Below are 72,089 nucleotides of genomic sequence, written 5' to 3'. Positions count from 1 at the left end.
GGTAAACAAGTCATTTTGAGTTAACTTGTCTGAATTTGTGTTGTTCAGGTATACTTTCTCAATCTATTGCATCTAGGGTTGGGCGTAATTTGGATTAACCGAACTACCAGCCGAAACTCGAACTGAATTTGATATATTTCGAATGAATCCGAATAATTATTGGTTCGGATATTTTAAAATTTAGTATATCCGAATATTATATGAAAAATATAATAAATACAAAAATAATAAAACCGTTATAAAATTCAAAATTGATAAAAATAAAATTTTAGGTATATCCAAACTAACCCGAAATAATTTCACTCGAATCGAATATATCCAAATTAAATTTGATTCGGATATCGGGGGTCAAAAACATCATTCCGAATTTTTGAATATTCGAAATAAAATTTAGGTGTCACCTGAACCGATGCCCACCCCTAATTACAGCCCAAAGAACTACTTTAAATATGTATTTCTAACTTTAAAAATCAATAAACAACGAGAAATTATCATTTTACCTCTAGAATTAACGGTGCAAACGTGAGATACTAACGGGATTACCGCTGGTGGTCAAAATTACAAAGTCGGATGACTGCACTGAGACATATTAAAGTTAAGGACGATAGATGGCAAAACCACCAAAGTCAAGGGACCTTGGATGGCATTAACTCCTTAAAATCATTATGCAGAGATGAGTAATATTAACTATAATGAGTCATTCTTTCATATATTTAAAGATTCAAGAATTGTTGGAGCATAAACTAATTTTCTTAATAGTAACTTAGAGAAAGAAGTCTATATGGATCAACCCAAAACTTAAAGTTTCCGAAATAAGGAGTACTTGCGGTACCATGTAAATTAAAAAAAAAAAAAAAAAAAAAAAAAAAAAAAAAAAAAAAACATATAGAGTAAAACATGCTTGTATTACCTGATTTTTATTAAAATTTTTCATCAATATTATTGAGGCTAATTGTCTACATTCTTGCATTTCTAGCAACTAAATCATTAAATTTGAGTGTAATTTAGGAAAAATATAAGAAATAGGAAGTACGAAGTAACATTCAATTATTTTCACCCAGAAACGTAAAATTGTAAGAGCCAAAGACAATAAAAATATGACAACATTCATTGGAGTAAAAATGATATTAATAAAAAAATATCTCCAGATACAACTGCCTGTCTAAAGAAATATTATTATTCGTTCACAAACTGAAATGTAATTCATCATTCACTGTATTATCCAATCATACTGCAGCAGCAAAGGCTTGTGAGCAGCAATAATCTTAACCATTGTTGCCACTCCCATGCCCAATCTTGCTATTTTATTAAGGCATGGTTAGGCACATCTAATTCCCTCACTTTCCACATCACAGTCCAATTGTATTTCAAGAGTAACATATATTTGCATACAACAACAAATCCTATTATCTTATTCATTGCCAACTAACCTGTTTATATCCTCATGAACCATACATAGAGATATGAATATGTACTCAACCAAATATTACTCCCTCCGTCCCATTTTGTGTCTGATTCGGTTAACGAGGCTTGACTAAAGTTATTTTTAGTTCAAGTTTTCATAATATTAAGTTTAGTATTAGTATATAAAATTTATATATTTAAAAACTACATTTTCCAGAAGTCATTTTACTGTTTTCCAAACGGATCCTAAAAGTACTATTGATCACAAAAAATTAAATTTAAAGATAATTAAAATTTACTAAAGAAAATAAGCAAAGAAGAAAGAATTGGTTTGACCAGTGAATAGTAAACAGAACAGGTAAAATGGGATAGAGCAAGTATCTGGACGCATGCTTTCCTTCAAGCATATCAGTGGTGTTGCCTTGCACATCTCACGATGAACACTGGGAAGGCAAAGAGTGCAGAGGCAATTGTTTTCCAATATCTGCAAATCAAGTTCCTTCAACCTGTAAAGATTAGACACATTGTTCTTCTCCCACTTCCACATATATGTATATTATATATAAAAGGAAAGAAACAGAAACACAGAAAGCTGGTGTGATTGACTTGTTTAAAGTGGTATTAGATTCCTACAGAAAGATGTTGATTAATCAATCTTATTTGCACCGCTGCTTTTTCAAATATGCTTGCATTTTCATTTGCAGGCACTTACTCTCGTGCGGAAAACAAAATAATGCTGACAATTGTTCTTTCACAGCCAAAAGCACTTGATTTACTTAATAGGGAAAAATAGACCATGCTGGAATGAAACTCAAGGATCACGTTCTGAGGTCATAAGCTGATGACATATAGAATATGAATATGCAAATGAGAAAATAGTAATGAGAACAATAATTTAAAAATGTGGGATATTAGCATAAAATGCTGCAAATGCGATTTCCTAGAATTACATCATATTCGAGCTGCTTCCTGGACATTTAGTATATATTCCCGGAGCATTTGTGCATTTTAATGCAGCTTCACAGGTTTCAGAAACTAGAAACTAGAAACAAGAAGGGAGCTGCATACCTGCACCGGTTAAAGAGTTTGATCGGGTTGCTAGGATGAGCTGCCTTCAAAAATGGAAGCCAATTGCTGTGATGGTTGGCGTTAACTTTGCTATGGCTGTTGTGAACCTGCTTTTCAAGAAGGTTCTCAATGGCGGAATGAATCAGCAGGTTATTACCACATACAGGCTGTCAACAGCGGCAACTTTTTTGGCCCCCGTTGCATGTTGCAGGGAAAGGTATGGCTCGGCCCTTTAGAGAAGATAGCCATTGCTATATAATTCAATGACTAGAACAATAACACAAATGTGTTCATATTGATTGCAGGAAAAGCAATAAAAAGTTGACAGCCCTCACCTTCTGCACTCTATTTTTCAGTGCACTGACAGGGTGTGAACTCTATCTTCTAATTCCTTATTCCGAACCATCAATCTATTCCTTAAGAGAGGTCGAGAGTTCGAAGTTCGAACCCCCTCTCGTATGGAAAAACCAATCTGGCCAACACTTTGCCCCTTAATTGGGCCGGCCCAGTGCCAATGGGGATTAGTCTGAGTATGGTACGGGTTTAAAGGTGCCTCTTACAGTTAGGGCCTGCTCAGGACACCTCATGGACTGACCAAAATAAAAAAATCTATGTTGAATATTCTGATAGAAGGTGTATTTTCTGTAGAGGGACTCTCACTCAATATCTCTTCCTAATCGGGCTCAAGTATACATCGTCTACGTTCTCTTGTGCTTTCATCAACATTGTACCCATAAACACATTCATTTTGGCACTCATACTTAGGTAAGTTCCAATTCCCGAGCATAGTGCTCTGATACTGGAACAGTTAACTTGTCTTAAAACCTAAAGATTTGTTGCAGAAAGGAGAAAATTAACATGAACAGCAAGAGTGGGAAAGCCAAAGTATTGGGGACAATAATTTGTATTGGTGGGGCTTTGGTATTAACGCTCTACAAAGGAACTCCATTGACAAAAACCACTTCGAAAGATGTTGAGGCAGAGCATGATGTAAAGAATTGGGTTATCGGCTCATTGTTTCTATATGCAGGAAGCTTGGCATGGTCTTCGTGGTATCACATACAGGATAGGGTCGGGAGAGAGTATCCCTATCAGTATTCTAGCACAACTATTATGTCCTTTCTAGCTGCTATTCAATCTGCTATCCTATGTTTTATCATTGAGAGAAGAACATCTATATGGAAACTGAAAGGAGCATTAGAGATCTCGACCATTTTATATACTGTAAGCATCTCTTCTTCATGTCAACCATCTCTCAAGTTTAGAAACATAGATAAAAAGTTTAACTGGGGTGTTAACTCATGAATGGTTTTCTGGTGAATGGATACAGGGCATAGTGGGATCGGGAATATGCTTTGTTATTATGTCATGGTGTGTAAAGCAGAAGGGTCCCGTCTTCACCTCAGCGTTTAGTCCCTTCATTCAGATTTTTGCCGCTATCTTGGATGTATTCTTACTTCATGAACAAATTCACCTGGGAAGGTACGGTGGTTTTTACTTCCTCTTTTTTTGTTTCCTTCAATTGTAGGATTTATTTATTTACTTTTGTCACTATTGGAGGACAAGATTGTATGATAACTATTTTCACTAACTTTTGGACTAATAAAGAGAAAGACAACTAGACAAGCATATATCCTCATTATTTAATTATTATATGTGGAATTACTAAACATGTTCTTTGAACATCTAAACAGCATTTTAGGATCCATTTTGGTTGTTATTGGCCTATATATTCTTCTGTGGGGCAAATGCAAGGAAACAGAAGTTTGCAAAAATGTACAAACAGAAGAAAAGGATGGCACTATATTACCCGTTATCATCAGTCCCCCTGGCCCACTTCGTACCTAAATGTAATCAGATTTACCAGAAGAAAAAATAAAATTATTAATCAGTACAGAGAGTAATGATGAAAAGTTTCTCAACTGTAACAGTGACACTGAACGGTGTTTCTTGATCTGTGTTTCAAATTTCCATCCTGTTAGAAGAATAAAATCTCTTTAGATCTTTTTTTTTTTTTTTCCTTTGTTTCAGAATAATTATTTCTCCCAGTGGAAATACTATTAGCTAGATAGAAAGCATATTGGGAACTATAATCTAAATTCTAAACTGCTCACGACCATCTTCTCTCGACTAAGTTAAGAAATCAAGGTGCAATGGGGAGCTTAATAAATGGCTACAATATGCAATATCAACAATACATGTGCTATATGGAATTCATGGTTGAAAAAATCGCTAGGCCCTCCTCGGGCGCTCAGGGGGCGCATAGCACCTAGGGCACCTAGGCAGTGATTAATCGGCGCCTAGGCACCCGTGTTATTTTTATTTTATTTTTTATCTTTTAAAAATTTGTTTAAATTTTTTAAGACTTGATAATTATAAACTATTTAATACTTTAATAGTTAATACTAAACTATTAAATATTAACCTAAAAAACATCTAGAGTTGAACAATTTAGGATTATTTCGCTCAAAACAATGTCGTTTTGAGTGAAATAACCCATTTAAAAAAGAATGGAACAACAGCTAATCGGCCGACTAGGCGACCTAGTCGGTGCCTAGGAGGTCTAGGCGGCCTAGTCGGCCGCCTGGCCAGCCAGCCGCCTAGACCACCTATTATGGTGATACACTAGGCGGCCGGCCAGTGCCTAGCGCCTAGGCGGGATTTTTGCAACACTCATATGGATATGAAGTAGACATAATGACTGCTTTAATGAAGAAATGCGAGGGAATATTCTATGATTGAACTGCAAAGCTTCTTATTCAAGGAGGAATGACACTTACATGAGTTTAACAAGCAATTTGCACTTTAAGTAGTTCCGCAGCGGCTTTCATACCTTAACTAAGCACTAGTATTGTAGAGGAATGAAATTTTTTCATACAAGAGCATATGGATGAGTTTCAGCCATTTGTGCGTTTCGCTTCCAAGAGCATACAGCTGTGAGACTTCATCTCATATGTAGCTGATCCATCCTCAATCGGAGTTCCCTTCTCGCTAAAAAACCCTGGAAAAGGAAGGGCTGTATCAACCAGGCGATACCACGCCATGCCTGCCGGCAGTGGGGGAAGGACAACGCTCTCTGAATGGTCAGCACTATTGAAGGCAGCAAAAAGGTGTCCGGGTAGATCAGAGGCAGTGCTTGATTCAATTTCGCCAGTGTCTGCTTTTAAAGTCATTGCCAGAAATTTGTTAGATGGGTCAACCCATCTAGGCGGAGATTGGTCACTTCCATGCCATTCGATGTTTTCTTCATCCAAGAAATCTACCTTCTGAAGAAGGTCACTTCTTCTCGTTCTTAGCTTGCTCAAGAATGAAATAAACTGCGTTGTCTGAACACCAAAACCAGTTCTTAAAGCATTCCAGTCAAAAGGCTTCCGATCACAATATGCAGGGGAGCCCCCTGAAGACCGACCACACTCATCTCCCATGTTAAGAACCGGAACACCAAGAGAAATGAACAATATGAAGAGAAAATTACGGATCTGTTTAAGTCGTCTTTCTAGGACAGCATTTTTGTTTGTAGGACCTTCCTCCCCACAGTTCCAGCTTAATTCTGAAGCCACTTCACGGCTACTAAAGCTGACTAAATCTACAAGGGGAAGTCCAAAGTTTCTGGCAATATAATTTAAAGAAAATGCAGGGCCTCGCCCACCAGAGAAAACATCACCACTTCCACAAAGACGTGTTGCTAGCTTGCTGAGAGAACCATTACCCCTCAAGAAGTTCCTAACATCATCACAGAATTTTGAATTTATCTCTGCCCATCTCTTCCAATGAGGGAATATAATTTCCTTTGACGTCTTCTCAACAGGATCCCAAAAATCTGCAATCAACTTCACCTTCGAAAGTAAAGGATCAAAAGCAATTGCCTCAATTAAAGGAGGGTGAGTCAGGAACTCGCCATGGAATCCTCTTGTCAAGAAAGAAGCATTAACAAAACAAAAACCATCAATATGATATTCCACCACCCAATGCCGGAGGCTGTCCAAAATCATTTGTTGGACCGGAGGGTAATTGCAATTTAATGAATTTCCAGATTTCATGCCCATATCACCTTCAAGATAATAATAGGAAGACTTATCAATATGCAACAACGATGCACCCTCTGCTGTGTGGGTGAAAACAACCTGTAGAAAAACCTCTATCCCATTGGCGTGGACTTCCTTGACCATCTGTTTCATAGAATTAATAACGGAAGAAGGATCACCAGGAGGCCCACATAAGTGCCCAGGTGAAAAGAAATGCATAGGAAAATATGGTCCTTTCTGTTCATCAAAAGGGAAAATAGGCTCTAATAAGATTGCATTCACACCAATATCCTTGAAATGCTGCAATTTTTCAGTAATACCAGAGAAGGTTCCTGCAACCTGAGCAGGTAACTTGCTGGACTTGTCCTTTGTGAAATTACAAACATTCAAATGATAAACTACTAGTGTCTCCATCGGTATGTTAGGTCGGATATCATTGCTCCAATCAAATGCAGGTTTCTTGCATAGTTGTCCAAGACATCTTGGAACTAAGTTAAATCCTTCCCCGGGAGGATTATAATCCACAATGATCTTTGCATATGGATCTAACAGAACATGTTCTGTCTTCTCAGCAGTGGCCCCCTTGCAGCGGTAACCATAGCCCACAAACGGCAAAGAGCCATCTATTGAGGCATGCCAAATATCACCTGATCGATTCACATAAGGATCCAGATCAAGCTCTATAACAGGTTTTTCTTTTCTCATGTCATCATACAAACACAAGACTACACTTTCGGAACTGCGTGAGAGAACTGCAAAATTAACAGAACCATCTGAGAGAAAAGATAGGCCCAGTGGAGCAGGATGTCCAGAACTAAACCCAATTGGTACGACAAAATTTGTCTTCCTGTGGCTTTTGATTTCTGAGTTATTAACTTCAGAAGCCAATTCAGACTTCAGAAAGAAAGAAAGATAGAAGGGAGCTAAGCTTAGTTCAAAATCCAACTCAACAAGCTTGCCAGAAGATTTAGATTGAAATACTGTTTCAACAGTACTCTGCTTATTGCTTGTCCCAACACCTTGTGAATCCAAAGACATAAGAGATTGGGAATCAGACCTAAATAATCCCCATATCATAACCAGCTCACCGAGTCTGCCATCAAGCTCTGACGGTAAAACTTGAATTTGTACTCCATACTTACTATTCCTCTTATCAACAGACACCTTCACTAGGCCAGTGGTCTCGGTTCTGAAGAGATATTTTGACACTTGTCCAGCAGTTTGTATAACAGAAGTATCTGCTGCTGTTGCTGCCACCACCATTAGACCGTACGGTGTACTAGAAATTTTTTGAGTAAAATTTCCGCCATTCCAGTAGAACGGTTTCTGTACTGCATCCACATTCCTTAGACCGCATACTACTCTTTCACTATGGCAACCGCGAGCACAAGCAACTGACTTGGATGACCCAGCAGTTCCCCGGCCAAGGTAGCATGATTGTAGCACAGATGATAGTGGTAACATTGCCATTTGAATACTTAAGGAGATATTAGGACCAAGCCAAACATAGAGTTTGGTCAGTCATCCGAATCTCGTCCTGCTAACACAAACAAATTGATTGTTGATCAAAGAAAAGGGATTACCTCTACAAAGGGTCTTTGGACATAAAGGAATAAAAAACAACATGAATTTCAGTAGCATAAAATCACAAACACTATTTTTTTTTTCCTAAAAAGATCAAAATTATGAGAGCTATGAAATCAAACAATGGTGATTGAGTGCCAATCGACTTCACATGATCAAGATTTCAATCTAAAACCCAGAATCCCAGAATTCAATCAACTCTACTGATACTTCAACTTAAATCCCGTATGGGCAAATCCGAAACGCAATTCATTAAGGAGCTACCAACACAAAAGCTCAATAAATTCCAACACAAAAAATTCAACAACGTAGAACAAACAAATAATGCAGACATTGGCTCCATAACACAGTTAACAAAGCCAAGAAAGCAAATGTACAAGCAAAAAACAGAAAAGGAACCCTAATTTTTCTACGAAAACATGAACCCATGATTTGTAAAAAAAAAAAAAAAAACAAGATAACAAAGAAACTCGCACCATTAACTGAACCAAACATCAAGAATCCGCATTGAACTTCAGACTGCGCCATGAAAAGCCCTTTTATGTGTTTAAGAATTCTGGGGTGAGCTGCTTAAAATGAGAATGATAAATAATCAAATCAAATGGCTCCAAAGTCCGATATAGAAGTGACAGGGAGAAGAGTGGAAATTGGAATGATCACGGACCGCAAACCGAGGATGTTCCGAGATTTGGAAGTTTCTTGGAGGAATAAAGTGAGTATCACTTTCAGTGTTTCGCTGCCCCATCCTATTTTCCTGAGGACTAATCAAATCGTCCGTAAATCAGTCTGAGAATTCTGTTGGAAAAAGTTCTACTACAACACTCTCAATCTTTACTCCACTTTTCTTTTTTGGAATAAGAGATTATGGTTCTGTTTAGCACAAATAACTAAAAAGCTAAATACATCAAGACTAATGCTATGTGGTCTAATGGTATACGAGTTGGACTTTTATTTGGAAGGTTGTGAGTTTGAATCTCAATGGAGATATTATTTGCTTTTTGTGTTTTAGTAGATTGGGAAAGTATATATGAACAAATACTACATTGTAATAGAACCATTTTTATTAGAATTTTGATTAATGAATGGTAGTTGGTGTCATTTTTCTAAATTAATAAAGATAAAAAAGAATGGTAGTTGGTGCCATTTTTCTAAATTAATAAAGCGTTTCAAAATAAGTTATTATTTTAAACTCCCTATGTTTTATCAAACAGAGCATACTTATAGTTTATTTGTAACTTAATTAAAATAAGCTATAAGCTCTAAAATAAGTTTTACCAAACAAGTTATAAGTTATCTTTATTAAAAAACACAAGCATCTGATTCAGATGATCAGGAAGTTTGATCAAAACTATCAAATACTCTTCATTTGATAATCCATCAATCTAAATTAACTCTTTATCTAAATGTTTCACTTTTTCTTCAAGAGTTAATTCAATTCCAATGTTCTTGCTTAGTTTATCACCAATCATTACCAATGTTTCACTCAACATCATTGCAGCATTGTGAAATGATTCTGAAGTAATTGGTTCATCTCTATCACTAATATTTCTCTTCCTTCTTTCAACACTCCGACAATGATTCAGAGTTTGTTTCACTTCGTGGCTTATTACCTAATGAAGCTAGATTGAGCTCGAGTAAATATGAAATTTATATCTGGCATATCTTCATCCCCAACATCTTCATCTCCACTAGCTAGATTGATCCCACCAATGTATTAGCTTCCTCATTAGCCATTTCTTCATAAATATCTTCTCCAGTTTGTGTACCCCTTCCTGTTGCACGATCTTTTCCATAGATAGAACTAAATTCATTATAGAAAGGAAAACTTTTCATTTTGAACTAAGCAGCTTCTTTGTGACTCTAAATAAATAATGGTTTCGTATAAGTATAAACTAATTAAAGTTTTCACATAATTAGAATGAAAAAAAATACTTACACTTATATAAGAATCACATACATAGTCTTCAACCGTGACCATCTTTCTTTCTTCATCCCATCCAAAGCAATTGTTATTACTAGTGAAAAGATTATGTACTACGCTCCAGTCTTTTTTCAAAGTCCTTATCCTTGACTCAAAATGAGGTTTAGTTTTTATGTCCGAAATATGTAATTTAGCTTTAAGCATCCTCTCCAGCTCACAAATACCCATCTTTGAATCCAGTGTCAACATTCTTTGTTCCTAAATTATGGAGGTCAACCATACAAGAAACTAAGGCAACATTTTCTTCATGGCACCGCTTCCCTGACTTGCTTTTTGAACTACCTGTATCACTAGTTAGCATTGATGTAGTAAATACGATGATTCCTATAGATATGTAAAGTATGGGGGTCGGATCGTACTAAGATCTTGCTCTAGTCTGCTTGTTTGTTTAAGTCCTTAAGCTCGGGTTACATGACAGTGGGTCAGAGAATCCCGAGCTAAAGATAGGTATGTAAAAGGTGCCAAAAGTCCCCCCCCCTCCCCCCCCCCCCCCCCCCCCGCATTTAATGCGGTACTTATAGGAAGCGTACGGGAGCACATGCTGTTCATTTGGCATACGTGGCACGTAGAGCACATGCATGAGGCGGGGGGGGGGGGGGGAGGTTAGAGGCCTGGTTGGTCCCTCCACGTGTCTTAAGATTCCTGACTCCTTCGGATCTACCGTTATTATACTCGACTGAAGGAACCAAGCATAAAGCTCTGAGTATTACAGGTCGGGTGCGCGACCCAGACATAATTACATTCGGTTAGAAATCTATGTTAGGTAAGCACACGAAGAGGTCGGTTATGCTCGGATACAGCACCACTCGGTGGATAGACCCGATACCAATCATGTATACGCTACGCTACGGTTGGGAATAATCCCTCTTAGCCATAATTCTTTGCAATAGGAAAATTGTAATAAAGACATTAAAATTGGAGGAGAGTTTATATATAACAAACATGAAAGTTAATAAATCCACTTATTACATCTTAGCAAAGAGTTCAAAATAATAAATAAATTCACTCATTACATCATAGCAAAGAGTTCACAATACCAAATTAAACAACATTTTACTACAAATATTAGAAGTCATAATAAAACAATGGAGAGACTTAACCCTAATGTTTCCTAGATGCTTGCCATTCATTGAACATTTCTGTTGCTAATTACATTTGCCAATTCATCCAAGCATCCGGGGCTCAATCGTATGTATTATATTCTCATCATTTTCACCAGGTTGATCATTTACTCCTACAAACTCACCAAAATCATTCTCCCATGGATCAACACTCATAAATTGCCTAACAAAGTTATGAAGTAAACAACATGCTATAATAATGCGGTTATGTGTCCTTATAGGATAATAAGATGGACTTCTAAAAATAACCCATCTCATTTTTAATAACCTAAAACACCTCTCAATCACATTGCGGGCTGCAGTATGTTTCATATTAAAATATTCTAAGGGACTACTTGGTTGATAACCTTGATGCCATTCATTCAAGTGATACCATTGACCCCTAAAAGGTGCTAAAAAGCCTTCAGAATTTGCATAACCCTCATCAACTAGATAATAACAATCTATATTATAAAAAAAAAAAAAAAAAAAAAAAAGACTAATAAGTGACTTAATCATTAAGACAATGAAATGTCATATCTTAATTCTAGACAAGACTTACCATAAGGTACTTTCAACGCATGTGCCCTAGTAATTGCATCACGAAGAACTCGACTATCAGATACTGATCCTTCCCAACTAGAAAGAACATACACAAATTGCATGTCAGGAGTGCACACACCTACGACATTTGTTGCAATATCTCCTTTACGGGTTCGAAATCTAGGCTTATCAGCTTTTTGTACATAAACCTTGATAAATGTTCCATCTAGTGCACCCAAACAATTCTATAATCCAAAGACAAAGGACTTAACTAAAAAAACACACCTAAATATATACAATATTAAGTTACATAAAGTTGTAAAATGGTTAAAATACCTTAAACTACTTCCACTGATTATCTGATGAGTTACTTTGGATAGGCTCGGATTTTGCAAACAAGTGACCTTGTAAATGAATAAGTGCGTTTAAAATCTTATGAAAAGTTCGGCTAATGCTCTCACTCGATCTTCTAAAATTTTGTCTAATAAATCAGTTTTTAACACGGTGAGCAAGAATATGCAAAAATATTGCTACTTGTTCGTCAACAAGCATTTTTTTTTGTTGGTTTAAGTCCTCCTATACTTTCTAGCATTCCACATAGTTTGAAAAAGGATTCATCCTAAGTAGTGAAATGCATGCCTCATCATGCCTCATCATTGTCATATACAATTCGTCTCACATAATCTCGTTTGTCATAAAAATCAAGAGAATAACGGCTACTAATTCTTGGTCGGGATACCGTTGATGCCATCAAAAGTAAAAAGGATAACTGGATAACATAAAATCCAAACGGGGGTGTTATGCCACGCTTATCAACACGATAAACGCTACGGCCAAATCTGCATGGTTTACATCTATCCAAAAACTCATAAGTCTAAAAACCAAATCGGCTCACAGGCCGTACAATAAGGGAAAGGTACAACACTATCGGGCACTAGACATCGCGCTCGACTAGACATCACCTGTAAGAACACAAAGATAAACATGGGACGACGCCCGGTCAGCGAATAATGCTGGTAACCCACCAATACATGTGAAATAACATACATAAGTAAGGTATAAGCTGTAAAACCATTTTCGAAACGGAATACATATATACAAGTGTAAAACCAAGAGTCAAAGCCAACATAAGACTCAACACTCTCACAAGCAACACGGGAACACATCCCAAGACCACAAGAACAACATGACTCACCAAAGAGTCAAGGCGTGACCTATCATCACTCAATAGATCAAAACCCGACAAGTACAACGCAAAAGAATAAGACTTACACAACCGGCAACACATGCCAAGGCCACATATGCCTTTGTGACTACACACGTCATAAGAGAAGAACACACAACACCGGCTACAATAGCCCTCGTGACATCACCCATCACGAGTTGGTATGCCTGCCTTATGCCCTGTTCCAACCTTATGGCTACCCCCAACCTTGTTTCTTCTTTCCAACCATTACCTCCAGGACCCCCTGTACTTCTTAGTCCAAGTTTTTCCCTCCTGGGACTGTCGTCCCCCACCAACAAGACCACTAATTTCATAATACACAAGGTACCGTTCACACACATGGCGACACACGCCTTCCCAAGAAAATGCGTGAACCTGATACACAGGTCACAACTCCATAATCACGTCACGGCCACCACGAGGCCGCTGCAATACCTTGGTGACTAGTGTCCCATACCACTAATCGTGCAATCCAGGTAAAGCCACACACACCACACCTCAACAGGAATCAATCAACGGATTGCAACGAATGTATGAAACACACTCAATCAAAGAATGGATCACAGTCCAACAACAACAACGATGAATAACACAAGTTATCATCAACCAATCAGAAGGTACAAATAACACACACGCTAGCATTTAGACACCGAACTAGCATGCTTATCAACGGGGAAACCAAAGATAGTTCCGAGGAACACACAAGACACTTCACGGTCCAACGAAACACAATGTTGAACACTTAGCACGATTCAAGACATCAAAGACCTACATGGGTACCTACCGGCGAAGGTCGGGGGACGGAGACTTGAAACTTGGCGCACTACGTCGTGATTCCCATTCTGAAGAGGGTGGTTGATATTGAGGAGGGTGTCACTCAGCGTCCGGGTGATCTGCGTCAGCTGATGAAGGCTTTGAGCTAACTGTTCACTGGTGACTGCTTCTGAAGATCTTGCACGACGTCTAGATGATACCATCCTTGACTTCTACAGCAACAGCACGATCACGGGAGGAAACTCAGGGCCCGCACCCTTTCCTGGTGCCTTAACTAAAGAGAACCAAAACAAAAAGGAAAACAAAGCACAGATAACACAACAGAAAACGATAAGAGAACTCACAACCTCACCGCGCAACCTAGAGTCCTGAGCCTAACACTTAGCTTCTTAAGGTCGCTTAGAGGTCTCAGCTTAGAGCACTAACCTAAGCTCAACTTAGGTTCTTAAGGTCCAACACTTAACATCCTAGGCTCTGATACCAACTGTAACACCCCCCCCCCCCCCCCCCCCAAAACAAGCTATAATAAAACCCTTAACGCATGCAGATAACGTAACAAAACACTAGCACAGCGGAAGAAAAAAGATAACTGGATAACATAAAATCCAAACGGGGGTGTTATGCCATGCTTATCAACACGATAAACGCTACGACCAAATCTGCATGGTTTACATCTATCCAAAAACTCATAAGTCTAAAAACCAAATCGGCTCACAGGCCGTACAACAAGGGAAAGATACTACACTATCGGGCACTAGACATCGCGCTCGACTAGACATCACCTGTAAGAACACAAAGATAAACATGGGACGACGCCCGGTCAGCGAATAATGCTGGTAACCCACCAATACATGTGAAATAACATACATAAGTAAGGTATAAGCTGTAAAACCATTTTCGAAACGGAATACATATATACAAGTGTAAAACCAAGAGTCAAAGCCAACAAAAGACTCAATACTCTCACAAGCAACACGAGAACACATCCCAAGACCACAAGAACAACACGACTCACCAAAGAGTTAAGGCATGACCTATCATCACTCAATAGATCAAAACCTGACAAGTACAACGCAAAAGAATAAGACTTACACAACCGGCAACACATGCCTTTGTGACTACACACGTCACAAGAGAAGAACACACAGCGGCTACAATAGCCCTCGTGACATCACCCATCACGAGTTGGTATGCCTGCCTTATGCCCTTTTCCAAACTTATGGCTACCCCCAACCTTGTTTCTTCTTTCCAACAATTACCTCCAGGACCCCCTGTAATTCTTAGTCCAAGCTTTTCCCTCCTGGGACCGTCGTCCCCCACCAACAAACCACCAACAAGACCACCAATTTCATAGTACACAAGGTACCGTTCACACACATGGCGACACACGCCTCGGCGACAAACGCCTTCCCAAGAAAATAAGTGAACCTGACACACATGTCACAACTCCATAATCACGTCACGGCCACCACGAGGCCGCTGCAATACCTTGGTGACTAGTGTCCCATACCACTAATCGTGCAATCCAGGTAAAGCCACACACACCACACCTTAACAGGAATCAATCAACGGATTGCAACGAATGTATGAAATACACTCAATCAAAGAATGGATCACAGTCCAACAACAACAACGATGAATAACACAAGTTATCATCAACCAATTGGAAGGTACAAACAACACACACACTAGCATTTAGACACCGAACTAGCATGCTTATCAACGAGGAAACCAAAGATAGTTCCGAGGAACACACAAGACACTTCACGGTCCAACGAAACACAATGTTGAACACTTAGCACGATTCAAGACACCAAAGACCTATATGGGTACCTACCATATAGTTCTAGACATACGAAACATCAAGAAGACACTCAAATAGTTCTACAAAAGAACATTGAGAAGTCAAAAGACCAAATACCGAGTCAAAAGAATCAAGGGGAACAAATCCCCCATTCATCTCATCATGTTCCCCGCGGGTGGACCCACGGGTGGTGCCTCGCCCGTGGTTCCGCCCGCGGGAACATCTCCCACGAGGCCAATGTACCTGCGGCTGGGGCGACGGGTGGTGCCCCGCCCGCGGGTACACGTCCTGTACCAAAACCATCCCTTCGGGGATTTTCAACACCAAGCTCATATTCAAGTCCAAAACATGCCAAATCTCACCCAATACAACAAAATGACTTGAATCAAAGGAATAGCCAAGCAATGACATCAAAGAACCCTAAACACAAGCTCTAGATATGCATTTTCACAAGACAAATGCATAAACACTCACATTCCATAGCAAAAGACATGTAGAATCCAAGAAATCACATATAGGTAAGCAAAATAGGTTTTGTAGAGCATGGGTAACCTCTTGTAGACTAAAAGACTTCACTTTACACTTCAACAAGCTCTCCACAAGGCTTACTTTCCAAACCCACTTCAAGAACAAACCAAAAGATTATAAAGATCCTACTTTTAAGAAAAAGACATCTAAGATGGAACAAAAAACACAAGATGGACTTAGATCTTACCCTCCTAGATGCCCAAATAGGTGAAAGGTTGAATCTTGGAAGCAAATCTTGAAGTCTTGGCATGGTCTAAACTTAGCTTGGAGGAAAAGCTACTCACCTTTCTAGAGAGAAGGTAGAGCTAATGTTTTAGAAAGTGTAAGGGGTGAAATGAAGATGTCTTCTAGGTTAGGTTACAATACTAACACTTGGTGAAAGGTCAAGAATGCCCTTACTAACATTTAGAAAGTGTAAGGAACAAGGGAACACCCTTCAAAGCTCAAGGTACAACATGACTTTGAAGTTGACTAGTCAAATACTAGTCCTCAAGTATTAAAAATCAGAATTTTAGGAATTAATTCCTCAATTGAGATAGGATTAATTACTCAATTAATCCATGGATTGAATGTGGATTTTTGGGGTGTCACATTAGGGGAGAGACCATTGAAAAAAAAAAAAAAAAACTAATCAAAGCAAAAATAAAAGAAACAATTTTTTTTCCAAATGCTTGGGGTGCCTCCTAAGAGCGCCATGTTTAACGTCTTTAACCCGACGTGAATGAAACATGGGAAAAACAATCAATAAGGGTTAAAGGAAAAGAAACATCAAATGGAAACAACTACTAAAAAGATTCAAATGAGGGACAAATAACCAAGGTAACCATGGAACATCAATCAACCCTTTTTTTTTTTTTTTCTTTTTCTTGGAACCCTTCATTGCTAGCCTCCACCATCTTGGCATGTCTTCGTTAAGAGGTTAGGGTTAACTATCACGGGGGAGAGAAGAAGGATGAATATAAGAGGTATTTAAAACAAAAGCCCAAGATTCCGCTGCGCCCTGCCACGATCGTGGACAATGTCGTGGCAAGGATCCAGAAGGTGTCACAACGCCCTCCACGATTGTAAGTGGTTCGTGACACGAGTCCAGAAAGTGTCACGCCCTCCTCCACGATCGTGGAGGCTCGTGACCAAGAACCATATTCGGTGATGAGTCTTCCACAATCGTGGGGAGGGTTTTGGAATTTTTCTCAAGCTTTGCCTCATTTTCTCCCATGGTGTTCCTTTCAAGAATGTCCCTGCAAAAGTTAGCTCAAAGACAATATACAAAATAACAAAAACAAAATGAAAAGAAAAGAAAAGAAACTTTATTTCCTTGGGTTGCCTCCAAGAAGCGCCACGTTTTACGTCCTTGGCTAGATGCAATGTGTCCTCATGCATCGAAACAAACAAGGATTGGGACATTGCCATGCGTCCCTTCCACTTTTGCTTTGAGATATGCCCCTAGATGTCGGCTATTCTCGAATTCACCATCAAGAACCGAGAGCACAATTTGATTCAAATTTAAACAAGAGATCACATAAAAAATGAAGCTCACTCCCTCAAAAATGGTCTGCACTCTCATTTTCCTCTTTTCTTCTCTTCCACCCTCATTATTTTTCTCAAAAAAAAACACTCATATCAATTGACACCCAATTATTTTCTTTACACTCTTCTTATTCTTCATTCCCCCTCTTTTCTTTATCACTATCACTTTTTCCAACACTCTTATTTTCAACTCCACCTTTTCCATCCTCAACATTGTTGCCAAAAATTGACAAACTCAAAGATTTTCATAGCACCCTTATCACCACCACCAACAATCTCCTCATCCCCCTAATCAAAATCCTCACAATCAAAGAATTTATCATAAGAATAAAAGGAAATATTGTCACAATCACCAATAGAACCCATAGAATCATTAGCACATGTATCCAAGGAATCATCCTCCCAAACATCAAGAGAATTATTAGAAAAAGCATTAAGAGAATCATTGCAAGGGTTAAGGGAGTCATCCTCAGAAGAAGCACAAATATTATCATCACAAAATTGAACACATGCATTTTCAAATATAGTGACACAAGTTGGATCAAGAATGTTACCACATGTAGAATCAATGGTGTCACCCTTTGGCTTCTCATCTTCCCACACTACCTCAACTTCTTCATCACTCTCATTTTCATTTTCTACCTTTTTGATTTTCCAACTCATGAATTGGAATCTCTTCAAGCACCCGGGTTTCATCAAGCACGGGATCATTCTCGGCCCCTTTTGATTCCGGGAGTGTGTCAACACTCCTTAAAGTGATAGCTTGGGCCTCCAATTGGATCCTTTTTGTGATTTCTCCCATCATCAATGCCAAAGTGTTCTCCATATTTTTCAAGGGTTGTAAGGTGTCATTTCGGTAGGCCATGAATTCATCTTCAAGTTCCTTCATGATTGTGGCCTTGAGATTGGCCGTTTCTTCCTTTTCCTCATGTATAAACTCTTGCAACCTCCTCTCTAGGCATTTAAACTCCACAACCGAGTATGGTGGTGGGTAAGTAAAATGGGGTGGTTCGTTCTAATGTGAATGATCATAGGGGTTATAGGATCTTCTTTTATCATAGTGTCATGGGGTATGTGGATATTTGGGTGGATATGTATGTGGGGGTGTGTATGAGTATGTAGCTTGAACTTTTTTCCAATCGGTATGATGGTGAAGGTGGATAATTATGTGGGAGTGGAGGTGGGTAATTATGTGCAAAGGGGGAGTAATGGAGGTGTTGTTCATAAGTGTGAGGTGGAAGATGTCTCCATGATTCTCCTCTATGGGGTGGGTACCCATAAGGAGGTACATTCTCATGCATTGGTGACCTTCTTGGATACATTTCACACAAAAAATTCCTACACAAAAGGTTCACCAAGCAAGTGTTTTGCAACTAAAAGTAGTTGCTAATGAGCAATCCAGATATGCAAAGTTTGTGTACTCACCTCCAAGCCAAGTAACAAAGAGCAAAATCTCTATTATAAATAGCAATAAGAAGTAGTAAATGATCAATTGGCAAAAGTTCCCGCTCAAAGAAAGAAGATTCTAGACAATGGTTTAATATCTCTAGAAAACAATTACTTGGTACTAACAAATAGTAATAAATACATACAATGGCATACAACATGCATGTGATTTGCGTGAAGGAATTAATTGTATTTAATTCTATACATAATCTCAAAAATATTCAAATCATTGTTGCCTGTTGCAATAAACCTGTAGAATTTGAAACGTTGGCAGCAGTATTAATTCTTTAACAGTTTACAAAACACAATTCAAATTATAGCGAGATTCAAGATCTTGGGAATCAAAATGTATTAATTGTTTACAGCTTTTGAAACACACTTTTCACAACTACTTTTATCCTTTACTCCAGTATAAATATCAACAAATGCATTGTGTATTTTAACTACAAAATATTCAATCAGCATCCGAGACCATGGTGAATATTGTTGGAGGGGAATTACCAGAGAGATCAAGGGAGACGAAAAGGTTGCCAGGAACATATTTACGAAGGATTAGAACCTGAGAGGGAGTAACCAAAGAGATACAGACATTGGAGAGAGAAGTAGAGTTAGTAGGGAGGGAAACAGATAAAGACATTATCGGTAGTTGAATGGAAGCTGTGGAGTAATTAGAAATCGGAGAGCGCAGCTTTGACACCTTTTTAGCACCCGATATCGTCCTCAGGATCGACGATTGCCGTTGAGGCGATCGTGAACATGAGATCCACACGGAGGAAGGAGAAAAAGATTGGGTGAAAGGTGATTCTCGCAACCATTGCATTTACCGTTATCAATTTTGTCTGAGTTTTTGGAGAGGGGTTTTCCGACTTCATGATTGCTCTGCATGTACACCGTCAAATCTCTAGAGTGGCTTTCAACTCTTATTTTCCTTCTTTCACACTCTTAGATGTACATAGACCTGTAGATAAAGAGTTGGGGTTTTTTTTATTAAATTAATTAAATAAAGAGATTGAAACTTACTAGATGACGTAGACCGCCTGTCTATAGCCATGGATGTTGAGTTTTCTCTTTCACTGATTCGTTGGTTTGGTGTGGAAGACGACGAAGACGAAGACGAAGGGCAGAAATGGGGAAAAAGACTGGGTTGAACCGGGGGATTACGGAGTGTAGTGCTCTTTTGGGTTTCATAGGCTTCATCTCCATTTCTGTGGACGAAAAATTTTGTGGGTTTGGCGAGGAAGACGAAGAAGACAATCGCAGAAATGAGGGAAGAATCGTGACCAGGAACAATGTTCATGCATTGTTTGGGCATGAAATACTTTGAAACTTTTGGTATTTAATTGTGAAAAACATAACTGCCTGATGGTATCCCTAAGGATTGTAGCTCATAGATGAATTGTGAGCTAAAAATCTGTTTTGGGCCTATTCACCACACTTTTGGCATAGACTTTTACACTATGTTGACTTTTTTATGCACTGTTTGTAGATTATTATTATTTTTGTGTGTGTGTGTGTGCAGGAATCAAGAGATGTAAGCCTAAAATGGTGTCCTAAGCAAGATCTAGATTGAAGGTTGAAGATTGAATCAAACTATTGGTCAAGCAATCAATGGAAGAAGTTAAACTTAATCTTTCTGTAAACAATGTTCAAGCAGAATACATTTTCTGACAAAAAGATTGTACTTAAAGGTCATCTAGATCTTTGCTATGTATGACGTTTGGTCATGATTTAAATACTCTGAAGAAAATATATTTTTCAGATTGCTTAATGTACATATTTAGGATACTGTAGTGATTGGAAAAATGGAATTTCAAGTCTAAGTATACTAGCTACCTACATGGCAGTAACATTAATACAAACTTTTTGATTTTTGATTAAGTAGTGACACATAGAAAAGTATCATGAACAAACATTTATAACCAAAGAGAAGTTCCAAGCAATTTTTATTAAATCATCATTTAAAGGAAAGATTAAGTAGAACAAAGTTTGCATGAACAAATTAAAGTGAAACAAAATTTGAATTATGCACACTAATAGATTGAACAAACATTTAGTATTCAACTATTCATTATCCATATGCATGTATTGGAACTAACACATCTAATCAGGCTAAACAAATTAATGTGTAGCAACTGGGTAATATGGTAGAGGATTACAACATATATTATTTTAATGTTTATCTTTTAGTATTCCAAGAAGAAATGAAGGCTACTCGATGTAAGCATGTTGAATACAAATTTAAAAAATAAGCATCTCGTAGATATGCATATAAAATGAACACCGACATAATTATTCATTTTGATATTACAACTATATCTGAGAAGAATGAAGCAACTTGCACCATTCTCAGCAACTTGCAACTTACAAGCAATTTAGAGAAACTTAATGAAATTTAAAGAAGATTTTTAAATTCTGGAATTTAGAACGAACATTATAAACTCTACATCTAAGCATGCAAACTAACATATAGTTGAAATTCTATATGATTAAAACGTTTTAACCAAACAGAAATTGAAAATTTTTACCTTGATTCAGCTAGATATTGAGCCCTAGATGAAGTAATTTGAAAAATCATTGCTGGTCAGCTGCCTCTAGGAAAACCCGACATCTATAGAACTTTCTCGACATAGCAATAACGTCGGCAACATAGATCCGCTGCTCCAGAAAAATATGGTGTCATCACCAAAAAGTGTTCTTCATGAATTGAGCACTCACTTTTTAACAGTAGCAAGAGTATTAGACACGCTTGGAAAGGACACTATAACCGCAGATCAAATTTTCAGCTGTTGTAGTGTAGTGTACAGTGAAAAGGTTTTTGGTGGATCTGAATTGAGATTGAGTGAAACTTCCAAATCCATTTTAGAGATATGTGATAAGAGCAAGAAGATTATAGTAGTGATAGAGAGAGAGGCATGTTTCCAGAATCATCCTTTGATCTAAAATATGTGGTTGTAGTGGATTAATATTAATATTAATAATCAAAATATTAATATTAATATTAATATTATTAGTATACCTATAATAATAATAATAATAATAATAATAATAATAATAATAATAATAATAATAATAATAATAATAATAATAATAATAATAATAATAATAATAGCAGCAGCAGCAGCAGCAGCAACAGCAGGAGCAGGAGCAGGAGCAGGAGTAGTAGTAGTAGTAGTAGTAGTAGTAGTGGTGGTAAGTTACTATTACTAATTGATGGTTTTGCAAATATACGGTGAGTGTTTCTTTTTTTAGTTAAATTAATTAATTTGATTTGTTGGAGTGTGATGGTTTAATTTCAATATGATAGAGATATAAATGCCTAAACCTTCTAATGTAAATAAAATAACGTTTCTATTAGTTTATAATAATTAAACAAATACAGTTTATAAATAAAAATGTATACGTTTATCCCAAATGATAATAATAATAATAATAATAATAATAATAATAATAATAATAATAAATTTCTCCTCTCAACATTATTATTCTTCTTCTTCTTCTTTTTTTTCTTTATTCTCTTTTTGTCTTCTCTTCCCATGTTTTTCTTTTCTTTTTAATTTCCCTTTTTTTTGTGTGTGTTATTTAATCCCCCCGGTTAGATTGTAACATAGACTAAAAAACCAAAAAATAGCAAATTGAATTTGAGAGCATATAAAGTATGGTGACATGTCGTCAAAATGAAAGAATGGTGGCAAAATAATTGAATATGACGGTATCAGGGAATCGGACATGTGTATCAATAACTTTTCTTTTCTTCTTTTTTTTTTTTTTTTTTTATTGAAGATTGTTTAAATATTGATATTTCTAAATTAGAACTATTTAAATAAGCAATTAAATCGATCAATAACTAACTAAGAACAAAATCAAGTATTTAAGAAAAAGAATCAAAATTTGAATAGCCATGCCACAAGCAAATTTTAGTAGGTTACCTTTTTGCAACCTATTAAAAGAGCTAAGGCTATCCTTATCGTTGCAATACTCTCTCCTTTTTAAAATATAGGTCTCATTTTCACATCATTAAATTTATTATTTTTCCACTATTTTTTCTACATCCCTGCAATATTATCTCACTTTCATAAGTGATCTCACTTTCCTATTATATTATAAATATAATAATAAAATAACTATAAAAAAAAATGTAATGGCGCAGCAACTTTTAGCAGTTGCTGCCAAATGGCAGCAAAAGCTGCCATTAGCAAACTTGCTACTTTAGCAAGTTTGCTAGCCATGTATACATTAAAAAAAGAATTTTTTTTCCATGTCATTTAGAAAGTGGGATCTTGGCTGGGATAAGGTCAGTCTAATTGCACCAATTTTATAAGTTTAAGGGTTTAATTAAGACTTTTAAAAGTTTGATAGCTTAATTATTTTATTTTTTTATGACGAGAGAAACTCCACAACCCTTTCGAGTGTAAGTAAACTCCACTTTGTGACCTTAGCTGGCAAATGACTGCAAGGAAGTAAATCAGCCTATGTTACCATAGCTGACCGGATCAAACCAAGGAGGCAAGGATTCAAACTCGCGACCTTGTGGTTACAACCGTAGATCTCTTGCCATCTTATATGGGTTACCCTGATAGCCTAATTATTGTTTCGCTAATAGTTGGAATGGCTATTTGACTATTATCATTTATATATATTTAAAAAATGGCATAACACAAAAGCAAGAAAACACATATGGTGATGATGATGGCCCAGGAAGAGTAAAGGATTGAAGTATATCAGAAAACATGGATAGGATAGTGTGAATTCAAACAAATGTAGAATCTGCATAACTTGCTGAAAACTCTTTCAAACTCCATAATTTAAGTAGAGAAAATGTCATTTTCTTTCTATAAAACTTATTATATAAGAATAATAACTTTGAGTCATTTTTTTAACCTTAGTGCAGTCCAGATTGTTCACTCTTAAGACATAAAAATTGTAAATCTTTCTTATACCTTTCCACCAAAGCTTAGTTTCACCATCTATAAATAGTTTAATAGTCTTCCGATCCTCATACACGAACTAATAATGTGACATATAATTAAATATATTGGTTTGTAGTCAATTATTGTAATGACGTTCAAAAAAAACAAAAGAAAAAGGAAAGAAATTGTGTAGTGTTGACATATAGAGGTGTTAGGTAAATAGTTGTTAGCTGATTGAGTTAATGAGTTTGACTAGTTGATAGCATTAACTGATTGTAGAAAGATGTTTGGTAAATTAATTAGATGTTAGTTGGTAGTTGATTATATACAAAATGACTTTCTCAAAAAAATTGATCGAAAAAATTACTTTGAACAGCTTTTTGAATTTTAGTATTTTGAAGCAATAAGGTTTTACAAAAAGTTAATTAGTCAAACACTCATATTTGTTGTTTAACTAAGTCAAACAGCTAATAGTGATCAAACAAGTCAAAAGTAGCCGATAAGCTAACTATTTTACCAAACAGGGTCATAATATCTAAACATAAATATGTAATCCAACTATTAACTTAACCTTTTAGTTGAGATGGAGTATATGTTTCAATTTAGTATCAGAAATCAACCCGATAAAGAGAAACTAAGGTCCATATATTGCTTGGATACATAAATGTGATCTAGGTATATTTTAGTTTTTAATTAGTGAAACGTGTATACACCTGAAACATTCCTAATCAGCATTATATAATGACAGAAGTGATAATTATTGTAAAGAAGGCAGCAATATATAATGTAGGGCATCATAAAAAGCTGAGGATTAGATGTGAAAATATGCCACTTGTTGCATACATGCAACTAAAGTGGTCATGCAGGTAAGATACCACCCCACTTAATGCGATTATTTTTACTGGTTTTAATATTTTTATATATAATATTCAGGAATAAAATCTTCACAGTAAGAATCTTGATTGCCAAGTGGAAAAGATGGAAATCCCACAAGGGCACAATTATTTTTTATTTTCGTGGTTTTTAAATGCTGATCGAGTAATAATGTATAAAAATATTATATTCTCTAATTAATCAAATCTTGAGAGTAAGAACATTTGTTGCCAAGTGGAAATAAAGACAAGGCGGCGGAAGCAATCATTATATTGTCTTGTTTTTATTCGGTCGTGTGAAATTAGTGCACAGCTCCTTAATCACTTCTAATTAAGTCAACTTAATTGCATGCCAATTGCCAAGTGCCAATTGTTTCTTATTTGTATCATTTAAGGCTTTTGAGAACGGAAAAAAAAAAATAAAAATTCCTTAACTCAATTATTTGGAACAATGGATAAATAGATTATTAATCCAAATGTAAAGTTAAATGATCAATTTTTATAGGGTGTCATGTTAAATAAAAAAAAAATAAAAAAAAAATAAAAAAAAAAAACTCTGAGTTAGCCATAACTATAGTCTATATATATATATATATATATATATATATATATATATATATATATATATATATATGCGCTCATATGTGGTATCATCTGTCATGCGGTCGTGTGACCTAATATGCATTGTTCAATCATTTGCATTCAAAGGCATGTGACAATCTCAATGCACCATGTATCACTTGAAAATACACCACACAACACTCAGAAATGCACCACACACTAGCACGTAATATACCTCGTTGACGGGTCTATTGAACCCGTAGACGAGTATGACACCCACGTTGAGTGGTGTAATACAAATCAATGCACCATTAATCACTCAAAAGGCTATATTACAAGTCATGGGGATATATTATGCCATTTGTTAGGTTGTTTATGAACAATTTTTTAGCAAGATTAGAAGGCTAAAATTACAAAATTCTTAAATTGTCCCCAAAATTAATATCATTATTGGATGAAAATTGTAATGAATGACCAAGTATACTATCAGTAGATCGAGTTATTGGAATAAATGAGATAAAATTAAAAGTTTTAAAAATTAAGTGTGACAATACTACACTAGTTGTAGAACTAAAAATGAAAATTCTATCATTTTTATGTATATACAATATACAATTAATAACTATTTATGTTCATCAAATAAATTAAATTAATACATAAAATTCAACAATACTTACATTTATAAAATATATGAGGCTGGACTTAAACTTGAAACTCCAACTTTAAGGTTGTGTTCGATAAATCTGAAAAATGTGGAAATCATTTTTCGAGTTTCCAGTATTTGGCTAGAGGGGAAAAATGAAAGTCAATTGAAAATATGGTTGTGGTCAATGGAAAATAGAGTGGATTCGACCGGTTATTGCTAACATAGTTGAAGTTTGGAAAGTGACTTTCATACCCTACACCATCAGATTTGATATCTATTACTATGTTTATTTGCCTACTTTTGTTATCCTATTATTGGATTTAAATCCTTTAGTAATCATAAAACTCATTACCCTTTTTCTTCCTTACTTTTGAACAATAGAATAAAAAAGAAGAAAAAAAAAAAATTGTCATTGTCCTTGCATTCAATATGAAACTTTAATGCACATATGCATTATATATTATATACTCCGTATATTAATTCTAATTAATTATTTATTTATTATGGGAAAATTAAACTTCTATCCCTAAATTATATGCATTTAGAATTTTTTTTCTCCTTGAATTATTCATTTATCCACACACCGTTGAATTATTTTGAAAGGGGTAATTTTTCTCCCTCTCTGTTAAATGGGTAGTTGGATGGTTAAAAATAAGGACAAAATATCCATTTCATTTTTTTTTTTCTTTCTCCAATAAATTATTGTTTATATGTGAAAATAAGAATAAATGTGAAAAATAACAAACACTATTTACAAATAAAATAAAATAATTATAATTTTAAGCTAATTCTAGTAAAAAAAAAAAAGATTTGAACACAAATAATAATTATAATACTAGCAAATGGTGTGCTAAATTTGTGTTTAAGTTTTAATTTTGTTAAAAGCATTAGCTTAAAATTGTAATTGTAATATTTGTGAATGCTTTCTGTTCTTTTTCACATTTATTATGGTACTCACATATAAATAATAATTTGTTGCAGAAAGAAAGCGACTTGAAATACATATTTTGCCCTTATTTTTAACAATCTCAATGCCTACTCAATAAAGAAGAGAAAATCGTCACTTTCAAAATAATGGAGGGAGAAAATGTGAATACATGAATAACTCAAGAGAAAAAAGTGTCATATGCGTATAATTCAAGGTGCAAAAGTGTGATTTTTTGATAAATAAATATATAATTAATTAATTAAAATTAATATATAAAAATATAACACACACACACACGCACACATGTGTGCGTGTGTGTGCGCGTGTGCGTGTGTTAAAGTTTCAATTTGAATGCATGGATAATGACCTTTTTTTTTTCTTCCTCATTTTTGATTCCATTATTCAAAAGTAGGAAAGAGAAATGATAATGAGTTTTATGATTACTAAATGATTTAAATCCAATAATAGAATATCAAAAGTAGGTAAAAAAAATGATAGTGAATATCAAATTCCATAGTATGGTACAAAAGTCACTAACCAAACTCCAATCCACCTAAATCCTTTTTGTTATGGCATTTCCAAATTTAATTTGTCTAGAAATTAAATAGAAAATTATAAATTATTATGAAGTTCTAACCTATACAATTTAGTTACTAGCATCAAAATTTATAAAAGGGAAAATTACATTTTTTGTTCTTCAAGTTATACTTGTGGTATAAACTTAGTCCCTGAGTTATATGTTTGATCATCTTTAACCCCTAAGTGATGCATGAAGTGGTGATTTTAGTCCATCGGAGAGTGTTTCTACCACCAATTTGTCACTTTATAAAATGATTGATTTGGTCATTCGATGACTAAAATTGTCACTATATGCATAATTTAAAGATTAAAGATGGTAAAATATATAACTCATCAATAACTAAGCATGTACCATGTGTATAATTGGAGGATCAAAAATGTAATTTTTTCTTTATAAAATATTATTCCTAATAATATATACCCATATAAAGGTGGCGCTCTTTGCAGCACTTGATTAGACTTGGGCACAATCAATCTCCTGAAATGACCTCTACTATACCTTCTTTCCTCTCAAGCAATGGATTATCATCTACATCTAGGGCCAAAGCCCATGCGGCCTATCCTCAAGTCATTTCCAGAAGCTTCCGTGATGAAGGTACGTAAATTCACGTTCTATAATACTCCGTATATATGTACTATTAATTACCTAAGCTAAGGAACACTCTTTTCTTCCATTTAGGCCATTGTTTGGTATGCAAGATTGGGTATTTAATTTACTGTTTTGATTTCTTATTCATTCTATGGTTGATGTTTCAATTTATGTGAGTTTTATATTATTTTACAACGGCCCTGTTTGGGAAAATGACTGTTAGCTGTTAACTGATTGTGTTAATTAGAGGGTATAAATAGTTGATAATATTAGCTGATTGTAGAAAAGTGTTTGGTAAATTAGCTATTAGCTGATAGTTGTTTGGTATAATTTCTTTTCTCAAAAAACTAATTGAAAAAGTTGCTTGGAGTAGCTTTTTGAATTTTAGCCTTTTGGAGTTGCAAAAAGCTAATTAACCAAACATTTATATTGATATTTTAACTAAATCAAACAATTAATAGTGGTCAAATAAGTCAAAATTGACTTATAGGACAATTTTTTACCAAACAAGGTCGTGATGACTTTTCTTATAGACAAATAGAAAACAATCATATTTAATGTCTCATATTTTCAATACATTATCATATAATCCTAAATAAAGAGTTTCAATAAGGTATATATCAATCATAGTATAATACTTTCAGTTTTTCACTTCTGATGAAGTCTATGTCCGTGTGTACGCTAGCACTACTGTACGATTTTATTATCAATTTAAAATTTTAGTTGAAACAGAATTGATGTAATCTTCAATATATTTGTATGATTTGAAGTTGCAGATAGATCTTTGAAGGGTGTAGAGGCAAAGTCGAGTATCCTAAGGCAAAGAATAGAGCTAATAGGGAGCAAAGAAAAGTTGGAAAGATGTTACAAGTTCCAACAGGCCGGGTGGAATTACTTATCAGAATACAATGACAAACACAAGAGAGATAAGTTGGTGTTGGAGTCATTTGAAGTTGCAGGTTTGGTTGGGTGGAATCTAAGCCTGGTTTTCCTTAGTGGTTCTTTCTGCATTTTTCTTGTCTCTTTTCTTGCTCATATACATGCATGATGGAGTTAATTATCGAAATGGTCACTCAACTATAACGAAATTATCGATTTGTTTCTGAACTATTTTTTTGACCAATTAAGTCCGATCTTTTAACTTTAAAAATGTTAGCTAATTTGGTCCTCAGTTTGTTTTGCTATTAGACATCCGTTAACTCGGGACTAAATTGATAATTTTGCTATATTCAGGAGATCATTTCGGGCATCACATGCACCATTTTTTCTGAAAAGTTAATTACTAAAATGGTCCTTTGAATATAACAAAATTATCAATTAGGTCATGAGTTAACGGATATCTAGCGACAAAACAAATGGAGGACTACATTGGTTAAAAATTTTAAAATTGAAGGACTTAATTGGTCAAAAAAATAGTCAATGACTAAATTGGTAATTTCGCTATAATCAAAAAAACTATTTTAATAATTAACTCTATGCATGATCTGTAACCAAAAAAAAAAAAAAAAAAAAAAAAAAAAAAAAAACACCTTAATTAACCAAATGATGAGGTTTTTTTTTTTTTTTTTTTTTTTTAACTGGGACCATTACTCAGTCTATTATATCATACTATTGTGCCAGTATTTGTGGATAATTTATTATGCTTTGTAAGTGTTAGACATTGTTATTTGTTATATTAAAAAAATACTTATCACTGAACATGTAATTGGATTTTTATGTGTATGTATATACTAATTTGTAATTAATTGTTGCAATCATAATATTTTTATTTAAAAAAAAATCACTTTTAACTCTTTGAAATGTGCAAAAATATATATACTCACTTTAAATATTTATATTTTCATGTACAAGTTGTTCACTTTTGATCAGATCACTCAATTATAATGACACTTACGGTTTTTAATTGATTTTTTTTTTTACTTTTGATTTTTAAAATTAATTTTTAATTGACGTTTCACTTATTTACTTTTGATTTTTTATAAAATTCAGACGGTGTCGTTTTAATAAGTGTATATTTCTTTTTTTAACGTAGGACGAGGTAAAAAAAATTTATGGTAACTAATAAATAAGAGTAGTTTTATTATCACGTCAAGATTTAGATGAAAAAAATAGATCCTTGTTGCTTTTCCTAAAACAGTATATAAAGTTAAGTGTTTCAAACTTTTGCTAATAATTAAGTTACTTAATACATAGATTACTTGTTTTATATTATATTATATTATATTATATTATATATATATATATATATATATATATATATATAGGGTAGGGTTCCAGTGAGAACATGTGCTTAGGTGAGAACGTGAGAATACATCATGTGCATCCATTTAATATTTTTTAATGGTTAAGATTAGATTAAGTGTGTGCGAACGCGCATTAAATGTGTGCAAACACACGAAACCGCGTTTGCACACATTTAATGTCGTTCGCACACACTTAATCTAATTTAGACCATTAAAAAATATTAGATGGATGCACATGATGTGTTCTCACGTTCTCATCTAAGCACATGTTCTCATATGATCTTAAATCTATATATATATATATATATATATATATATATATATATATATATATATATATATATATATATATATATGTTTTACTTCACATGAGAACACCTTTTAAGGTGTGTTTGGAAATCTGGAAAATGAGTTCTGGAAATCATTTTCCAAGTTTCCGTTGTTTGGATGTGCCTGGAAAATCAAGTCAACGGAAATCATTTTCCGTTGACTTTGGAAAATAGACTTGTTTTGGAGGAAAATGACTTCCCCTTTTTTTGTGGGGGAAGTCATTTTCCAACTTTTACACCAACATCACACCACCACCAACTCACTACCACCATCACCACCACTACTGCTGCCGCCGCCACCACTATACCACCGCCACCACACCACCACCACCACTACCACCACCAACATCATACCACCGCAACCACTACCACCACCACCGCTGCCACCACCACCACCACCATACCACCCACTAGTACAGAAATACACATCCGCTACCGTTGTAAATGACTATCCGCTACCCTTGTACAAGAGTAGCATATGTTAGGGTCGCAGAAAGCCCTGAGCTTTCCGCTACCCTTTTACAAGGGTAGCGGAAAGTTGAGTATCTGCTACCCTTCTAACTGTAGAAGGGTAGGGCATATTATTATTATTATTATTATTATTATTATTATTATTTTTTTTTTTTTTCTTAATCTTCCACTACCTTTTCTGGGAAGAAAGGGTAGCGGATGGTTTACTTTTTTACAAAAAAAAAAAAAAATTCATTTATTATTTTTAAAATTCCCAATTTTATAAAAAAATCTTGTAAATAATTCATAAACAACATATCAATACAATATTATGAACACAATATTATCAATGCACTTTCAATACAATACTATCCATACAATTCAATACTATCGATACAATATTTTATATCAATCAATCTCAATACTTTCATCACAATAATAAATAAATTATAAACACAAGATAATATTTAATCTAAAATAAAAGTTAAAAATGACTCCACAAGACATTTTGATCACAACTGTGATGTCTGCTACTACCTGAAGTGTTCGCATATTATGCCAGCTTAAGGTAGCCTTAAAGGCACTTGAAACAACATGTAAGGTTTTGATCGTTTCAGGTTTCCTCTTCACATACATCCTTTTCAAGAAGTTAGTAGCAAAGCTCATGGCATATCTGCAGCAAAAGAACAGTGTTGATAAGCAATTTTCAGTTAGAAGATAAGGAAAAAGCCATAATAAAAACAATGGTAGGTCGAGGGCTTAGTTAGTTATTAACAACCTCGGTTAACCAAGTATAGAACCAAAATTGTGACATAAAACGTGACACAAGCAGAAAGGAAAGGGCAATGAGGAGAAATGCAGACACAGCTACTTACATCTTTGCAAGAAGAGGGAGTAGTCGTCTTTGATGGCTGGGGTAATCAAGCAATAAAGCTTCAGGTCCATTTGGTGTGACTGAAAATGCTCTCCTTGTCAATGAGTATCTTATGGCAATTGCTAAGCCCACCTGATGAATATCCAAGTGTTATTACAGAACAGTTCTAATTTAATCAGTCTTTCAGAAATACTAAATCAGAGAAGAGGGTGTTTTACTTTTGCTGAGTAAGTTACAATGGATGGTATGGTTACACGCCCTGTTGTCAAAGGCGCCATGAATGCTCCCGAATCTCTGAAACATAAACCATTAAACAATGCCAAGGAACTAGAAGATCACAACAAGACAGACAAACACAGTTTAGCATTGGTACTAAAGGTTAATTGAGGTTACCCTGTCAGGATCCTTAATTGCAGTCAGATACTTGCCATCAAGAGAAACATCTGCCATTGAATTCAGAAACACTTAAACATATATACATAAGATTGAGTCATATAACATACATTAGCTGCCCCTCTTATCCAGTACTTCTGAGCTGATTCACATGGAGTGTTTATAACAAACTCTCTTGTGCTCGAGTTATATGTTGTGACTGTTTCAATACCTCAGACCTGGGAAATCATAGAGCAAACATCCTATCCTATTAACATTCCTGGATGATGATTTGCATTCATTTCATTTGACAGAACTAAACTATATAAACCACTTTCACAGACATTACTGCCAGAACTCTGACATTGAAAAACAACCTTTCACTGCATAATTTTCAGTATCCCTCAACCACTCATCATGGTGGCGCTTTGTTCCCAGAAACAGGATAGCTCCACCCCTGACATGTACCATTTTCAAAAATGAAAAGAAAAGAAAATATAAGTTAACTCTTAAGCAACTTAATCACACTTCTTAAATACCACAGAAACTAAAAAGATCTCAAATATTAAGATCACTTGCCAAATCTGTAAATATGCATTAAAATTATTTATTTAAAATAAAAATAGTACACAAAACAAGAAAAAGCAGCATATCTCATTCATCAAGATTAACCAAACCATTAAATACAAGTCCTTAAAAATGCATAATTTAAATACATATAACCACACAATAAGCATTTAACACTATTGAGAAGTGAAATTATAGCCAACCTTGTTTCTGTCAGCTGCTGCAGCTTGTGCATTAGCCAGTAGTTGTGCACAAAAAACCCCTTTTTCTTTTGCTTTATTCTCCCAGGGACTCCCTCAAATGCAATTAATTTACATTAGGCAACAAAACACCCAAAAAAGAAAACTGAATATTTGTGGTCTATAAAGAATTTCGTCTTATCCATCAAATAAATTGAAAGAAAAATTGACTTTTAACACTCTTTTTCATACATCAAATCAGAAACACTTTAGTAAATCATGAAGAGAAAAATCAAAAGAAAGAAATGCATTCCATTAGGAGTAACAAACACCCAAAAAATCTGACTTTTTAACAGTCATTAATGGTGTTGGCATCTGTAAGCATATAGTTTGAGTACACCTCTCCCATAAATTTAAGAAAAGTTTCAACTGAGGTAAGATGCAAATTACTGCAGATCCAAAAGGCTTTGAAGCAAAAATCCTTGGCATTGGCCTCAAATGTTTTCCATTATCATTGTCAATAACCTGCAAAAGAATGGAGGAATTCAGGAAATAGACAATACTTTTAATAAATAAAAGAAAGAACAAAGGGTCAAAACTATTCCAAAATATAATAGAAATTTGATCAATATCAAATCACGAACATAAAAAATATTTACCTATATTTGTCTACTTTTGGTCATATACTTGTTTGTCCTTTCACGACATTGTTTTCCATAGTTTTCACTATTTTTATTGTGAGGCTTCATATCAAATTTGTGATAGATCTTCCCTTCCACAAAGAACAACAGAGTATGGCTAAACTTGCAGACTTGTTCAATCAAAATCATATACTAATCGCCGCAGTCTCTCTCTATACAATAATATGTATATAAATGAAAGGGTAAGAGATCTGAATATACTAATACCTTCTTGCACCAGCGACCCATGAGGAAGAGAAAACGGCGACCTTCGCAACCGGCGACCTTGCTTTGCTGTATAAAGACCAACGACGTTGGCGACCTTCGTCCTGTGTGCGCTGCTGTACGAAGAACGCTGGCAACCTTGCTCTGTTGTACGAAGACCAGCGAAGATGGCGACGGAGAATGAGAACTGTGGAAGAACGGAGATGTCGACGGCGGAGGTGTGGTGAGGACGACAGCTTCTGTTAGCTTGAGAGATGTGAGAGTGAGATCTGATATGGTTTTGAAGGGTTGTTTTTTTTTTTTTTTTTTTTTTTTTTTTTTTGTACCGAGATCCGTTTCCGCACTGCCCTTTCTTTTAGAAAGGGTAGTGGATAGTTTATCCTTTTTTAAAAAAAAAAATGCTGCTACCCTTTTAATTAAAAGGAATAAGGGTCAAATAGGCCATCGAACTGCACAAAATAAAACAATTAGGCCACTGAACTTAAAAAACCAACAATTGGGTCCCTAAACTAATCAATTTCAAACAATTCTTCCAATTTGAAGGTTTCCAACAGGTCAACAGGTCATCCTTCCAAATTAATTATTTTTTAAAATTTAAATTTTAAAAACTAATTATTTAAATTATTAAAAAAAAAAAAAAAAAAAAAAAAAAAAAAAAAAAAAACTGGTTCAACCGTCTCCGGTTGGATTCCAGTTTTTTTTTTTTTTTTTTTTTTTTTAATTTATAAATAATTAATTTTTAAAATTTATATTTTTTTTAAAATAATTAATTTGGGAGATGACCTGTTGACCTGTTGGAAACCTTCAATTTGGAAGAATTGTTTGAAATTGATTAGTTTAGGGACCTAATTGTTGGTTTTTTAAGTTCAATGGCCTAATTGTTTTATTGTGTGCAGTTCGATGGCCTAATTGTTTTATTGGGTAGCGGATTCTTATTCATTTATTTACGAGTATGCCACCGTCCCTTTTTTAAAAATAATACACTACTCTTATTTTAAGAAAGGTAGCCTAAAACCATATTTCTTTGCTCTATTTTGTACTAGTGACCGCAACCATCATCGCCGCCACCGCCACCACCATACCACCGCCACCACACCACCACCATCACAACACCATCGCGCCGCCGCCACCACCACCGCAACCACCGTCGCCGCCACCACCACCACCACCACCACCATCACACCACCACCACTACCGCCGCCGCCGCTACCACCACCACACCACCGCAACCACCGTCGCCGCCACCACCACCACACCACCGCCGCCGCAGCCACCACCACCATACCACCGCAACCACCGCCACCACCACCACACCACCGTCGCCGCCACCACCACGACCATACCACCGCAACCACCGCCGCCACCACCATACCATCGCAACCACCGTCGCCGCCGCCACCACCACCACCATACCACCGCAACCACCGCCACCACACCACCGCCACCACACCACCACCGTCATACCACCACCAATTATTATTATTATTATTATTATTATTATTATTATTATTATTATTATTATTATTATTATTATTATATAACGAATAACACCACTACCACTACACCACCCCCACCACCATAATATTTTTGATATATTAGTAGTTATTTTTATTATATTTAAAATTATTATTATATTATTATATTATTATATATTATTATACATGTTGTAATATTCTAAATAAAATAATTAAAATATTTAATTATATAATTCTACTCATTTTCCAGAAAATGAACCAAACACACAAAAATAATTTTCCAAAATGCAACCAAACACTGAAAAGGGAAATGTTTTCCGGAAAATGACTCATTTTCCAGAAACATTTTCCAGAAGTCATTTTCCTGCTTTCCAAACGGACCCTTACATGAGAATAGAATGACAAATCGTAGTCATTTAAATTATTGATTTCACCAATTTTCAAAAAAAAAAAAAAAAATTATTGATTTCACCATTTTCAAAAAAAAAAAAAAAAAAAATTATTGATTTCACCCCTGCAAATTAATTATGAAAACAAGAATACCAACAATAATGACAAATTTGAATCATCCAAAATCAAGATCTAATGACCCAAAAATGTCCATGTACTCATCTAAATGAGTGTTTTAAATTCTAACCACAACTTTCCTCAACCAAGGTCCCACATCCATACTAATCCAATTCATGCCAAATAGAACGTAACTTCAAAGGGTGACAACTCCCTCATAAATTCTTAAGACTTTGAAAAATATAATTAAAGATTAATTAAAGATTAATGATTATTGTATGAATTTTTTATTTAAAAAAAAAAAACAAAGATATTGTTTTCTCAATAAAAGTTATTGGATAATATAGGCAAATTATGTTGTGTGGACCCGGGTCCACCTTGCAAGGTGGATCTAGGTCCAAAACGATACCGTCTGAATTTTATAAAAAAAATTGCTTCCTTCCTGGCCGTTTGTCTTCATATTTCTCTATATTCACAATTTTTGAACTTTATATTCACTATTTTAGAACTCTATATTCACAATTTTAGAACTGAATATTTCACAATTTTATATCTCAATACACAAAATTACAGAACTCAATATTCACAATTGCAGAACTCTATATTCACAATTTTTGAAATCTATATTCACAAAAAAAAAAAAATATCATTGACTGAGAAAACGGTGCCACTAACGACACCGTTATTCCAGACACGCGTTTTGGACATGGGTCCACCTTCCAGACACGCGTTTTGGACATGGGTCTACCTTGCAAGGTGGACCCAGGTCCATGGCATAACAATTGGATAATATATCCCCCCTTTTGAGCTTAGCCCAATGAGGTCAACTCAACAACGGCAATTTATGTTGCAAAACAATGTCGTTTTGTACTTTTTTTTTTTTTTTTTTATAGAAATTTCAATTTTTATGTCTCGGCTGTTAACTTCTTAAAAAAAAATCTCATGTTTTGAAAATGTATATAAGTGTATAATAGAATGTACATAATTGTATAATAGAATGTACATAATTGTATAACAAAATACACGTACTATTTTTTGAAAAAATTAAAAATAATACACATAATCTAACATAATACAAAATACACATAAACTCTTAACATAATACACATAAATTCTTTGTTTTGGATGTACATAATTGTATAAAAAATGTATATAATTGTATAAAAAATGTACATAATTGTATAACATAATGTACATAATGGTATAACATAATATACACAATTATATAACAGAATACACATTCACTCTGTCGCATCAACACCCACATAACTTAACAAAACGACGTCGTTTTAAAATGCGCAGAGCGCACAGTACTATGTGCGTCGTGGTGCACGTATAACCATTGCTCAACAACTCAACTCAATTCACTAGATTTGGGTTGTTGGGCTTTCTATGCATAGCTTGTAGGCATCTCATTCTAGATCAAGGCTCAGAGAACTTGACGAGGGATTATTAGAGGTTAGACGTTTGATTCAAGGGCCCGATTGAACACCTTCACAAGGTCACCAAGACAAGGAACAAAGATGAATTTAGACAAATCAGTAATTGGTTTGTTAATTGCCTAGGTTCAACCTATGGCGGAAGTACGGTTCATGTGCGGGAAAACTTTTGAGAATTTTTTTTCTCAATTTTGTCCTTGGTCTTTTTTAATAATTCCTTTTATATCTTTTTTTTATTTACATATTTTTTTAAATATTTAAATATAAATTGTATATTATTAAAAATAAACTATATCAGACTAATATTGAATATAAATTAATTAAAAATTAAATTACATAAAATTTTAATTTGTTAAATTATAATTAAAATTTTAATTTGTTAAATTATATTAAATTGCAACTATATGATTATTAAGGTCAAATTATATCGTGCACCAGGGCGCACAATGCATTGTGCGTCTTGGCCCAAACGACGTCGTTTTGTACATGTTTTTATTTGGAAATTCCGTTTCCCGTGTCTGCGGTTAATTTTTAAAAAAAAAATCTCATGTATCGAATTTACATAATTGTATAATAGAATGTACATAATTGTATAATAAAATGTACATAAACCCCTAACATAATGTATTCTTAGAATAATTATAGTATGACATTCATATTCTTTTAGGATGAAGATTTAAAAAAATAATATCTTTCACTTTTTTTTTTTATATAGTTAATTGAAAGATAAAAATCAAATTAAGTAAATATTATTATTTTTAATTCTTACCACAAAAAAGAAAAAAGTTAAAAAATTGACACGAGTTTCATTTTGTGTACGCTAATTTCATTGTAATAATAATAATAATAATAATAATAATAATAATAATAATAATAATAATAATAATAATAATATAAACAAAATGTTTCCTTCAAAAAAAAACAAAATGTACATCACCATCATCGTTGTTATTATTAAAAGGTAAGAAAATATTTTGCGATGATTAAGTTAGGAACAATAAAAATTAACAGAATATTCTGTTATTAATGTTTGTGTATGAATAGAAAAGTAAAAAGTAAAATATGGTAACTTTAGAAATGTCTTATCATTGTACAAGGAATAAATCAGAATTTACAAGTTATCAATTCATATTATTAAATCAACATAATTTTTATTCTCGTTATAACATTACCATCATTGATTCTTATTATATTTATAACTAGTTTTCCACGCGCATTACACGAATGGGATAATACACAATAATTATTTTTAAATAAGTATTTAAGTATATCAATTCAAGATTATATACTATATAGGAGACGTTCATGCATAGGTGATTGAGTATTTAATTTGTTTATTTAAATCACTAATTCAAAGTATATAAATGCAAGATAATATATGAGAGATTGATAATTGTCACTAAAATATATGTTTTCAACTTGTAATAACTCTAGTCTAAATACTTAGTTTAAAAATGATAGTCTAAATAAATACTACTTTTGATTTAAATTTCTTTAAGGGTGTGTTTGGTTCGCACATGGGAATCGGAATTGGAATGGGTATCAAATACTTGGTAATGGTAATAAGTTTTGGTAAAAGTATTTAACATGTTTGGTAGTATGGTGGAATGGGAATGATTACTAATAGTAGTGCTTGAGAATGAATAAGGGAATGAAACCCTTAAATTATTTAGGTATGAGCTTTTCAATTGATGGGGTATTCAAAACTCATAGTAATGTTCTAAAAACTATCAACCAAACAATAACAATCACTTTCATACACATTCCTATGGGCAAAACCCATCAACCAAACACACCCTAAGTCTTCTTAATTCTCTTTTGGGTAGCATTGTCATTGTTTTCATCTTCAGCACTTGTCTTCTTCTTTTTTATTGGTAGTGTGTCATGTGCAATTGGGTTACTGGATGTAACATAGAGGCAACGTCATGCAATGAGATTATGGTGTAGGAAGTTTTAGATTTGCATTGCTATGGAAAGTAGCCCATCCCTGTCTGCGTCCGCCGGCCACCTCAGCGGCATCAACCAGCCGGACTGCTCCCGTGGTGGACACCCACACTGCTACGGCGGTCCCTTCGGCAACAACCAATACTATTGCTGTGCCGACTACACCACAGCTGCCAACGCCGAACATGGTACACCAAGCCACGCAGAACATGAGGGATCAATGTTACTTCGATGCGGCGTACGACCCACAGACAAACAAAGCAGCGGTGGGAGCCATTATTCTAAATTGGCAAGGACATTATGTTTCGGCTATGACTGCCCCTATGATAGACTGTTTTTCGCCCCTAATGGCGGAGGCCTTTGCGTGCAAGGAAGTTTTGTCGTGGCTAAGAAGTCGCGAAATAAAGTCTATCGAGCTCTTCACGGATTGTTTGGTGCTTCAACAATATTTATCATCTATGATACACTCGTCAAGATCGTACTTGAGTTATGCCATTGATAGTTGCAGGACTAGTATATTATCTTTTGATTATTGTTTACTTCATTATGTTCCTAGACTAGATAATTATTTAGCTCATACTCTAGCATCTACTGCAATTACTCAGTCAACTAGTATGTACTCGGACTATGATCCACCAGCATCTATTTCTGCATATTTTGAATAAATGCCGTACAGGCTCCTTTCAAAAAAAAAAAAAAAAAAATTGCATTGCTATGTATATGACTGATATCTTAATTAGTTGTACTATAAACTTTTTATCTTGCAAGTGTCTGTTGATATTTGGTAGTGGTTTCCTTACATGTTTCATATGTTGTGAGATGTGTATCGTAAATTATCATGTGAAAGTATTGAACAAATATTAATATTTAATTATTTATTATATTTGCATAAAATACTTGGTAAATAAATATATAAGATATTTTATATTATAATTTTGATATTTAATTACAAGATAGTGTAAAAAGAAGACAACGAACAATGTAGTGAATATAATTAATTAATGAATTTGAAGGCAATGAATCTTTGAATTGTAGAAAATAAAGATAATATAACTAATGAAATTATATATCTTTTTTATTTTTTTTATAATGAATAAATTTGTTTTGAATAAAGGCATTATAGACATCTAATTTTAAATTAATTAAATGCATATGTATTATTGTTTGTTGCAACTATTAATTTAATAATAGTAATAAAGTGAGGTACTTACTTTTCATCCACAACAATGAAATCATTGACTTTATATTTCCATTCGTTGTTGAGACAAATTGTTTTGAGAGTTTGTCAATGATAATTGCTACAATTGCTGTCAATAGTGGATGATAATAAATAATTTGAAATATATGGTTATAATAGATATTGTTATTGTTATAATGATATAGTAAAAATTAACTTACAAATTTCTTTAGAAGTTTTCATGTATTGATAAAATTATGAGAATGATATGTAAACTTGTTCAATTGAAGCCAGTGGGATGTCAACATTGTCAATTCTTTGAAAAATGGTTCTACCGTTTTAGAGTCCATGTGTAGTTATATTTCTGATCAACAACTTTGTAGTTAGGTCGCGCAAGTCTGACAATGATGTAAGAACAATTTTGTCCGATAAAAAAATAATAGTACAATATTTGTAAAGTAATATACAATTTCACCATTATAGAAATACATACAAAAAATAGTAATACTATAATGACCAAAATCATTCCAACGCAAAAGCATAATTGAAATATTGAGCCTTGTTCTAAATAATCAAAAGAAGATTAATTAAACGAAAATAAAAGAAAAAAAAAAACTTAACCTACATTTGTTTGTTTTTTTTTTTTAAATGCAAGAAAATGATTTTTAAGGTTCCTGATTATAATCTTTGATGCTCAACTTTGAATGCTATGTATTTAGTTAATACATTTTAACATATTCATTTCGTAGAATATGTTTAACAATTATACTAACTCTGATTGGGATGAAGTTCGAACCTAAGACATTTCTTATAAAAATTAATGAGTAAGTTAAGAATATATAATAAAGAGTAAATACCTAAAATGGTCCCTCGACTATAGCTAAATTCACAAATTGGTCCTCGACTTTCAATTTCAACCAATTAAGTCCTTAACTTTGCAATTTTAACACGATTTGGTCCTCCGTCTATTTGATCGTTTGTTGACTGTGATTTTTGAGGATATATATGTAATTTCATGGTCCATCGCCGGTTTTTTAAGGTTCCGGTTGCATTTTCAGACCGCATTGTTACATTTGAATCCATTGCCGAAAGCAATCTGCCAAATCCTGTCGCCTTCTTCATCCTCCCTTTGGATTCAATGTAGTTGAGTTCGTACCAGAGCGAAAAAGACGATGTGTTTCTGAACCAGTGTAGCATCATTTTGGAGGCCTCCACGTGCGTAATAATCTCTGTGCTAACCACCAGGGCGTTAGAGTTGAGGTGCACGTACAGGAGGTCACATGCGAGATTGATCGAGATCTGGCCGGCGCTACACCCCATGCCGGAGAGATTATAGCTTTTGATAGACAGATCGGCGAAATCCCTAGAGCGGCTCTACGAGAAAGCCGTGACTCCAAACAACGTCAGCAAGCTGAACCGGCTCGTGATCCCCAAGCAGCATGCAGAGAAACACTTCCCCCTCCGAAACCGGAGAAGTACTTCCCCCTCCGAAGCGGCACCGTCACCTCCAAGAGCGTAGCGTTCTCTTGATCTTTGCACATGAAATTACATAAATATCCCCATAGATCACGGTCAACAAATGGTCAAATAGACGGAGGACCAAATCGTGTTAAAATTACAAAGTTAAGGACTTAATTGGTTGAAATTGAAAGTCAAGGGCCAATTTGTGAATTTAGCTATAGTCGATGGACCATTTTGGGTATTTACTCTATAATAAATAGTTAACAAAATATTCTGTTATTAAAGTTTATACTAACAGAATGTAGGATCATTTAAGGGAAGAAAATAATATAATATAGGGTAAATAAGGAAAATCATTAAAAAACTACTAAAATCAAAATAATATGAACCATTCATTTCAACAAACAATTACACCAATATTTTTTTTTATTACGGTTAAGGGCCTAACTTTATTTACTCTTATTAGATTTGTAGATGTAGATTGTAGATATTAATATTAGCATATTATATTAAGTATATATAGGTCTGATCGAGTTGGGTCAAATAATAAAAATCTTGGCTAAGCTCGACCCAAAGCCCAAACCATAAAAATATTTAATTTTTTCTTTAATTTATTTATAAGTTAATTCCAACATTGGTCCTCCGACTATTCTGATTTTTAATAATTGGTCCTTGACTTTTAATTTCGACAATTTAGACACTTGACTATCAAAATCTTTCCAATATTGATCTTCTGTCAACACCTGGTTAAGTAGACGTCAAAACGAGGGCTAAAATTATCTTTTAACATGCTCTGTCGTATAATACTTCATCGTTGTAGCCTCATCATTGTAACAGAAATATAAAAACAGGGGGAAAGCTTCTTAATTTGAAAGTGTTAAAGCTTACATGAGAGCATCCATGGCCGTCATACACTAGTGTAATTCGTTATTATTTTTGCGATCCATGCCGCAAAACCACGGATGAACCGCATCCGCATCTTCCATGTCCCGCTTCCGTCCACAAACGGAAGCCATGTCGTATTTTGGAAGCCCTACTGACTCAAAAAGCAGAGAGGAACCCTCTGGACTCGAAACTGGAGGCAAGCGTTTTTGAAGAACCCTAGATTTGGATTTTAGATTCTTCGTTTTCTATGGCGCTTTGATATGAGCAAGCGTTTTTGTTCTGAAAATTTTCGTTTTGTTTTGGTTTGGTTTGTTCGAAGTTGAAGAACCCTAGATGTCGATTTGCGAGGTCTGTGTGCGATTTTGGATTTTGAGCTCGGATCTGATTGGGGAAAGCTCGAAATTTGAGTGTTTTGTGGAATCTTTAGCGATTTGTTTTAAACCAATTTTGTAGCAATTTGTTAAGATTGGAGCTTGACTGAATTGAACAGATGGCTTCGAATTCTCCATTTGAGGTGGAGGACTGGAGGATCAGACGGATGAGGATTTCTTTGACAAGCTGGTGGATGACGAGGATGATGGTGATTTCAAGGCTTTGCTGCCGAGGAATGCTGGTTCTGGTGGTTTTGGATCTTACTCAGCCTCCTCCTCCTCTTCCTAGTCAACCGAGAGCTCGACTCGCATGGCGGCGACGCCTCGCTCTCGTTCACCAAACCCTAGCAAATCTCTGCCATCCACCACCCCGGCGATGAGGTATTATACACATAGCATGTTAAAAGACAATTTTAGCCCTCAATTTGATGCCCACTTAACCCGGTGTTGACGGAAGGATCATAATTGGAAACATTTTGATAGTCAAGTGTTTAAATTGTCCAAATTAAAAGTCAATGACCAATTGTGAAAAATTAGGATAGTCAGAAGACCAATGCTGGAATTAACTCATTTGTTTATTATAGACTTATTACATTTATCAATATCAATGACGGATTAAAATATGGATTGAACTAAGTTGGACCAATGAATAAAAATCTTTACTGAAAAAAAAAAAAAAACTAATTTTTATTCTTCAACTTTTATTTAGTTCCGAAGTATTACATTTATCAATACCTAATTAAATATGAGTTGGTCATATTGAATCAAATAATAAAAATCTTTATTTGGCACAGCCCACATTCAAAAAATAATTTTTTTTTCCTTCAATTTTTTAGTGCATAACTATTATATTTATCAATTTATTATGTATGTATTTTTGTTAAAAATAAGTTGTAAGTCAAAATTATTTATTCACATTTTTATTATAATTATTATCAATCTTTAAAACTATTATAAAATTTAATTTATATTTTATTTTAATATAAATAATAATTATTGTTAACATTATTAAAATAATTACTCTCTCTGTCTTATTTTACCTGTGATGTTTATTATTTATTTGTCAAATTAATTCTTTCTTCTTTATTTATTTTTCCCATATTTTATACTCATTTTTAAATTTAATTTTTTTTTTTGTATTGAATAGTTATTTTAATGTAGTTTCTAAATATATAAATTTTGTATACTAATATTAAACTTAATACTATGAAAATTTGAATTAAAAATAACTCCAGTCAAGCATCTTTAATCGAACCAAACAGAAAAATATATATTTTTTTATAAAAAAATAACTTTGTTAAAAATTTGTGTTCATGTTATTAAAAAATGAAACAAACAAAAAAATATAATTTTTTACCTTTCAACTAAACAAATTAAGACCATTTTCTAACTTTTAGGTAAATACTAAAAAATAAAAATATATTTTAGAAAATGAATCATTTCATAATAACATTCATATTATTAATTTAAATATCACTACTACTGTTATAGAACATATACTATTTTATAAAGAATCAAGAGTATTTTTTTTTTTTTTTTAAAACATCAGTATTGTTTTACTTTTTAAAAAATTACACTATTTCTTTTAGCCTTTTTTTTTTGGTGGAACTTTCTTTTAGCCTTTTTTAGATGAGTCTCAATTCACTTCTTTTAAGAATGATAAATTTGTAAAGAATATCACATAGTATTTATTTTCTTAAAAATCGTATCAAACACAGTTAATTTTTACAAAATGTGAGGGAGATAGGACTTTTTTTTTCTTCTCATCTCATGACTGATATTAATATTAATATAAAAGGGAATTAAAAACTTTGATTATTTATGGAGCAGGAAATTGAAAATTAAAAACTTTGATTATTTATGGAGCAGGAAATTGAAAAGTATTCAAGACGGAAGAAATAGTTGTTAATACCATGGATTAGGGTTCACCTTGTAAGGTGGATCTTGGTTCTAAACAACGTATAAATTGTGTATTTTTGATATTTGAATTGTGAATTCTAGAATATAAATTGTGTTTCTAAGTCAAAACACATAACGACATCAAATCTTAGCCTATTAATATTGTATGACTGTAATATTTGAAAGGGGCTTGTGAATACAAAACAATTTAATCAATTACATATATGTTAACATTGTGTGTACGTAGTATACAAATTGTAAATTTTTTTAAAAAAAATTATGAATATTTAATATGTAAATTGTGAACATTTGGACCCAGAATAATTTGGCCGGAAGAAACATGTCGGCTTGCAAGACTGATTAAGAGCCATACCAATTTGGGCCCCTTATGAGAAATGTAGTCAATAGAAGCGTTCTTTAGTATCAACAACATGGACTAAATTTAATGGTTTGAAAATTCAGAGGCTTCTGGAAATACTTATGAAAATGTTCGGAGCCTTCCGCCCAATTGAAATCAAAGTAAGGGTGTGTTTGGTTCGTATAAGGGAATTGGAATTGGAATTGAAATAGGAATTAAATGGTTAGTAATTGTAATGGGTTTTGGTGAAAGTATTTTGTATGTTTGGTAGGGGAGAATTGGAATGATTTTCAATATTGATGTTTGGTTATGTATAATCCTATAATATGAATAAAGGTTTTTAAAATACAAAAGACAGAAGTGTCAAATAGGTTCATTTACTACTGCGAAGTTGTGACAACCCAAAAATTTATTTTATAAATCCGATTTTAAGAAAATTCAAAGTAGCCAATTTTCACTCCTTAATTTTTTTTTTTTTTTTTTTTTTTTTTTTTTTTACAAAAGAAGTGATGTTGAATAAATTATTTTGAGCCATTTTAAATCTAATTCAACACCAATAATGGATTTAATTCCATTATCCTGATTTTCCGGGTACATTGTGTGCTACTTTTAAAAAAAATGAGGAATTTATCTGAGTGAAACCGGGAGAATTCTGAGAAGCCTAAATGAAGTGTTCATCTAGAAACCATTTTGGGAAAATTCCATTTTCAACCCCAAGTCATTTTAATTAGCCAATCTAGCCTTGGTCCATGGAGCTTAGTGGACCACTAGGCATCCAAGACCTTTTCCTGATAACACCTTTGGGCCAAACCTTTTACCTTTTTACCCTCAACCAATCATTGGCATTTATCCTAGGGTTTAGAGCCATTATGTAATGAATAGTATCTGATGTTTGCCTCTTTGATTCCACTCTTGGCTTCCCAACCTTTAGCTGCAAACACAAGAAGAAAAACACAGTAAGTTATTCATCTTCATCCATTCAATCTTAGCCTTTCATTTTCCTTCTCAGCCTTCATCCTTTCTTTGAGAACTTGGTAGTGAGTTGTTGTGTGGTTTGTTTGAGTTGTTTAGGAGGTGAAGAAGGGGGGAAACTAGCTTGGGAAGAAGGTGGAATCCAAACAAGGAGAAGAAGGCTACAAAGGAATAACCCATCGATTCTCAATTTATGTTTTAAGACACTGTGAAGTCTTTTGTGTTTATTGAATGAGTAGACATGCTAAGTATTTGAGCTATTGGGTGATTTGTTTGTGCTTGTTGATGAGTTGTTGATGTTTTAGAAGTGTTAGAGTTGTCCAAATTTTCGTCTTGCAGGTGAAAGGATTCATCTGGTGCACAGGCAGTGTGCATCAGTGAATTGGACGACCATAGCCAACGGCCCAACAAGGGGACCGTTGGCTAAGGCCGTGGAGAACCGGCCCTAGGGGGCGGCCCTAGGAGAGGGTCATGCCCTAGAGCCGGCGTTTAAGCGGTTCCAGTGGCGGGCTTAGCCGAGCCCCGCCCCAATGACCGTTGGTAGCCCTCTGTGCAGTGGCCGGGCCCTTGTGGCTCAGCTACGTGTCGTTTCGAACGGGGTATCGAGGGCCCTTGTGGCTCTCTACTTCGGGACCGTCTCGACGCACGTTTTGGCTTTAATTTCGTTGAGTTTGGAGAAGAATTGAGTGTTTTATGCTATGTTTTGTAAGCATATTTGTTACAAAGGTTGTTTGGTGTAGTTTACTGTGAATATGATGAAATGTATTAGACTTGGAGAATTTATTTGATGAGCATGCCTTTGTTTATTTGTTTAATAGAGAAGCATGAGCCTAAATGTTTGTTTTTAGCTAGCATGGATGAGTGAATGAAATGTCGTTAATCCTCCACCAACAGCTGAGCTCTGCCAAGGTATTCTGCGGGAGTACTGTCGCCTTGTCTGAGTGACTGGAACTGAGCGAGGAGGTTCAGACACCTTGCCCGTGTCGAGGAACCGAGTGCCGCCGTAACAGACGTCCACACCTCCTACGACGTCGTGCGGCCAACAGCGAGGTAAAGGACCTCATCGGCCATGGAGGATATGAGGAGTAGCAGGATCGATTGATCCTGTTGCATCCACACACCGTGCGCCAGGTTCGCCGTGATAGTCGACGTCGTGGCCTCGGAAGCAGCTTCGCCGAACGCTGGAACTTCGAGAGTCGCCGGAGGACATGGAGTGTCGCCACTGACGAACCCAAGCAAGCCTTGTCCACGTAGAAAGGGCACTAATTGGATGCGCCAGAAGAGGAAGTTCTTTGTGGTGAGCTTCATCGATACAAAATGGTGAGCCGAGGCTAGGGTGTTAGGGGTGGACGGAGGTGGTGGTGTAGCAGCGGTGACTGTTCTTTCGCTAGAGTTTGTCAACATGATTGGGAAAGAGAGAGAGAGAGAGAGAGAGAGAGAGAGAGAGAGAGAGAGAGAGAGAGAGAGAGAGAGAGAGAGAGAGAGAGAGAGAGAGAGAGAGAGAGAGATCACCTAGCTAGCTGATACCAGACGAGTGAATGAAATGTCGTTAATTCAGACTGCAACCAATTACAGATACAAAAAGGATTACAGTCCTATCTAACTAAGCCTATACAATAACTAGTAGTTACAGGACTAATTCAACTATAATAATACAAGCTATTTAATGTTCTGGAAATATAACATTACTAACAACATGTCTTAAGTAGCTATTATAAATTGTAGAAGTTCACTGCCAAGTTGCTATTGTTGAGCATGATTAGTTTGAAAGTACTTTGAGTTGCAAAAGCATGTTAAATACTTGCTAAGTTTTTATTGAGAAGAATTGTTAAATTATGAGCTTTCAAGCATGATTCATGAAATTTGTTGAGTTACACTATGAATAGAAAATAGAAGCATGTGTTACAGTAAAGAGCATTTTGAGCATTTCATGTTTTAAAAGTGCATAAGTGGCCAATGTGAGCATAAGTATTATTTTCTAAAATCTCATTACATATAGAAAGTCTTTATCTTGTCTCTTGAGATTGAGTTGAGAAGTATGTGCATTTTAGCATGAGTTAAGTGTTGCTTTAATGAGTTGCATGAGCGATATATATATATATATATATATATATATATATATATATATATATATATATATATATATTTGGTGAGGAAAATCTTGTTTTGGAGGACCGTTTGGACTACGTCCTTTCGGAGATGAAAGATTTGGACATTGTGGTCCGAGTATTTTGTAACGCGGCGTATTCCCACGTTACAAGGTTGGAAACTTCCCGCCAGGCTTGGAATCCTGGTAAAGGGGTGTGCACACTGATAGTTCGATGCCTAATTCCACAGAGTTTGAGTTTTGGAATCACGAGATTGGTTCGGTGGTCGAGATGTTAGCTTATGGCCGGCTCAATGCCGTGTCCATGGATTCGTCCCCAGGTGGATGAATCCAGTCTCGTCCACGAGTAAAGCGAGTCATTGAGACTCTAAGAAAGCGAGTCAACACGACTCTAAGAAAGCGAGTCTTTGAGACACTAAGAAAGGGAAAGCGAAGCGAGTCATTTATGGCTCTAAGAAACCTCCACAGTAAAAGTATTCTTTTTGAGTGTATACATATATCTATACCGGTTATAGTATCATTCTTTGAGTTATATATCTTGCATGGGATTGCATGATTAGTAGCATGAGTTACTATTTATATATCTTGCACGGGGTTGCATGATTAGAAGCATAAGTTGCTTATTTGAGTTATATGAGAAAGCTGGAGTTTATTTGTTTAATGGAGAATCTTAGTTTGCTCTTGAGATGTAATTGTGATTGTTGTTTAATGATCAAGTATGCCTATTTACTACTTAGGTTGCAAGCATCTAGAAGTTAATGCCAACATATGATTTAAGTGTTTAAGTGTTTGCTTTCAAGATTGTAAACTCTGTTTTAAAAGTATTTACTGTAGTTACTTTACAGGGTTGAGTGGTGTTATACTTAGCTTCGTGCTAACAGGTTTGCTTGTTATTTGTCTATTTGTTAACCCCTTTCAGGTGGTTCGAGCTCGTAGGTACGAGAGAGAGATTCGAGTTAGACTAGTTAGAATGTTGTTTGTAGTCTAAACTCGTATTATGGATTGTAGTAACCTATGTTTTGATGGTGTTGGACACCAGGATTTCACCCCCCCTAGTTATTCGGATTTAGTTTTGACTTGATGTTTAGTTTTTACCCTAGCCTGTGCAATCACCGTGAAGGGTGGTTGTGGCGGTGACACTCCTTTTGTTAATTTATTAAGTTTATTTCCGTTGTTTAGTTTACCTTTTGAGGTTTAGTTACTTAAGTAAGTTTAAGAAAAAGGGGGTGTTACAGAAGTGCTCAATTCCACCACAAACTAAATTAAGTGTCAAATAGTCTCATCTACCAGCTAAATTTGTTCGATTGACTTTTTTTGTAGGTTGCTAGCATGTTGCCTATATATATATATATATATATATATATATATATATATATATATATATATATATATATATATATATATATATATATATATAAACAAAAAAAAAAGAATTTCAGCCATCAGTTGTCCGCGCTGGACAGCCGGTGGCTGCGTATTTCACAGACAGCCGTGGCTGTCCAGCAGACGGTGGCTGAAATTTCTTTTTTTTTTTTTTTTCTAAAAAAAAATTTATATTTTTTAATAATTGAATAGGCAACCTGTTAACAACCTGTAAAAAAGGGCAATCGAATAAATTTAGCTGGTAGATGGGCCTATTTGACACTTAATTTAGTTCGTGGTTGGAATTGAGCACTTCACAGTAGTAGATGGGCCTATTTGACACTTCTGCCAATACAAAAAATAAAAAATTAAGGTAATTGGTCCTAATATAATGACATCCAAAGCATCAATATGAACAAAAAAATCAAAACAAAAATCTAAAAATACGTACTAATCCAAACTTAAAATCCAAATTACCAATAAGATGGATTGATACCTGTTTTTAATTAGAGAATGAGGTTTTTAATTGAATGGGTAATCAAATCCCATAGTAACCTGGAGGGTGTGGTTGAGTGGAAGGGACTTATCCATCCTTAACCAAAGGTTAAGGGTTTAACTCTGAGTATACCTTAAAAAAAATTAAAAAATCCAATAGTTGATTTTTAAAAAGTTATCAACCAAACACTAACTATGATTTTGATTCCCATTTCTGGTGTGTAAATCCATGAACCAAATACAACCTTAGTAACCCAACAGGGTAGCTCAAGTGACAAATGAGTTGTTTTTGTGGGGGAGAATTACGGGATAACTTGGGTTCAATTCCCATAAGTGATAATTCCTTTTGAGCTAGCTCCCGTGCCTCTCGGAATGAACGGGAATTAGTCGGGTGGATCTGGACCAACCACCTCGTAAATTACACCAATTGCATTAATGTATGTTTAAACTATTCAAATTCTTATTAACTTTTTTATATTAATTTTTATTTAAATTTAAAATTTTTAAATTTTAGGGAGCCCCCACCAAGCTAAGGCCTTTAAGCCTAAGAGCATCCACATTAGTTGGGGAGATTTGGGAGATAATGTAAGAGAGATTAGGAAAGAGAATGTGGGAGGGGAGAGAAAAAAAAAAAAGAAAAAAAATAACAAAACAAAAATTGAAAAAAAAAAAAAAACCTGCCACGACTGACGCGCTACACGGGCGCGTGCATTGCACGCGCCCGTGTAAACATTGGCTATGCGCAAACGGGCACAGCCAGTGTTGTTTTTTATTTTTCTTTTTTCTTTTTTTCTGACATTATCCTTGAATTCGCAGAGTAAATATTTTCACAAATAATCCCACTCCATATTTGTTATTATCCCCGCCCAAGATAATTCATCTGACAATATCTCCATAATATCCACTGATGTGGATGCTCTAAGGTAGGGCGAACTTTGTTAGGTCTGCCAAATTGGCGAACTATTTAGCCTATCTCGCCAAATGGCAAGCTTTAATTTGGTGGGTTCCGCCCCTCAACTGTTTTGATATAGCTTTAAGTGTGTTTAACTCTTATTGTTGATTGTAAGAGCCTACTTATTTTTTTGCGGGATTACAAAATTCTCACACATTTTGAGAGAGGGCAAAATATGTGCTAACTTGCTCAACTTGGAACAAGGAGGAATGCTGAGGTACCATGGTGTTAGCAAATTCGCCAAACAACATGAGGGACGTTCTTTGGGTTGACGCTTTAGAGATCACAGTGCAAATTAAAGAGTGAAGTTTATAATTGAGAATTAACTTTTATATGAATATACTTTTATAATAAAACTTAAATAAAATTATGTAAAATTATTTTACAAATGGTATTTTTCTCTTTTAAAATCGCACTCTAATATAGCATTATAATTTTACAATTAATTCTTTTTTTTTTTATTACATATAGCATCTGGTAATTTCTAACTTTATAATTGCATTTGCAGCTCTCCTTACCAAATTCCGCAAATTACTAAGTAAATTCATTTTTATTTATGTATTTTCAATATTTTCATGATTATTTGAAGCAAACATATAAAATAGAATAAGGTAATTAAAAAAAGAATATATAACAAGATGATAAAAAGAATAGTCATTAACATCTCCCAAGCTTTACTATCCACACCTAACATTTTTTGTGTTAAAAAAGTGTAACCAACCCAAAAAAAAAAAAAAAAAAAAAAAAATTATCATCTAACACGAATAGGCTCTTCAACGATTGTTTCCAACAAAGGCTTTTTTGACCTACACGACGATAACCTATGTGTAAACTCCAAACCGGCAAACGCATCCGACCGGCTGACCTCACTTTCCGGCGACTCACCGGCACCCTCCCCGGCCGTTGAGGCTGCCACGTCCGGCGACACTTTAACATTCCCGGAACCGGATATCCTCTTGGGGGCGGAGTTTGCCGCCATGAGAAGCACGGCCATGTCGGCGGCGGTGACCACCGAGTTGACCCGCTTCATAGGGAACATAATATAAACGTTGCCGAACTCCAAGTCCTCGTCGGCGGAGAGGGCGGCGAATCTCCGCCCCATGTTCAACGACCTGGAGTTGACCAAGAAGTAGGCGGGGTGTTCCAGCATGAGCTCCGCCGCCTTCACCGGCTCCCGGAACTGCCGGATTTCGCCGCCGGGAAGGACCACCCTAGCTGCCTTTGTGGTCCCCACTCTTGGACCTCTAATACTGCACGATGTGAAATTTCCCATCTTTCTTATTATCTTCTCCTCTGAATCTTTAATCTGATCTTCCTTTTGAGATTCTTTTCCGATCCTTCTTTTCTGTCAAAGCCTAAAGAGTAAAGAGGAGTTTATATAGAGAGAGAGAAGAGAGAGAGAGAGAGAGAGAGAGAGAGAGAGAGAGAGAGATATTATGGTTGAGGTTCGTTAAGTGTGTTCAAAGAGAAAGGGGGGCATATAGATATATATAGATATGAAGATTGCCTATGATTTGTATGTATATGTGTATTTCTACATGTATATGTCATACCAAACGCGCACGTACTCACAAGTGAGTAAACTTCATTGATTTTCCTTTTTTGGGTCTAACATTTATAAATAGGAAAATATTTATTTTCCATTCTTAAAGTTTTTCTTCCTAATTTTCCTAGCCTATACTTGTAATCAAATACTAAATAATCTAATCAGAGATTGTAATGTTAGGAAAGAAAAATTAGAAAATCATTGGCTGAACTCACATACTTGTATTTTCTCTTTATTAACGTGGCAATATAATGGAACTTTTCAAATTTATTTGCTTGTTCATAAATAATTGGTCATTTACGTCATGAATTACAAAATTAATTCACTTAGGGCCTGTTTGGAAATCCAGATAATAACTCTAGAAAATCGTCTTTTCAGATTTTTTCGTGGTTGGATATTCAAAAAAAATAAAGTCAAAGGAAAATATTTATTCTTATCAACGAAAAAGTCTCAATTTAGAGAAAATGCCTTTCTAGATTTTTCACTCCAAAGACATTTTATGATTCTTTATTTTCCTGTCTCTTTCTTCTCTATCATCTTTCTTCAAGCTAGTTTCTAGATTATTACTACCACTTATTATTATTATTATTACTAGTCTTTTTTATGCGCCATGCGTAAAAACATATGCCAAATATTTATATTTTTAAAAATAACTAACAAATTCTTACTAATTAAAATCTATATGAAATCAAATTTATTTATTATATTAATTCAATATATAATGTCTACAAATATTATTATCATTAAAGAATATAAGAAAATATATGGTGGATGCATGTGCATGGTAATAATAATGGAAAAAATAACGGAAGTTATAACGGTAGGGGTATTTTTGTCCAAAAAATTGTATAGTACAACTCTAAAAGCACAATGTACAAAATGATTAACACTAAAAATATGAATATAAATTAGGGATATAACTTTGATCGAGACTTATTATGTTTTAAAGATTATTATTATTATTATTATTATTATTATTATTATTATTATTATTATTATTATTATATTATTATTATTATATTATTATATGTTCAAGAAAATAAACCATACAAAAAAAAAAAAAAGATTTTTTTAACTTTCAACCAAACTGAAAAAATTAATTTTTAACCTTCAACCAAATACCAAAAATTTAAAATAATTTTTAGAAAATGAGTCATTTTCTAGAAATCATTTTTCAGAAAATAATTTTTAGATTTCCAAACAAACTCTTAATAATTAAATACAAGAATGTCAATCTACTAGTGCCACTGCACATCATGATCCCCAAATATCATGAGACAAAATTAAAATTAAAAAGCTAGAGAATATAGCATCACATTGTGTCGTTTTATTGAAAAGTTAAGTATGTGAATTAATATCAGCTGGGGTCCTCCGAATATAGTAGCGGTATCACCACATTTAGTGGTCTTTCCATTAGTTTAAGTAAGGGAAAAATTAATACCATGGCTGGTTAAAAATTTAAAAATTGAAGGACCATGAGTGATTAACTTAAAAGTTGAAGGACCATTATATTAGTGGTGTAACTTAAGAGTTGAAGGATCATATATGGTTAAATTGAAAGTTTAAGCCTATACTTGGCGGTGCCACTATACTAGGAGGATTCCAACTGGTATTAACTTTTAATTGAGTATGCTATTAGATGAATTTTGGCATGATATTTTAAAAAATGATAATAGAGAAGTGCAGGGGGCTCAACAAATATTAATTTTTTTTTTGGAGTATATGAGAAAATAGATAAAACGTGTTCATGAATGTTTAGAGTCATGTGACAAAATTGATCTAATAATTGAAGTATTCAGCTGGATACAATATTTGGGTAACAGACGACGGCTGAGACGACCAAGTGTCAAAGGTTTTGACCAAATACACGTATTAGGGAAGTGTTTGGAAGCTGCGAGTTCATCTCCGGTTTTTATAAGTTATTTTATTAGGTCACGAGAGTAATGTCGATGCTCTTGCGTGTGGAGACTGTTGACTCCGTGGGCTATGGCCGCCCACGGTGGATGGGGTTGACAACTTGACATATATATATATATATATATATATATATATATATATATATAGTAGGGTTCCAGTGAGAATATGTGCTTAAGTGAGAACATGAGAACACATCATGTGCATCCATCTAATATTTTTTAATATTATAGATTAGATTAAATATGTGCGAACGCGCATTAAATGTATGCAAACACACTTAATCGTGTTTGCACATATTTAATGTGTGTTTGCACACACTTAATCTAATTTAAACCATTAAAAAAATATTAAATAGATGCACACGATTTGTTCTCACGTTCTCACCTAAGCAGGCGTTCTCATATGATCTTAAACATATATATATATATATATATATATATATATATATATATATATATATATATATATATATATATATATATATATATATATATATATATATATATATATAGTTGCGTTCAAGTGAGAACGATGCGTCTAGGAGAGAACTCAGAACGCATGACAATCGGCCACGTGTCCAGATCTAACGGATGAGAAACACTGGTCTTTTTAAAAGACACAGATGCAGTAAATAATTGAACATCGAAGTGCAAGTAAAATGTATTACAAGTACAAATAACAGTTTCATATAGTGCACCCAAGTGCAAGTAAAATGTATTACAAGTGCAAGTAAAATGTATTACAGGTGCAAGTAAAATCTACACTGAGCATCAATACTAAGTGCACCTAACGTTATAATTAATTGCACCTAAGTGCACGAATGTTAACAAGGTAAATTACTTGCACTTGCTAGTGAAAATAGATGCACTTGTAAGTGATTTTACTTGCACTTTTTTACTTGCAAAGATGCACCTGCTACTTGCACTTATAACACATTTACTTGCACCAAAGTTTGAGTTATTTACGATAATGTCACTGTGTCGAATTTTTAAAATTACATCTGATCCGTTGATCTGGACACGTGGACAGCTGTAAATGGTTCTTATTTCTCTCCTGAACGGCTGCCCAGGAGAGAAATGAGAACTACTCGCAGCCATCCATGTGAGTTCTTGAAAGACGAAGACATGGAGTTCTTATTTCTTTTCTTGCCATAAAAAACCTCCAATTTTTTTAATCTAAAGATCTGTGTTTTTCGTTTTTTCCTTTCGTTGTTTTGTCAAGTTATTTCCTCTCGTTTCTTTGACGAGTTATTTCCTCTCGTTTCTTTGGCGAGTTCTTTTTCAAAAAAGAAAAGGTGAAACAATTTAACTGATCATGCGTATGTTTATCTCATCCCAAGCAACGAAGAAGATCTGAACCATGATATGCAGTTCAGATTAATGAAGATATTGTCTATGGACAGAAGAGCTGTAATTGATACTCAAGTGGTATGCAAGACTTCTCAAACAGAGTCAGTCTTGGGTAGCCAAATCATTAACAACATCAAAGAAGCTTCAGGTTCTTCCAATGAATTCAGCTTCAATCTTGTAAAACAGTTTGCGATTCAAGTTTCTTATAACATTGCTAGGAAAGTTATTTCTATGTCTGATTGTAAAGAATGTTTATCATTCTATCGATCTTTATTGTAATCATTTCAACTTATGATTAATGAATTAGCTATTTATTTCCAAAAAAAAAAAAATGTAATTTTCAAAATTTTACAGGTTTGCACATTTAGTAGTAACATTTAGCACATTAAATATTAACATTTTGCACATTTAATAATAAAAAATTGCACTTGCAAAAATGCAAAAGTACATTGCTCTTAGAGTTTCGATTTTAGAGTTTATGACTGCGTTTTTTGTTTTATTTGGTTTAGTGGTTCACTTTTTTTTACTGCTTAGCATCTAGCATTTACGATTTAGATTTAAAATTTAGCCTTTTCATTGATTTTATAAAACTTACCAGGTTTACATATTTAATTGTTAAAGATTGCATATTCAACTGTTCAAGTTTACGTAATGAAGTTGATGATAATTATGAAAATGTCATCGTATTTTTTTTAATCTGATCAAAACCATCGAATTTTTATAAATGTAAGGTTGAGATTTATTCTTAATTTTATCCTGGGAGTGTATTCTCATGGGTCCAAAGCCTATATATATATATATATGTGTGTGTGTGTGTGTGTGTGTGTGTGTGTGTATAATCCCCTTATAAATGTTTGGTGTTTAGTCAATTTATGTATGGGTGCCTAAGTGCCTTTAATTAAAAATAAATGTTACTTGAAATTGTGAGCACTATAATTGAATATGTTGCTAGAAAATGATGATCATTATATAAATTATTAAATTTGAATCCCAAATTTAATTAAAGGTTTCTTATTGTTCTTGGCTTAAGAACTAGTAGAGAAGCTAGATACATCAAGAAATGTGTCTTAACTAGTGTATAGGTCACTAAATACTTATCTAAATAAAATTTATGATCAGCTGAGTTGTGTTCAGAGTGAATGATGATTATATAACTTACATATGACTATGTGAGACAATTCGCTTGTTGATACCTAATTAATCATAATTAATAACCAACCAACACTAAACGAATAAGCCAATTTTCAAAGTTGTAAGAACTTCGCTTTCAAACTGCCTAATAATGGCCACTATGGTGAGTAGTGTTATGACCACTAAACACTAATACAAATTTCAACTTTTTTAACTACATATAGAAACAATTTATTATATTATGACTACTCATATATGAAAATGACTTACATAGTCTTACCTAACTAGAAGAAAATTAAATGGTTGGTAATTAAGCTAGTGATTGAGTTAGGCACGTAAGTTTTTATCTATATTCTATTTAAAGAATTACATTGATCTCTTAATTATTTTTGAGTTATAAATGATGTTTATTACTTTCAAATTTTTTAAACCTGATTTTCTATTTATTTCATATTGAGTTGTAAATTAAATGTAGTCGTCTTTAACAAAGCTATCCAATTTGGTTTGAGAGTTGAGGGTTTTATGGGTGGCGTTAGACGATAGATGATTTTATAACTCAATAAACAATTATGTTAAAGAACCAAATTTCTCAAAAATTGAAAATTGAGGGCGGTATTTATAACTTGAGAATAATTAAAATATCAAAAGTGTAATTTTCCTTCTAGAACTAAAATGTTAGATTTTCACGAAAAATATATTATACTTTTAACTAGAGAATATATGCCAATTTTACATTTTGACTTAATAATTAATGTGGAATTTTTTAAGACTTAATATTCAAATTGTGCTCGATTATAGTGATTTTTTTTCAATTTTGTCATAAACTAGTCCTAGACTTTTGTGTTATTGCTCAATATTGTCATCCTTTAGGTAATCCGTTAAAATGGTGTTAAGTACTACATGGATAATTTAGTAATTTTAAATGAGTTAATACCTAAAATTGCCATCGACTATAATGATTTTTCTCAATTTTGTCCTAAATGACTTTGGTGTCATAAACTAACCCTAAAATTTTGTGTTATTACTCAATATTGTCCTTCGTTAAGTAATCTGACAAAAGGGGTTAAGTACAGGGATAAATTAGTAATTTCAAATTAAGGTCTTCCATGCCCTTATTGAAAGAGGAGCCGGAGCCGGAAAACCGCTACACTCGCTGCCTCGCTGGCCGCGGAAGATTGAAGGCTTGGGTGTGGCGGAGAACGAGGAGGAGGAGAAAGACGGCGAGAGGGAGAGTGACGGCGTGGCGGCGGCGACGACTAATTTGGTTCTCCGAAGACTCACCTTGGTGAGCAAAGCTCGTAGAAGAATGGATCCCCGGAGCACCTTTTTCTCCATGGCCGGAGCTCTAGGCGCTGTCATTTTGGAATTGCAGTAGTAAGAGGGAGGAGGAGTGAGCGAAGGGCAGAGCGCGGCGCCGTTGTCGATGAATCCGTGCTTGGAAGTTCCTGGCTACGACTCCTAAACAAACGGCACCGAAACATCCCCGTAGTAAACCTTGAAAGAGGAAAGATTCGAAGACCAAAAATTGAAATTACTAATTTATCCCTGTACTTAACACCCTTTTGACGAATTACCTAACGGAGGACAATATTGAGCAATAACACAAAAGTCTTGGACTAGTTTATAACACCAAAGTCGTTTAGGACAAAATTGAAAAAAAAAAAAAAAAAACACTGTAGTCGATGATAATTTTAGGTATTAACTCATTTGAAATTACTAAATTATCTCTGTACTTAACACCCTTTTAACTGATTACCTAACGGAGGACAATATTGAGCAATAACACAAAAGTCTGGGACTATTTTATGACACCAAAATCGTTTAGGACAAAATTGAAAAAAACCACTATAGTCGAGAATAAATTTGGGTTTTAGCTAAATTTTTTAACTTTAGGAAATTAAAGATTAAGAGTTCAAATGAAACTCTTTTGTGTATGTGGTGTTTACATTTTCAACGGAGGAAATTCTCAAAATGGTCTTCTAACTATGGCCATTTTTAAATTGGTCCTATGACTTTTAATTGAACCCAAACTGATTTTTCAATTATTGGATTTTAAGCTAAATCGATCTTCTGTTAGTTAGGCATAAACTTGGCTGTCAAATTAGAAGGTACGTAAAACAGAAAATTTACATTGTATAATGTTTAGACTACCATTGTCTTTGATTTTTCTCCCAAATTAGCGAACAAATTGTTGAAGCCTAAAGAATCCTAATCCAATTGAAACTAAGCAAAGGTTCTAATTAGATTAGGGTTCTACAGGCTTCAACAATTTGTTTGCTAATTTGGGAGAAAAACCAAAAGCGCTGATAGTCTAAACATTATACAATGTAAATTTCCTGTTTTGCACTCTAATTTGACGCCAAGTTCACGCCCAACTAACAGAAGATCGATTTGGCTTAAAATCTAATAGTTAGAAGACCAGTTTGGGTTCAATTAAATGTCATAGGACCTATTTGAGAAAGAGTTATAGTTGGAGGACTATTTTGAGAATTTCCTCTTTTCAACATAAGCATTACATTTTCATCTTGATCTGACTCGTCTTAGAGATAAGGATCCATGATATGATCACACAAGTAGGGTTGTTAACAAACCGAACATAAATGAATGGAGGTTGTTCGTGTTCGTTTGTTAAGATTTTTGGAGTGTTCGTGTTCGTGTTTGTTTGTTAAGGTTTTTGAAAATCTTGTTCATGTTCATTTGTTAAGCTTTCATTAGTGTTTGTTAACGTTCGCGAACACGTTCACGAACGTGTTCATTAACCGAACACGTTCACGAACATGTTTGTTAACAAGCACGTTCATGAACATGTTCATTAATATTTGCGAACATGTTCGTGAATGCTTAATAATCAAACATATGAACATGTTCACGATCGATCACAATTCATTCGTGAACAAGAAATAATATATGTTCACGAAAAATAACCAAACAAGTAACACAACTACAAAGAGAATACAAACAAATATTAAACAAACACAAACGAGCTTGTCCTTGAATATTATTAAACGAACACTAAATGAGCTTGTTCGCGAATTGAACATTATGCAACGAACACAAACGAGCGTGTTCATGATCTCTTAGCAAACGAATTTACAACTGTTTATTAGACTCTGTTCGTTTATAAACCAAGCTCTATATTTTGTTTGTTAATGTTCGTTTACCTTAATAAACGAACGCTTACCAAACACGAACACGAATAGTTTACCGAAAGCTCTGTTCGCTAACACTACCCTTACTCACAAGAGACTCACCCTAAAAAACAATTCATCGTGTTGCAAGTTAAAAAATAAAAACAATAAAATTAGAAAGTTTAAGTTATATATAATGACCCCTTTAAAAAAAAAGTGTTATATATAATGACCCTAAATATTTTTTCAAAAAAAAAAAAAAAAAAACCATTACTTGTTTAATGAATTGAAATTTCAAACATATTTTAAAATTTTGAAGAAAGATGCATTGGAATATTGGATTATTAAGAAAAGGAACCAATAAAGAAAATTTTAAGAGAAATACATGAATCTTAGATTAATACTAAATGTTTTTTTTTTTTTCTATTGAGCTCATATGATCAAATTGAAATTTGAATATGCTATATATCCATACAAAATTCAAGTCTCAAAATAAGAGTTAATTCCAGAAATTGTCCCAGAAGTATTGATATTTATCAAATTTTATTCTTTGACTTTCAAGTTTCAATTGGATCATAAATGGTCCATTGACAATTGATCTTTATCAATTTTCGCCTTCGGCCTTCAATATGACCATAAATGGTCCATTGAGTTTGTTCCAGATAAATATCCACTTACAATATATTAAATTTAAGAATAATAATGTGAAAATTAACTTGTTGTTGATATGGATAAATTGAGTTCATAACTTTAATAGATTGAGTCTATTATTGTGAAAAAAAAAAAGATTTTACATTATTACTCTTAAGTTTAATGTTCATTAAAATGATATTTAACTAGAGAACCAAATTTTAAAAATAGTAATAGTCAAAAGACTACTTATGATTAAATTGAGAGTCGATGACAAAAGTTGATAAATATCAATAGTCAAGAGACCATTTATAGTCCAATTGAAAGTCGAAAGATAAAATTGATAAATGACAATAGCTAATGGATCATTCCTGGAATTAACTCCACAAAATAATTTAAAACTGTAAAAAATAATAATAGATAAATTGTAGGAAAAATTATCTTTAGTTTTTATTTGAAAAAAAAAAAATTTAGTTCCTCAATTTTTCCTTATTAATTGTTTTAGTCCTTAACTTTTTATAATTGCAATATACTCCCCAAACTCTTTTTAAAAAATAATAAGCAAATTATACTTTTAACCTTTGAAACAACAAAACTATTAAACTCTATTAAAATTTTACTTACGCACTACAAGGGTATTTTTAGTACTTTTAAATATTTTGCTTTTTAATTAAATATTCTTTAGTCTCGATATTGTATTTGTAAAAAATAAAAAACTTAATTCTAACAGGCTCGTGTAGGAAAAATAGGAACAATGTACCCCAATTGAAAAGAAAAAATTTAGAGAAGAAAATTGTCAATTCTCTACTTTGCAGATTAAATACCAAAATTGAAAAAATTATAAAGAATTCATATAATAAAATTTTAAAATAACAATTTAATAAGTAAAATTTTAATAAAGTTCAATAGTTTTGCTATTCCTGAAGTTAAAGCTACAACTTTTTATAAGAACTAAAAGAGTATATTGTAACTGTAAAAAGTTATGGACTAAACCAATTAATACGAAGCAATTGAGAAACTAAAAATGTTTTTTCCCATTTATTTTTCTTTCTGATTTTTTGAACGACAAACATCTACTATACTAATAAGAGTCCAAGAGAGTTAGGCCTATAATGGGTAGAAAAAATGGCGGTCACAGATTTTAATCAAATGAATGACTCAATTGATTAAAAGATTGATCAGATTTAAATTTTACACTAAAATTTCCTAAAATACCCACACACCGTTACTAATTCCGTTAAAATTTTAAGAATTGCCGTTAGTTCACCGTTAACTTACTCATTGATTTCAAAAAAAAAAAAAAATCTTAGGTTCGAACCTCATCCCAATCAAAGTTGGCATAATTAGTACTCTATTTTACTATTATTAAATTATATATAAATAATAATTTAGTAGTTACAACAATAAATTAATTAAAAGAAATATTTTCATTAGTTATATTGTCTTTATTTTTCTCAAATGTAAAAATTTTTACATTCAAATTCATCAATTGATTATATTCACTACATTATCTATTATCTTTTTTGTGCACTATTTTTCTAATTAAATATCAAAGCTATAATACAAATAATGCTATATATTTATTTACCAAGTATTTTATTAATACCATGAAAAAATTAAAAAAATATAATTAATAAAGTCAACCATATTAACTACTTGAGAGATTTTGTGACAAAGAGAGTATTCAAATCACACAACAAATTGAAGTGAGAACTACCTCGCAATGTCCTTGTTTGACAATCAGCAGTTAACGGGTAGCGTTAGCATATTATACTAGCGGATTTGACCAGCAAATTTTTTTAATTATTAACATTGGGTAGAAAAAATGACCGCCAAATTATTAAATCAAATGAATGGTTCATATTATTCAGGTTTTAATTTTTTTCTTTTAAGATTTTCTAATTTATCCTTAATTATATAATTATCTATTTAACTTTTCCGTTAATTCACCATTAGTCTAATTCTAATATTAAAGTCTAATATAGAATTATAACTACACCATTAATCTAATTCTAATATTAAAGTTTTAATAGAACTTAACCACAAATCCTAATGTCGGAATCTCCTCAAACAATATTAGTATATATTTAATATTTTATGCCCTAATTTTTATTTGTTCTCCATTATGTCCCGTATTTGGTTTCAACCATACCTATACAATTATTTTATTGACAATTATAATCAATCTTGACTATATTATCTTGCATTCGTAAACTTAGAATTACCTATTTAACTCGCACGGGCTTAGCTCAATGGTTTAGTGGGTAGTATTTGGGAGAAGAGACCAAGGTTTGAACCTCGGCGACGGCAGTGCGAGAATTATGTCCAAAGTGGGTAGATTCCTTGTGCGTATCAGCATTTAGCCCTGTCTGCTGAACCATTGAGTCACCGTGACTTACAACTTCCCACAATGCTTTGTCGGGTCGGAGTGTGGGTGGACTCAACCTTTGGGAGAAGAATTACGTATTTAAATACGCAAATTCAACCTTCAATTATCTATGCATAAACAATTTCAATATAATCCTGCCTTAATATACTTTAAAGTACTTATTTAAAAAAAAAAAAAACATTAGGCATTATCTCAATCGCGCAATGCGCTTAAAAAACTAGTATATAAACAAAGCTGTTAATTAGAAGACCCCACAAATACATTTCAAAAAAACAAACTAATTCAATGGGCACATCACAATTGCTATAACCTCACGCATAAGCTAAGCTGTAGGACTTCAATTCTAGCTAGCTAGCTAGCTAGCGACCACCAATACCATAATTTTATTTCTTGGTACTTTTTATTTATTATATTATTATAAACAAATACGTACTATTACATAACACAACTAATTAACGTTGAAGGTAGACAAGCTGTTGTTTTCATGGATGGTGTAGGAATCATGGCGATGGATAGATGTTACGTTAATGCCGGCATGGGAATGGGATAAATGTAACCAACAGCCCTTAATTAGCTTTGGGCATGAAACAATCTTAAATTTCTAAGTCAGTTGTCCAACTCTTAAGAGGTGCCTAGCTACAATTCAACGATAGGATTAATCGTTGTGTCCAACGGTAGAAACTCTGGGTTACACCAAAAAACAACAAGCTTATTAGAATTTTTTTTAATATTATTGACTCTATTACATCGTAATATCTGTTCATCTATACTTTCTCAACCTGTTATTGACTTTATTACATCGTAGTATCTGTTCATCTATACTTTCTCAACCTGTTATTGACTCTATTATTACATCGTAGTATCTGTTCATCTATACTTTCTCAACCTGTTATTGACTCTATTATTACATCGTAGTATCTGTTCATCTATACTTTCTCAACCTGTTATTGACTCTATTATTACATCATAGTATCTGTTCATCTATACTTTCTCAACTTGTTGAAGCACAAAGAGTCAACACCGCTTTCACTGAGACTCGATCTCATGACCTCCCATATATGAGAGTCACTACATGTATCTGAGCACAAGGTACTTGGCACAAGCTTAGCTTCTTCTCTTCAATTCATTTCTGTCAAACTACCGGCGGTTTTGCTAGCTCAAATTCTGGTTTATTTTATTTTCACCAAGATTTTGCTTTTGTAGTTTAATAATAAAGCAAATATGGAGGTAATTTTTCGTTAAGCATAAAAATACTAGTAGGATTGTAGTGGAGATATGCCGGCCATTTCGAGTATGTATTAGCTTCTATTGTTTACACTGATCGTTTGAGATCTCCAAAAGAAGGGAATGTAGAAAAGGAAAAAAAAAAAGAAATATTATTATTATTATTATTATTATTATTATTATTATTATTATTATTATTATTATTATTTTGTCATGATTTGGAAAATACATCACTAGACATTTTATAGCTAACTAGTATTTGTCCCGTGCGATGCACAGAAGTATGTTATAAAAATATACCCTATATGAGGTTTATTCATATATAAAATTTTTGTTATTTAATAATTATTATGTGTGAATTTCTATGATAAAATTATGAACATAAATATATTTACAATTAAAATAATATTTAAGGTGGGTGATTACTACAAATCTTAAACTATATTAAAATTTTAGTACATAGTATTTAATATTACAAATTTTTAAGAACTTAGTAAACTACAATAGTAATTGAATTACAATTTTAGAGTCACTACAGTCTAACTCTAGACGTAGCAACATACAATTGACCTTTAAAAATCAAACAATTATTTATAAATATAAATGACTATTAATCATCATCACCATTTAAAAAAATAATTATAACAATAATTGCTCACCAAACCATATGGCTATATTATAGTTAAGATTTCAATTGTTTTTTTGGAGTTAAAAATGATTTTCAAGTGTTAACATTTACTTTCCTTATCTAGTTTTTCCTTCACTTTTGTGTTCTTTTCCCTTTGATATTTTATAAATAGTTTTCAGGAGTAGTTTTCCATTTGATATCTGGTTTGACATCATTTTTAATGCTATATTATTATTTTTGTTGCAAAATTCACTATTTCCATGTAATTATATGGGTAATGTATCAGATTTTGTTGTATTGCACTTAACATTTTCTTCACTTGTTTCCTGTTATATATCATATGTTTTTCACTCGTATAAAAAGTGTTTGCTAAACTTGCTAAATCTTAACTATTAACATGTAATTAATACCAGCATTTAACCATTAATATCAACATTTAATTTTCACAAGACCATATGGAACTTGCTAAATCTTAACTATAATACCAACATGTAATTAATACCAACATTTAACCATTAATATCAACATTTAATTTTCACAAGACCATATTACTTTATTATAATTAAGATGACATTACAAATATATAATTATTCTGATAATTATGACAGGTAATTGGATTCTTTTCAATATCCCAGGACCCCATCGTTATTGCAACATAATTATGCTAGGATTTCCATCATCTACCCTCTCTCTCTCTCTCCATACATAGACTCGAGATAATAGGAAAGTCACCGGACTCATATCATTCAACAATTCATGTATTTTTAATTGAGTTAATAATTATTGAAATGATCTCTTGAGTATAACGAAATTATCAATTTAATTTTTGACTATTTTTTTGACCAATTAAGTCCATCAACTTAACTTTTTTTTAATTAATTTAGACCTTCGTTTGTTTTGTCGTTAAACATCCGTTAATTTAGGACTAAATTGATAATTTCGCTATAGTCAAGGAACTATTTTTGTAATTAATTTTTTGGAGGAAATGGTACATGTGATGACCAAAATGGTACCTTGACTATAGTAAAATTATCAATTTGGTCCCGACTCCCGAGTTAACGGATGTCTAACAGCATCAAAACAAATGAATGACCAAATTAGTTAAGATTTTTAAAATTGAGAAATTTAATTGGTCAAAAAGTAACCAAAGACCAAATCGATAATTTACTATGGTCAAGGAACCATTTCAGTAATTAATTCTTTTTAATTAATAATTCAAAATTTTAGGTAATATTATATTTATCATCTTGTGTAAACCTTCGCTAGTGTACGAGTTGAAGATAAATAAGTGAACATAATTGTCGTTAAAGGCCTTCTAGTCGACTAGCATAGTTGTGACCCTTTAAATGAGAGGTTTCATATTTGAATTTCAATATGGGAGTATTGACTCTTTGTGCTTCAATAAGTTGAAAAAATATGTATGAACAGAGTTAAGTGGGAAGAGTATATATATTTCTATGATGTGTGAATGAGGATATGATATCAAAATTATTTGTTTAAAAATCTATTTATATGAAGTATATATGATAATTATGTGAGTTATAATTATTTGTTTAAAAATCTATTTATATGAAGTATATATGATAATTATGTGAGTTATAATGTTCATGTGATCACAAGTGCATTCTCGAGATATCAAGAGTGGGTGTCGAGCCTGTGTGGCTCGGAAATTTTGGGTGTCAAGTTTGACTTTTTGTTGAGCTGTCTATTGACTTTCTTGGTTGGTTTACTTCCTTGTAATCCTTTGCAGACTAAAGTCACAATTCTCATCATAAATCAATCATTTGCAGACTAAAGTCACAATTCTCATCATAAACCAAAGAAATTAAAGGCGGGTGGATGGAGCATGGTTCTCGTAACAGAAGATCATGAGTTTAATTCTTTCCAACACTATCTCAGTCAAGCTTGTTGCACAGGGTCTTTTTAGTGTGATTTATTTCTCATGTGTGGACCCAGTGCACGTGTTCAAGTAGTAGTAATTATAAGTTTTTGTTGGGAAGAAGAGAGAAGTTTCTCTTGTCATAATCTTAATTGGTTGTATGTCAATTTTTATTTTTTTTTGTAAGAGTATAGTCAATCGAGAAAAAATATATATATTATTCAATATTAATCGAGTTGGAATTCCAAAATTGAATATTACAAAAATGAAAGAACACAAGTGATAAGGAATTCCTTGTGAAAAGTTCATAATAATGTGTATCATATTTTCCAAACTCTAACACTTCTTTAAAAAAAAAAAAGAGAAAAATATCATTAATTCAAATCCGAATGAAATACATTACAAAGGATAGGGGAGGGTTAGAAATCCACTCCAAGCAAACAGACACAGAAATAGATTGCTTAGCTAATAAATGGGCAGCTTAATTCGCTGAACGCTTACAAAAATTTAAAGACACATAAGAATAGAGCAAATTACATTTTTGGTCCTGTGACTATATGGGGTGTGTTAATTTGGGTACGTGACTTTTAAAACTAACAATTTAGTCCTTTAACTATCATTTTTTTAGCAGATTTGATCCTCCCGGCCAAATTGCCGGTGGAATTTGGCCGGAAAGACGTTCGACTTTTTAAATCAAATATTGGTGGGGGTAATTCGGTTCAACAATTAAAAAGACCGAATTACCCCCACCAATATTTGATTTAAAAAGTCGAATGTCTTTCCTGTCAAATTCCATCGACAATTTGGTCGGGAGGATCAAATCTGCTAAAAAATAATAGTTAAAGGACTAAATTGTTAGTTTTAAAAGTCACGTACCCAAATTAACACACCCTCTATAGTCACAGGACCAAAAGTGTAATTTGCTCCATAAGAATATTCACTTATTAGCTTTTTAACATCATTAAGAATTAGATGGAAGGAAGAGTCACCCCCTGTAGTGTTAAGCATTTAACTTGTGGTGAACTGTCATTTAATAAATTCTTTAGTAATTAATATAGTCTCTAGTTTCTTCAAAATTGATCCTGATCTGACCATTTTGGTTTGTAAGGCTTAAGACAATTTTGTGGGACATATAAGTAAGACTCATTATGTTCAATTCATTTAAAATGAACATTGAAGTTATTTGGGAAGTTATGGTGTATGATTAAGATTCCAAATTTATGAACTTAGATGTTTAGTTTATTGTCTAAGTTTTTGGAATGCTTTTGTGACTTGACTATCTTTTGGCTATTTTTGATGAGTGGGAGTAACAGACGTGTTAACTCCAAGCTCTTAGCTGTTAGAGATAGCACTTAAAAGTTAACTTATAAAGAAGTCATAGAATATAGTTAACATTATGCTAACATTAAGAGATCTCTACTTCAGGCATGCTTATAAAGTTTTAGAGATCATACAGTGTACTCTTTTGTACAATTTGGATGTGTTTTCTCCTTCAGTTGTGCACATAATGTATTTTGAGAAACATCCCTTAAGGTACCGAGAATAAACATAGGGTTTGTTCATTAAAGACCTAAGTTGGAGAATTAAACTGCATGTGACCATAATGGATACTACTCTGATTAAATAGAGGACATATCACTATGATTCGTGTGTTTTGTTCTTTGATGATGGTTGTGCTAGTACTTGCACCAAGTGGGAGAATGTAAGATTTTCCCTAATAATATATATTGTATATTATATATTATATATTAGGGCCTTAATTAAGTGGTGCAAGTTGACTAGGCTTATTAAGTGGTCTGGTTGGAACCAAAATTGATTATTCAGTATGTCCAACTAATGGTCGGGAATTATGTCTTCATTTGTTAGTTGGTCAATAAATCAATTATGAGTATGTATATTATTAAGTTCATTTTTTTTTTCGTTGAAGGATATTTTAATCACTGGGAGTGGTCATTTAGAAAAAAAAAAAAAAGATCATTAAGATACTCCACTAAAGTTTTTGGATTTAATTATTGTATTCATACATTCCAAATTGGGTTGTATGTCAAACAATAAGTCCAAAATATTCCACAAGTATTAATCTTGTATTTGTTCATATAAATTCATAAGTTCAAATTATTGAACATTTGGTTGTACAACATATTTATGAAATTGTTGTAATGATGTTATCACATCTTTGCTTGTTATTATAGTTATTTTGAATCATCTCAGTATTTAAGTTCTTTAATTTCTCTTATTTAATACATATTTTCCTTGCTATTATCATTTAATTATGGTTCACACTTGTTTTGAATGTTTTACGGTGTTTGTTAGTGTTTTTGAACCATTGTAGGTCAATTCTATGAGCAAGGGAAGTTCAAGGATGAGTTTGGAGCAATTTTGGACAAGTTCGGGGTTTGGCTCGACGCGTCGAAAATTTCCAGAATGTTTTGTGTTCGAGACCTGCTGGTCTCGACGCGTCGAGACTTGGTTCGACGCGTCGAGCGAAGCGCGAATTAGCCAGCTTAATTACAAAAGGGCGTTGGCTTCAGCATCTTCAACTTCCAATTCAATTTCAAGCTTTAATATTTAATATAGGAATTATAATTTGAGTCTAATTGTGTACAAGATTCCTATTTCATCTCAACTTTGTACCCACTATAAAATCCCTCATTGCTCAACCCTAATAACAGACGGAGAGAATTCAGAGATTCTTGGAGACAAGAAAGAGAGGAATCAAGAGCCACAAGTTGTCTTGGAAGGCAAGAAGAAGACTAGGGAGATTTGGGAAAATCGTCTGGTTAATTCTTGTACTCTTTTGATGATTTGTAATTCTTTATTTATATTTGCTATGTATAATTTAGTCATGCTTGGCTAAATTCTTTAGAGATTCTTGGGTAAAAGTGTTTATGAACCTACGTGCCTGAGCTCTCAGTTTCTTTAATATATTATTATTTGGGTTTAATACTTGTGTTGCAATCGTGATAATATTGTTTGATGCTTGTAATTAATGGCCATAGTTACTAGCTTCATAGCCATGTTTGTGTCACCAATGGGAGTTGGGGCATAAATTAGGGCACACACGATTGCACCTAATGGTTGGTCCTTGGGAAAGGGGAACTTATTAGGGGAAGTTTATTCTAGATTATTGCTCATCGGGAGATGGTAGTAATTAGGAATAATTGAATGCTGATCTTTGATCTTATTGGGTGTTTAAGCCATGGGAGTGGAAATTCACTAGGAATAGAGATTACGGGAGTAATTCGATTCCACTTTGCATTCCCACACAAATCTTAATTCCAAACTAAATATTGCAAACGATAATTGGCACTAGGTGATTAAATACTTGAATCCCATGAATCTCAACTTCTCTCTAATTGTTTTCAAAATCCTGAACCTCTGTTTTATTTTATTTATTTTATGCCAATAATCATCTAAGTAATTGTTAGGATTAGCTCTAATGAATAAGTTAGTAACTAGTGCTTGATACAACCACTTCCCTGTGGATCGATAACTCGTACTCCGAGAATTATTTGTTTGCAAATATACTACGCATCAAATTGGCGCCGTTGCCGGGGAAGTGGCGTTTCTAGTATTAACATTAGTGAAATCTTTATTCTAGGAGACTAGTCCATTTTTTTTTTTATTTTATTTTGCTAACCCATAACAAGTTCATTGTTTTGAGTGTGTTTTAGTTTATGGATAGATATGCATTCCAAGGAACCATGCCACCGATTTACCCTCCTTCTCAAGGTTATGAGATGAGTTGGAATATGAATCGAGAATATGGAGGAATGGAACAACAATTCCCTTTCTCAAATTTTGCCAACTCTAGTCAAGGATATTATCAAGAAAGTTCATATCAAACATCACAACCCCAATGGTGCTCATTTTGTGGTGGGAATCACTTTATGGAAAATTGTTACATGCTCAACCCCACCAACCATATCCCTCAACAATCTACTCAAGGATTTTGTGCCAACATGAGTCAAGCTACTTATCAAAGATGCACACCACCTACTCCACAACCCTCACGGTGCATGATATGTGGTGGATCTCATGAGGCGGAAAATTGCTTTATCATGGATCCCAATTACAAGTATCAAGGGCGAGCTCAAGAGTTGCCGTACCAAGAGTTTCAACAAGATTGTCAATCACTTGACCAAATAATTGAGATGAAGTCCAAAGAGACCAAGTTAATGCAATTGTGCTCGAAATATCTGGAGTTACAAGATCACATGAATGCTCAACTTGATCGCATGAATGCTCGACTCGATCACATGATGGCTCGACAGCAAGATTTGACAATTCAAGAGCCACTTCAAGATTCATTTAATGGAGAGGTTCTAGAAGAGTTGCTCTTGCCAAATGAAGGTCATGAAGTTGAGAGAAATAAAAAGGACGATGAGGATCTTAGAGAGGGAGATGAAGAAATATTTGATAAATGCATTGAGATGGAGACACCAAGCTGGGAAGAAAATGTAGAGTTGCAAGGTAATGATGGCAAGGAACATATAGAGAGTTGCCCATTAGATGAGGAAGTTCTTAATGGAGCACATGATTTGAATGAGGATGTCTCACCAATGGAGAACACTTCCCTTGGAGAGAACTTCAGAGAAATTTTGAATTTGGGAGGCATTGGAGTTCTTAAGGATAATGGCACACATTTGCCTATCTATATATCCAATGATTCCCAATACTTGCTGGTTCATGTGAATGATCCGAGCCTCTCATTACTTGTTGAACAAAAGAGTGTTGAAAAAGAAGGAAAAGAGAATGGAGGCATAATTCTTGATTCAGGCAAATGTGGTTCCTTACATGATGACGTGAAGGGTTCGAGCTTAAGAGAGTTTATAAATGGACACCACTTGAAGA

At 33.7% G+C, this 72,089-nt stretch overlaps 5 protein-coding genes across 8 annotated transcripts; 2 read left to right on the top strand and 3 right to left on the bottom strand.

Moving 5' to 3' along the window:
- The first annotated feature begins 1,922 nt into the window (after positions 1-1,922).
- On the top strand, positions 1,923-4,487 carry LOC109157642 (WAT1-related protein At3g30340-like). Of its 2 annotated transcripts, none has more exons than XM_019305496.1 (6): positions 1,923-2,689; positions 2,778-2,880; positions 3,080-3,237; positions 3,315-3,696; positions 3,803-3,954; positions 4,167-4,487. In XM_019305496.1, exons 1-6 carry the CDS (start codon positions 2,508-2,510, stop codon positions 4,318-4,320), a joined length of 1,131 nt encoding a protein of 376 aa, XP_019161041.1. In that variant the 5' UTR covers positions 1,923-2,507; the 3' UTR covers positions 4,321-4,487. The 2 variants fall into 2 exon arrangements, with proteins under 2 accessions (XP_019161041.1, XP_019161050.1); XM_019305505.1 differs by having other exon boundaries at positions 1,925-2,689; positions 2,778-2,840; positions 3,121-3,237.
- LOC109157630 (isoamylase 2, chloroplastic) lies at positions 2,621-8,773 on the bottom strand. 2 transcript variants are annotated; one of them, XR_002050259.1, is made up of 4 exons: positions 8,558-8,773; positions 5,306-8,034; positions 4,283-4,316; positions 2,621-2,702 (listed from the first exon to the last, which is right to left on the bottom strand). XR_002050259.1 is itself a non-coding variant. In XM_019305485.1 (2 exons), the coding sequence occupies exon 2, from the start codon at positions 7,965-7,967 to the stop codon at positions 5,370-5,372; it is 2,598 nt and encodes an 865-aa protein (XP_019161030.1). In that variant the 5' UTR covers positions 7,968-8,034; positions 8,558-8,772; the 3' UTR covers positions 5,203-5,369. The 2 variants fall into 2 exon arrangements, 1 of the variants encoding a protein (XP_019161030.1); XM_019305485.1 differs by lacking the exons at positions 2,621-2,702; positions 4,283-4,316 and having other exon boundaries at positions 5,203-8,034; positions 8,558-8,772.
- A 19,194-nt stretch (positions 8,774-27,967) lies between these two features.
- LOC109156942 lies at positions 27,968-29,605 on the top strand. Of its 2 annotated transcripts, none has more exons than XM_019304834.1 (3): positions 27,968-28,097; positions 28,868-29,131; positions 29,567-29,605. In XM_019304834.1, exons 1-3 carry the CDS (start codon positions 27,986-27,988, stop codon positions 29,572-29,574), a joined length of 384 nt encoding a protein of 127 aa, XP_019160379.1. In that variant the 5' UTR covers positions 27,968-27,985; the 3' UTR covers positions 29,575-29,605. The 2 variants fall into 2 exon arrangements, with proteins under 2 accessions (XP_019160379.1, XP_019160375.1); XM_019304830.1 differs by having other exon boundaries at positions 28,862-29,131.
- A 1,876-nt stretch (positions 29,606-31,481) lies between these two features.
- Positions 31,482-32,883, bottom strand: LOC109157238 (putative acyl-coenzyme A oxidase 3.2, peroxisomal). Its single transcript, XM_019305141.1, has 6 exons — positions 32,737-32,883; positions 32,381-32,430; positions 32,206-32,281; positions 31,989-32,109; positions 31,619-31,786; positions 31,482-31,500 (listed from the first exon to the last, which is right to left on the bottom strand). The coding sequence occupies exons 1-6, from the start codon at positions 32,828-32,830 to the stop codon at positions 31,482-31,484; spliced, it is 528 nt and encodes a 175-aa protein (XP_019160686.1). The 5' UTR covers positions 32,831-32,883.
- Positions 32,884-52,165: 19,282 nt separating this feature from the next.
- On the bottom strand, positions 52,166-52,687 carry LOC109157229. The gene has a single exon (XM_019305130.1). The coding sequence runs from the start codon at positions 52,685-52,687 to the stop codon at positions 52,166-52,168; it is 522 nt and encodes a 173-aa protein (XP_019160675.1).
- Positions 52,688-72,089: the final 19,402 nt, after the last annotated feature.

The sequence above is a fragment of the Ipomoea nil genome, unplaced genomic scaffold, assembly GCF_001879475.1.
Source record: "Ipomoea nil cultivar Tokyo-kokei standard unplaced genomic scaffold, Asagao_1.1 scaffold0298, whole genome shotgun sequence".
Lineage (NCBI taxonomy): Eukaryota > Viridiplantae > Streptophyta > Magnoliopsida > Solanales > Convolvulaceae > Ipomoea > Ipomoea nil.
This window is presented reverse-complemented; position numbering and strand designations above follow the sequence as displayed.

Excerpts from the sequence above, each read along its gene's own strand:
- LOC109156942 (XM_019304830.1), top strand. The coding sequence starts at position 27,986 with ATGACCTCTACTATACCTTCTTTCCTCTCAAGCAATGGATTATCATCT. Across the intron at positions 28,098-28,861 it reads CAGAAGCTTCCGTGATGAAG|TTGCAGATAGATCTTTGAAG; the intron begins GTACGTAAATTC and ends TATGATTTGAAG.
- LOC109157229 (XM_019305130.1), bottom strand. The coding sequence starts at position 52,687 with ATGGGAAATTTCACATCGTGCAGTATTAGAGGTCCAAGAGTGGGGACC.
- LOC109157238 (XM_019305141.1), bottom strand. The coding sequence starts at position 32,830 with ATGGTACATGTCAGGGGTGGAGCTATCCTGTTTCTGGGAACAAAGCGC. Across the intron at positions 32,431-32,736 it reads TGAAAATTATGCAGTGAAAG|ATGTTTCTCTTGATGGCAAG; the intron begins GTTGTTTTTCAA and ends ATTCAATGGCAG. Across the intron at positions 32,110-32,205 it reads TTGTAACTTACTCAGCAAAA|CAATTGCCATAAGATACTCA; the intron begins GTAAAACACCCT and ends AGGTGGGCTTAG.
- LOC109157630 (XM_019305485.1), bottom strand. The coding sequence starts at position 7,967 with ATGGCAATGTTACCACTATCATCTGTGCTACAATCATGCTACCTTGGC.
- LOC109157642 (XM_019305496.1), top strand. The coding sequence starts at position 2,508 with ATGAGCTGCCTTCAAAAATGGAAGCCAATTGCTGTGATGGTTGGCGTT. Across the intron at positions 2,881-3,079 it reads TTCCTTATTCCGAACCATCA|ATCTATGTTGAATATTCTGA; the intron begins ATCTATTCCTTA and ends CAAAATAAAAAA. Across the intron at positions 3,238-3,314 it reads ATTTTGGCACTCATACTTAG|AAAGGAGAAAATTAACATGA; the intron begins GTAAGTTCCAAT and ends GATTTGTTGCAG.